General features: G+C 50.8%; 1 protein-coding gene across 1 annotated transcript; it reads left to right on the top strand.

The window, feature by feature from the left end:
• Positions 1-14,008: 14,008 nt before the first annotated feature.
• Positions 14,009-71,562, top strand: LOC144676460 (amyloid beta precursor protein binding family B member 2-like; the record flags this gene model as incomplete). The annotated part of the gene is made up of 10 exons (XM_078536874.1): positions 14,009-14,926; positions 34,436-34,521; positions 41,586-41,643; positions 42,232-42,378; positions 53,217-53,344; positions 58,163-58,277; positions 61,152-61,236; positions 61,669-61,752; positions 65,803-65,868; positions 71,551-71,562. Coding segments are annotated over exons 1-10 (934 nt in total), but the record flags the coding sequence as incomplete, so codon positions are not given.
• Positions 71,563-71,568: the final 6 nt, after the last annotated feature.

The following is a 71,568-nucleotide window of genomic DNA, read 5'->3' as shown; positions in this document are numbered from 1 at the left end:
AGTGCGGGGTGTGTGTGTGTGTGAGCGAGTGCGGGGTGTGTGTGTGTGAGCGAGTGCGGGGTGTGTGTGTGTGTGAGCGAGTGCGGGGTGTGTGTATGTGAGAGCGAGTGCGGGGTGTGTGTGTGTGTGAGCGAGTGCGGGGTGTGTGTGTGTGTGAGCGAGTGCGGGGTGTGTGTGTGTGTGAGCGAGTGCGGGGTGTGTGTGTGTGTGAGCGAGTGCGGGGTGTGTGTGTGTGTGTGAGCGAGTGCGGGGTGTGTGTGTGTGTGAGCGAGTGCGGGGTGTGTGTGTGTGTGAGCGAGTGCGCGGTGTGTGTGTGTGTGTGAGCGAGTGCGGGGTGTGTGTGTGTGAGCGAGTGCGGGGTGAGTGTGTGTGTGTGAGCGAGTGCGGGGTGTGTGTGTGTGTGTGTGTGAGCGAGTGCGGGGTGTGTGTGAGCGAGTGCGGGGTGTGTGTGTGTGTGTGTGTGAGCGAGTGCGGGGTGTGTGTGTGTGAGCGAGTACGGGGTGTGTGTGTGTGAGAGCGGGTGCGGGGTGTGTGTGTAAGCGAGTGCGGGGTGTGTGTGAGCGAGTGCGGGGTGTGTGTGTGTGCGAGTGCGGGGTGTGTGTGTGTGTGAGCGGGTGCGGGGTGTGTGTGTGTGTGAGCGAGTGCGGGGTGTGTGTGTGTGTGTGAGCGGGTGCGGGGTGTGTGTGTGTGAGCGAGTGCGGGGTGTGTGTGTGTGTGAGCGAGTGCGGGGTGTGTGTGTTTGTGTGAGCGAGTGCGGGGTGTGTGTGTGTGTGAGCGAGTGCGGGGTGTGTGTGTGTGTGTGAGCGAGTGCGGGGTGTGTGTGTGTGTGTGTGAGCGAGTGCGGGGTGTGTGTGTGAGCGAGTGCGGGGTGTGTGTGTGTGTGAGCGAGTGCGGGGTGTGTGAGTGTGAGCGAGTGCGGGGTGTGTGTGTGTGTGAGCGAGTGCGGGGTGTGTGTGTGTGTGAGCGAGTGCGGGTTGTGTGTGTGTGTGAGCGAGTGCGAGGTGTGTGTGTGTGTGTGTGTGAGCGAGTGCGGGGTGTGTGTGTGTGAGCGAGTGCGGGGTGTGTGTGAGCGAGTGCGGGGTGTGTGTGTGTGTGAGCGAGTGCGGGGTGTGTGTGTGTGTGTGAGCGAGTGCGGGGTGTGTGTGTGTGAGCGAGTGCGGGGTGTGTGTGTGTGAGCGAGTGCGGGGTGTGTGTGTGTGAGCGAGTGCGGGGTGTGTGTGTGTGAGCGAGTGCGGGGGGTGTGTGTGTGTGAGCGAGTGCGGGGTGTGTGTGTGTGAGCGAGTGCGGGGTGTGTGTGTGTGAGCGAGTGCGGGGTGTGTGTGTGTGTGTGTGAGAGCGGGTGCGGGGTGTGTGTAAGCGAGTGCGGGCTGTGTGTGTGCGATTGCGGGGTGTGTGTGTGTGTGAGCGAGTGCGAGGTGTGTGTGTGTGTGAGCGAGTGCGGGGTGTGTGTGTGAGAGCAAGTGCGGGGTGTGTGTGAGCGAGTGCGGAGTGTGTGTGTGTGTGTGAGCGAGTGCGGGGTGTGTGTGTGTGTGAGCGAGTGCGGGGGGGGTGTGTGTGTGAGCGAGTGCGGGGTGTGTGTGTGTGAGCGAGTGCGGGGTGTGTGTGTGTGTGTGAGCGAGTGCGGGGTGTGTGTGTGTGTGTGTGTGTGAGCGGGTGCGGGGTGTGTGTGTGTGTGTGAGCGAGTGCGGGGTGTGTGTGTGTGTGAGCGGGTGCGGGGTGTGTGTGTGTGTGAGCGGGTGCGGGGTGTGTGTGTGTGTGAGCGATTGCGGGGTGTGTGTGTGTGTGTGTGAGCGAGTGCGGGGTGTGTGTGTGTGTGTGAGCGGGTGCGGGGTGTGTGTGTGTGTGAGCGAGTGCGGGGTGTGTGTGTGTGTGAGCGAGTGCGGGGTGTGTGTGTGTGTGAGCGAGTGCGGGGTGTGTGTGTGTGTGAGCGAGTGCGCGGTGTGTGTGTGTGTGTGAGCGAGTGCGGGGTGTGTGTGTGTGAGCGAGTGCGCGGTGTGTGTGTGTGTGTGAGCGAGTGCGGGGTGTGTGTGTGTGTGTGTGAGCGAGTGCGGGGTGTGTGTGTGTGTGTGAGCGAGTGCGGGGTGTGTGTGTGTGTGTGTGTGTGAGCGAGTGCGGGGTGTGTGTGTGTGTGTGTGTGAGCGAGTGCGGGGTGTGTGTTTGTGTGTGTGAGCGAGTGCGGGGTGTGTGTGAGCGAGTGCGGGGTGTGTGTGTGTGTGTGAGCGAGTGCGGGGTGTGTGTCTGTGTGTGTGAGCGAGTGCGGGGTGTGTGTGTGTGAGCGAGTGCGGGGTGTGTGTGTGTGTGAGCGAGTTCGGGGTGTGTGTGTGTGTGTGTGAGCGAGTGCGGGGTGTGTGTGTGTGAGCGAGTGCGGGGTGTGTGTGTGTGAGAGCGGGTGCGGGGTGTGTGTGTGAGCGAGTGCGGGGTGTGTGTGAGCGAGTGCGGGGTGTGTGTGAGCGAGTGCGGGGTGTGTGTGTGCGAGTGCGGGGTGTGTGTGTGCGTGAGCGGGTGCGGGGTGTGTGTGTGCGTGAGCGAGTGCGGGGTGTGTGTGTGTGTGTGAGCGGGTGCGGGGTGTGTGTGTGTGTGAGCGGGTGCGGGGTGTGTGTGTGTGAGCGAGTGCGGGGTGTGTGTGTGTGTGTGAGCGAGTGCGGGGTGTGTGTGTTTGTGTGAGCGAGTGCGGGGTGTGTGTGTGTGTGAGCGAGTGCGGGGTGTGTGTGTGTGTGTGAGCGAGTGCGGGGTGTGTGTGTGTGTGTGTGTGAGCGAGTGCGGGGTGTGTGTGAGCGAGTGCGGGGTGTGTGTGTGTGTGAGCGAGTGCGGGGTGTGTGAGTGTGAGCGAGTGCGGGGTGTGTGTGTGTGTGAGCGAGTGCGGGGTGTGTGAGTGTGAGCGAGTGCGGGGTGTGTGTGTGAGCGAGTGCGGGGTGTGTGTGTGAGCGAGTGCGGGGTGTGTGTGTGTGTGAGCGAGTGCGGGGTGTGTGTGTGTGTGAGCGAGTGCGGGGTGTGTGTGTGTGTGAGCGAGTGCGGGGTGTGTGTGTGTGTGAGTGAGTGCGGGGTGTGTGTGTGTGTGAGTGAGTGCGGGGTGTGTGTGTGTGAGCGAGTGCGGGGGGTATGTGTGTGAGCGAGTGCGGGGTGTGTGTGTGTGTGAGCGAGTGCGGGGTGTGTGTGTGTGAGCGAGTGCGGGGTGTGTGTGTGTGAGCGAGTGCGGGGTGTGTGTGTGTGTGTGAGCGAGTGCGGGGTGTGTGTGTGTGAGCGAGTGCGGGGTGTGTGTGTGTGAGCGAGTGCGGGGTGTGTGTGTGTGTGTGAGCGAGTGCGGGGGGTGTGTGTGTGTGTGAGCGAGTGCGGGGTGTGTGTGTGAGCGAGTGCGGGGTGTGTGTGTGTGAGCGAGTGCGGGGTGTGTGTGTGTGAGCGAGTGCGGGGTGTGTGTGTGTGAGCGAGTGCGGGGTGTGTGTGTGTGTGAGCGAGTGCGGGGTCTGTGTGTTTGTGAGCGAGTGCGGGGTGTGTGTGTTTGTGAGCGAGTGCGGGGTGTGTGTGTGTGAGCGGGTGCGGGGTGTGTGTGTGAGCGGGTGCGGGGTGTGTGTGTGAGCGAGTGCGGGGTGTGTGTGTGTGTGTGCGGGGTGTGTGTGTGTGTGCGTGAGTGCGGGGTGTGTGTGTGTGAGCAGGTGCGGGGTGTGTGTGTGTGTGTGAGCGAGTGCGGTGTGTGTGTGTGTGAGCGAGTGCGGGGTGTGTGTGTGTGTGTGAGCGAGTGCGGGGTGTGTGTGTGTGTGAGCGGGTGCGGGGTGTGTGTGTGTGTGAGCGGGTGCGGGGTGTGTGTGTGAGCGAGTGCGGGGTGTGTGTGTGTGTGAGCGGGTGCGGGGGGTGTGTGTGTGTGTGTGTGTATGTGAGCGGGTGAGGGGTGTGTGTGTGTGTGAGCAGGTGCGCGGTGTGTGTGTGTGTGTGTGTGAGCGAGTGCGGGGTGTGTGTGAGCGAGTGCGGGGTGTGTGTTAGCGAGTGCGGGGTGTGTGTGTGAGCGAGTGCGGGGTGTGTGTGTGAGCGTGTGCGGGGTGTGTGTGTGAGCGAGTGCGGGGTGTGTGTGTGCGCGCGCGAGTGCGTGGTGTGTGTGTGTGAGCAGGTGCGGGGGGTGTGTATGTGTGTGAGCGAGTGCGGTGTGTGTGTGTGTGAGCGAGTGCGGGGTGTGTGTGTGTGAGCGAGTGCGGGGTCTGTGTGTGTGAGCGAGTGCGGGGTGTGTGTGTGTGTGAGCGAGTGCGGGGTGTGTGTGTGTGAGCGAGTGCGGGGTGTGTGTGTGTGTGTGTGTGAGCGGGTGCGGGGTGTGTGTGTGTGTGTGAGCGAGTGCGGGGTGTGTGTGTGTGTGTGAGCGAGTGCGGGGTGTGTGTGTGTGTGTGTGTGTGTGAGCGAGTGCGGGGTGTGTGTGTGTGAGCGAGTGCGGGCTTTGTGTGTGTGTGTGTGTGAGCGGGTGCGGGGTGTGTGTGTGAGCGAGTGCGGTGTGTGTGTGTGTGTGAGCGAGTGCGGTGTGTGTGTGTGTGTGAGCGAGTGCGGGGTGTGTGTGAGCGAGTGCAGGGTGTGTGTGTGTGTGTGAGCTAGTGCGGGGTGTGTGTGTGTGTAAGCGAGTGCGGGGTGTGTGTGTGTGTAAGCGAGTGCGGGGTGTGTGTGTGTGTGTGAGCGAGTGCGGGGTGTGTGTGTGAGCGGGTGCGGGGGGTGTGTGTGTGTGTGTGTGTGTGAGCGAGTGCGGGGTGTGTGTGTGTGTGAGAGCGGGTGCGGGGTGTGTGTGTGTGTGTGTGTGTGTGAGCGAGTGCGGGGTGTTTGTGTGTGTGAGCGAGTGCGGGGTGTGTGTGTGTGTGAGCGGGTGCGGGGTGTGTGTGTGTGTGTGTGTGAGCGAGTGCGGGATGTGTGTGTCTGCGCGAGTGCGGGTTGTGTGTGTGTGCGCGAGTGCGGGGTGTGTGTGTGTGTGAGCGAGTGCGGGGTGTGTGTGTGTGTGAGCGAGTGCGGGGTGTGTGTGTGTGAGCGAGCGAGCGCGGGGTGCTTGCGTGTGAGCGAGCGCGGGGGCGTGCGTGTGAGCGAGCGAGCGCGGGGTGCGTGCGTGTGAGCGAGCGAGCGCGGGGTGCGTGCGTGTGAGCGAGCGAGCGCGGGGTGCGTGCGTGTGAGCGAGCGAGCGCGGGGTGCGTGTGTGTGAGCGAGCGAGCGCGGGGTGCGTGTGAGCGAGCGAGGTGCGGGGTGCGTGCGAGCGAGCGCGGGGTGCGTGTGAGCGAGCGAGCGCGTGGTGCGTGTGAGCGAGCGAGCGCGGGGTGCGTGTGAGCGAGCGAGCGCGGGGTGCGTGTGAGCGAGCGAGCGCGGGGTGCGTGTGAGCGAGCGAGCGCGGGGTGCGTGTGAGCGAGCGCGTCGTGCGTGTGAGCGAGCGAGCGCGGGGTGCGTGCGTGTTAGCGAGCGAGCGCGGGGTGCGTGCGTGTGAGCGAGCGAGCGCGGGGTGCGTGCGTGTGAGCGAGCGAGCGCGGGATGCGTGCGTGTGAGCGAGCGAGCGCGGGGTGCGTGCGTGTGAGCGAGCGAGCGCGGGGTGCGCGTGAGCGAGCGAGCGCTGGGTGCGTGCGTGTGAGCGAGCGCGTGGTGCGTGCGTGTGAGCGAGGGAGCGAGCGCGGGGTGCGTGCGTGTGATCGAGCGAGCGAGCGCGGGGTGCGTGCGTGTGAGCGAGCGAGCGCGGGGTGCGTGCGTGTGAGCGAGGGAGCGAGCGCGGGGTGCGTGCGTGTGAGCGAGCGAGCGCGGGGTGCGTGCGTGTGAGCGAGCGCGGGGTGCGTGCGTGTGAGCGAGCGCGCACGGGGTGTGGGTGAGGTGGAGAGAGAGAGGTGTTCACTACAGGGTAAGTGGAAATATATAGGCAATGATGTGAACCCCAATCAGGATCAGCTCCGAGTGTTCCCCTCCTGTCCTGTGTAAGTTCCAGTGTGGCAGGAGGACCTTGACCCAATTACCTCCCACCCCTTCCTGATATCCCTGCTCCCCATAGCCAGATCACTATGAACTGGGACCCTGATTCCCCAGATGGAGGGAGGAAGTTCAGACCAGGTCATTCACCCTCCTGATGTTTTCAGTCATTGGGCTTTTGTGACGTAGTCTTTCCCTTGACTCACCTGGGCTGTTCGCTTTAACAACTCTCATCAACTCTTTCAATTCTTGCCCTCCCTCATTCATAGAATATGAAGACTATTTGGCCAATCATGTCTGTACCAGCTCGTTTTTAGGCCATTCAGATTAGTCACAACCTCCCTGCTCTTTTCCAACAAATCTGCAAATACCCACACCCCACCCCCCACCTTTGCGCACTCTTTCTCTCTACCTCGGTGACCCTCCTGACCTCTCTATTGCCTTGTTGTGTGCCCTCTCCCTCAGGAGGATGGGGGAGCCTGTGTCCCACTTGCTGAGGAGGGTGGGTGTTTGCTCTATCGCTGGGGGTGGGCTGGGTGGTGCTCTCCTCTTCCTTGGGGGGTGGAGAAAGTGTGTTTGAGGTGCCAAAGGGGTCAGAACTGGGGAAAGGGTTCAGGACTGGGGACAGGGGTCAGGATTGGGGGCAGGGCCACTGGGCCAGCCTTGCAGAGATCCAGTCAGCATCTCTGTGATGAATCAGCATTCAGAGCTCCTGTCAGAATAATGAAGGATTATTTCCTGGCCGTCATACTTCTTAACCATTGGCCAGGTACAGAGTAAATTCCAATAGTAACTGTCCAGTTCACAGACTCTCCAGACAGCTGACCATTTCCTCTCTGCAGCTGAGATTGGTGGAGATTTTACAGTGAAACTGCCTGTTTTGTGTGAAGGAAGGAGTGAGCAGTCAATCATCTCCAGCTGAATCTGTTCCAGGATCTGCTCAACACAAATAATATCTGACACTGTTCTAGCAACAGACACTGTCTGTGGAATCAGAGCAAAGAACAAGCCACAGTGCTGGAGAAGGGGTGAGGAGGAAGTGTGGATGGGAGTGAGGGAAGAGGGGTGTGAGACCAGGGAGAGTGGAGCGTGGGAGGGGAGGTGAGCATGGGAGAGGAGAGATGGACGTGTGGAGGGTGGGAGGGGAGGTGAGCATGGGAGAGGAGAGATGGACGTGTGCCAGGGGAGTGGAGGGTGGGAGGGGAGGTGAGCATGGGAGAGGAGAGATGGACGTGTGGAGGGTGGGAGGGGAGGTGAGCATGGGAGAGGAGAGATGGACGTGTGCCAGGGGAGTGGACGGCTGCTGAAGTGGAGCTGTGAATCTGACCTATCCTCTTAAGTGTCATGATTAGTTATGGCCAGAAGAGACTCTGTCTAAATAAAACCAACGGATCACCCGGCATCAGCCTAGACACAGGAAAGAACAAAGGCACACCATGCCCAGTCAACTCTGCAAAGTCCTCCTCACTAACCTCTGGTAACCTGTGCCAGAATTGGGAGAACTGACTCACAGACTAGTCAAGCAACAGTCTGACATAGTCATACTCACCGAATCATACCTTACAGCTAATGTCCAAGACACTGTCAGCACCTTCGCTAGGTATGTCCTGTCCCACTGGACTTCAATGTGGCAGCATGACTGACCGAGCTGGCCAAACTGAAGGAAACATCTGCCAGACTGGGTCTTCGGCAGGTGGTGAGGGAACCAACAAGAGGAAAAACCTACTTGACTTCCCACCAATCTACCTGTTGCAGGTGTAACTTTCAGTATTGGTAGGAATGATCACCGCAATCCATGTGGAGACACAGTCCTACTGAATACACCCTCCATCATGTTGTGTGACACTACCACCCTGCTAAATGGGATAGATTCGGAGCAGATCCATGAGGCGCTGTGGGCCATCATCAGCAGCAGAACTGTACTCAACCACAATCTGTAGCCTCATGGCCAGGCATATCCCCCCACTCTACCACTTCCACCAAGCCAGGGCATCAACCATGATTCAATGAGAATTATAGCGGTTCAAGAAGGCAGCTTCTTCTCAAGGGCAATTAGAGATGGGCAATAAATGCTGGTGATGCCCACATCCCAAAGAAGAATGAAAAAATAGGGAAAGTTCTTTGACAGGACATGACAAGTGATGTTCTCCAGGGAGTTGTCTGGGGCCTCAGCTTTTCACCATATCTATTAGTGACTTGAATGAAGAAATAAGGAGTTTTATATCCAAGTTTACAAATGACACAAAGTTAAGAGGTAATTGGGAGCAGGAGTTTACTTTGTGTCATAGTCAGAATGTGAGTTTTTCTCATTCTTTAACAGGATGTGGGTATTGCTGGCTTGGCCCTTGAGAAGGTGGTGTTGAGCTGCCTCCTTGAACCGCTGCAGTCCCTGTGGTGTAGGTACACCCACAGTGCTGTTAGGGAGGGAGTTCCAGGATTTTGACCCAGCGACAGTGAAGGAAGGGCGATATATTTCCAAGTCAGAATGGTGAGTGACTTGGAGGGGAACTTCCAGGTTGTGGTGTTCCTATTCATCTGCTCTTGTCCTCCTTGGTTTTAGCGGTCATGGATTTGGAAGATGCTGTCAAAGGACCTTTGGTGAATTCCTGCAGTGCGTCTTGTAGATGGTACACACACTGCTGCTACTGTGTTTCGGTGGTGGAGGGAGTGAATGGTGAAGGTGGTGGATGGGGTACCAATCAAGCGGGCTGCTTTGTCCTGGATGGTGTTGAGCTTCTTGAGTGTGGTTGGAGCTGCACTCATATCCAGGCAAGTGGAGAGTATGCCATCACACTCCTGACTTGTGCCTTGTAGATGGTGGACAGGTCTTGGGGAGTCAGGAGGTGAGTTACTCGCTGCAGAATTCCCAGCCTTTGACCTGCTTTTGTAGCCACAGTATTTATATGGCTAGTCCAGTTCAGTTTCTGGTCAATGGTAACCCCCAGGATGTTGATAGTGGAGGATTCAGAAATGGTAATGCCATTGAGTGTTGAAGGGATATGGTTGGGTTCTCTCTTGTTGGAGATGGCCATTGCCTGGTACTTGTGTGGCACGAATGTAACTTGCCACTTATCAGCCCAAGCCTGGATGTTGTCCAGGTCTTGCTGCATTTGGAGATGGACTGCTTCAGTATCTGAGGAGTTGCGAATGGTGCTGAACATTGTGCAATCATCAGCGAACATCCCCACTTCTGACCTTATGATGGAGGGAAAGTCAATGCTGAAGCAGCTGAAGATGGTTGGGTCGAGGACACTACCCTGATCCGTTGGTTGTAGAATCGCTTAGCTCTGTTGCAAGCTGCTTTCTCTATTTGGCATGCAAGTAGTCCAGTGTTGTAGCTTCACCAGGTTTTTTTGTCCCTTTATTCTTCCATGGGATGAAGGCATCACTGGCAAGGCCAGCATTTGTTGACCACCCCTAATTGCCCTTGAACTGAGCCATTTCAGAGGGTATTTAGGAGTCAACCACATTGCTGGTGGGTCTGGAGTCACATATAGGGCAGACCGGGTAAGGACGGCAGATTTCCTTCCTGAGAGGGCATTAGTGAACCTGATGGGTTTTTATGACAATTGATAGTTTCATGGTCATCAGACTAACTTTATAATTCCAGATTTTGTTAATTGAATTTAAATTCCACCAGCAGCCGTGATGGGATTTGAACCCAGGGTATTAGCCCAGGCCTCTGGATTACTAGTCCAGTACATTAGTACATTACATTACCACTAGTACTAGTACATTACCACTACGCCACCATCTCCCCCAACACATTTTTAGGTATGCCTGGTGCTGCTCCTGGCATGCCCTCCTGCACTCTTCACTGAACCAGGGTTGATCCCCTGGCTTGGTGATAATGGTAGAGTGGAGGATGTGCCAGGCCATATGGTTACAGATTATGGTTGTATACAATTCTGCTGCTATTAATGGCCCACAGCACCTCATCAATGCCCGATTTGAGTTGCTAGATCTGTTCAAAATCTACCCATTTAGCACGGTGGTACTGCCACACAACACGATGGAGGATATTCTCAATGTGAAGATGGGACTTGGTCTCCACAAGGACTGTGCAGTGGTCACTCCTGCCAATATGGCCATGGACGAATGCATCTGCAACAAGTAGATTGGTCAGGATGAGGTCAAGTAGGTTTTTCCCTCTTGTTGGTTCCCTCACCATCTGCCACAGACCCAGTCTAGCAGCTATGTCCCTTAAGACTCGGCCAGCTCGGTCACTGGTGGTGCTACCGAGCCACTCTTGGTGATGGACGTTGAAGTCCCCCACCCAGAGTACATTTTGCTGCCTTGCCAGTAGGCAAACCTATGACACGTGGAGTTCACGTCGGGGAGTTGGGATCATCCACAAAAACAAGGGCAGCAGACACATGGGAATACCACCACCTGGAAGTTCCCCTCCAAGCCAATCACCAACCTGACTTGGAAATATATCACCGTTCCTTCACTGTCGCTGGGACAAAATCCTGGAACTCCCTCCCTAACGGCACTGTGGATGTACCTACACCGCATGGGCTGCAGTGGCTCAAGAAGGCAGCTCACCACCACCTTCTCAAGGGCAATTAGGGATGGACAATAAATGCTGGCCCAGCCAGTGACGACCACACCCCATGAAATAATTTTAAAAATCGAATCAGAATATTTGTTCACTGGGGAGAGAGTAAGCAGTACTGAGGAGTTACATACATAAAATGACCAAAAGCTAGCACACAGGTATAAAGTAATCAGTTAAAGCTAATGGGATGTTGGTCTTTATTTCAAGGCAGCTGGAATACAAAGAGGTGGAAATGGTGCTTCAGTTGTACACAGCTCTGGTGAGACCCCATCTGGAGTAACTGGGTTCAGTTTTGGGCACCAAATCTCAGGAAGGGTATATTGACCTTGGATGGGAGCAGGGCAGATTCACCAGAATACTGCCGGGGATAAAAGGATTAAATTATGTTGTACAGCCTAGACTTGTCCTTGCTTAAACAATGATTTGCTCAAGGTGTTTTTGATGATTAAGGAGTTTAATAATTTATCTCTCTTTCCCCTTGGGGTCACGGGGTTGGGGGAAAGAGGGAACGGGGAGACAGAGTCCAGAACAAGGGGACTCGGAACCAGGTGGTTCAGGGTGATGTCAGGAAGCACTTCTTCACAAAGAAAATCTGGAACTCTCCTCGGAACTTTCAAGACTATGATGGATAGCTTTTGGTTGGGCAAGGGTATTAAGGAAAATGGAGCAAAGATGACTAAATGAAATTGAGATAATAAATGGTAGAATAACCTCCTGTTTCTATGTCCCTTGACACACTGCTCACCAACAATCTGCTCACTGATGCTCAGTTTGGGTCCCACCAGGACCACTCAGCTTCAGAGCTTATCCCAGCTTTACGCAAACATGGATATTGGCACAGAAATGGAATTCAGCTTTTTTCTTTGAACATGTTCAAACGGTTCTGGACCATATTATAGGAAGGATGTGAACACATTGGAGAGAGTGCAGAAGAGGTTTACAAGAATGGTTCCAGGGATGAGACAGTTCAGCTATGAGGATAGATTGGAGAGGTTGGGACTGTTCTCCTTGGCGGCTAAGAGGAGATTTGATAGAGATGTTCAAAATCATGAAGGGCCTGGACAGAGTAGATAGGGAGAAGCTGTTCCCACTCGTAAAAGGATCAAGAACAAGGGGGCACAGATTTAAAGTGATTTGCAAAAGAAGCAAATGTGACGTGAGAAAAAACTTTTTCACACAGCAAGTGGTTTGGGTCTGGAATGCACGGCCTGGAAGTGTGGTGGAGGCAGGTTCAATCGAGGCATTCAAGAGGGCATTAGATGATTATTTGAATAGAAACAAGTTGCAGGGGTACAGGGAAAAGGCAGGGCAATAGCACTAGGTCATGATGCTCATTTAGAGAGCTGGTGCAGACACGATGGGCTGAGTGGCCTCTTGTGCCGTTAAAATTCCGTGATTCTATGTTCCTGGCATGTTTGTAAATGTACAGATTTTAGTCCATATGGTCATAGCATGTTTGCACATGAACAGTAGCTGCAGTAGGTATGATAGCATATTGTTTATGTTATTGGTCTAGTAATCCAGTGGACTAATGCTCCGAGGACATGAGTTCAAATCTACTGTCCTTAAAACTGGGGAATTTAAATTCAGTTAATTAAATGAATCTAGAATTTAAAAAGAATTAGTCTCAGTCGTGGTGACCATGACATTGTTGTAAGAACCCATCTGGTTTGCTGATGCCTTTCAGGGAAGGAAATCTGTTGTCCTTGCATGGCCTGATCTATATGTGACTCCAGACCCATATTGTGCTTTACTGTTAACTGTGACCTCTGAAATGGCCTAGCAAACCACTCAGCTGCATTCAAGAAGGCAACTCACCACCATTTTCTCAAGGGCAATTAGGGAAGGGCAATAGACACTGGCCTAGCCAGTGATGCACAGTGAGTGGACAAAAAAAAAGTTCACAACATGTGCCTGGCATGTTTTATACATGTGCAGTTCTATGTATATCTGTCCAGCCTGTGTGTGTGTGTATTGGAGCTGGCAGGTGTAGTGATGCCTCCATAGTTAAAGAGCTTCACAACGCCCAATGTCCGCACAAGGTTCTGGTACCATTATCCCAACCAGGCACGAGGGTTTGACCCCAGTTGGGGGAGGTTGGGGGTGGTGGGGGGGGAGAGTTGATGATTCTCTGCTGGGCCCACTCTCTGGAAACCTTACCCCAACTCTGTATCCTGTGCCCACTCCATCACTGTTTGATATGGTTCCAATCCCAATGTGGCAGCTTCTGGTGGCAATTTCTATTCCCAAAGTTCCAGCCTTGGTTGTGTAATTGAATGGAGGTTTGTGTCCATCACTGTTGGTATTTTTAGTAACTAGCAGTTTAGATGTCTGTAATTTCACACCCAAGAGTGTGGTGACATGGTGCATCTGTGCGATATCCCTGGGAAACAGCATCGCCACCTATTCCCGGTCGAATTTGTTGAATCGCGAGATTGTATTAAAGGTCCCTACCTGTCACTGCCTTCCCCCCTCCCTCCACACCCCTCCGCCCCCCAACCCCGAGTGACTCTCAGTCCAGCTGCTGACTTTACTTCGAGCCCAGCGCATGGGCTCTGCTGGACTGTCAAATTAAATTCCTGGGATTTATAAAAGAAAGTTCGAGGCTTCTCCCTTCCACGAGCTCTGGAGGAGATTACTGCAACCGGAGGGAGAATTGATGCTGAAGATACTGGCATCAGAATGGAGAGCAAAGTGACTGACTCGGGTTTGTGTTTATTGAAACACAGGCCCAGGTTTGTGTTTACTGAAACACAGGCCCAGGTTTGTGTTTATTGAAACACAGGCCCGGGTTTGTGTTTATTGAAACACTGGCCCGGGTTTGTGTTTATTGAAACACTGGCCCGGGTTTGTGTTTATTGAAACACAGGCCCGGGTTTGTGTTTATTGAAACACAGGCCTGGGTTTGCGTTTATTGGGGGACTGGCCCGGGTTTGCGTTTACTGGGGCGCCGGCCTGGGTTTGCGTTTACTGGGGCACCGGCTCGGGTTTGCGTTTACTGGGGCGCCGGCTCAGGTTTGCGTTTACTGGGGCACCGGCTCGGGTTTGCGTTTACTGGGGCGCCGGCTCGGGTTTGCGTTTACTGGGGCTCCGGCTCAGGTTTGCGTTTACTGGGGCACCGGCCCGTTGTTGGGAGATTATTGGCTGTGGTTTTATTTTATTCAGGGAATTTGAGCATCACTGGCGAGGCTGGCCTTTATTACCTGCCCCTAACTAATTGCCTTTGAGCTGGTGATGGTGTGCTACCACCTTGAATATAACCGAGTGACTTGTTAGACCACTTCAGAGGACATTTAAGAGCCACATTGTTGTGGGAGTGGAGTCACGGGCATATTTCTTCCCTCAAGGACATTAGTGAACCAGATGGCAATCGGGTAGTTTTTTGTTCACTATTATGAGACCCGCTTTTCATTCCATATTTATCTGATCCACTGCATTTAAATTCCCCAGCTGCTGTGGTCAGATTTGAACTCGTGTCTCTGCATCATTAGTACAGGCTTCTGGATCACTAGTTCAGTAACGTGACCACTATGCTACCGTTTCCCATGACTGAAGCGAGGTGATTTTTTTTGAGTTGGGTTGTGCTTTCCCCCCACCAACTGAACATTGATCTTCCTCAGTACTGCTCCCAATGTGCTGTCTCTCACCAGGGATCCTTCCACGGGTGCTCCTCACTTTCCAAAGCCTCACCCATGTGTTTGCTCTTTACATGTGAGCCGGAATGGTGATAATTAAATGGTGTGGAGCATCGCAGGAAGCCTAGTCATTAATTAACTGCCACACCACCGTGATCAGGAGGCTGGAAAATAAAACCTGTGAGAGAACAGTCAGGAATTTACTGAGGTGCTGAGGCCAAATAGAATTCCACTGCCTTGAGCAACACAGGAGGGGACCAATTCAGCCAACTGTGCATGTACTGCCTCTTTGAAAGAGCTATGCAACTAACCCCACTCTCCCCCCCACTGCCGCTCTTTCCCCATAGCCCTGTAAATTTTTCCCCTTTAAGTATTTCTCCAATTCCCCTTTTGAAAGTTATTATTGAATCTGCTTCCACTGTTCATTCAGGCAGTGCCTTCCAGATCACAGCAACTTTGTATTTAAAAAAAATAATTCTCCTCATCATCCCCTCTGGCTCTGATGAAAGGTCACAGACCTGAAACATTAACTCTTTCTCTCTCCACAGATGCTGCCGAATCTGCTGAGTATTTATTATTTGGGATTGATTATTGATGAGTTGTTAACATTTGTGATTCAGATCCTATCTGGAATCGGAACTCGTTTGAGACAGATGCGGACCTGCCATCTGGCTGGATGAGGGTGCGGGACACCTCGGGGACCTATTACTGGCACATTCCCACAGGAACAACTCAATGGGAACCACCACCTCCTGCCTGCAATCAGGACCAGGGATCTCGGAAACCCTCTGACATGTCACAGTGTACAACCCCCTCAGAGGAGCAGCAGGTAAATGCAGCAGGTTGTGGGGATGGGTTGGTTAGTGGTAGAGGGAGTTATTCAATCTGGAAGAAAGACACCCCAGAGGAGCCGACATGGAGTGGAAAAAGAAAACTGAAAACAAGAACAAGGCTTCAAAAACATGGAAAGGATGTGGGGAGAAGGTGGCCAGAATATAACAGGAAATAGGAGCAGGAGAAGGCCATTCAGCCCCTTGAGCCTGCTTCACCATTCAATACAATCAAGGCTGATCTGCCTCAACTCCACATTCCTGCCTGCTCCCCATATTCCTTAAAACTCTGTCAATCCCAGCTTTTAAATATATTCAACAATGGAGCATCTGCAACCCTCTAGAGGAGAGATTTCCAAAGATTCACAACCCTCTGAGTGAAAAAGTTTCTCCTCATCTCAGTCCTAAATGATTGGCCCCTTATCCTGAGACTGTGCTCCCGTGTTTTAGATCCCCGACCAGTGGAAACAATCTCTGTGTCGACCCTATCAAACCCCTTCAGAGTCTCGTATCTTTCAATGAGATCACCTCTCATTCTTCTAAACTCCAGAGGATACAGACCCAATTTACTCAGCTTCACATCACAGGAAAACCCTCTCATCCCAGGGACCAATCTAGTGAATTGAGGTGGCTTGGGGAATATGGGAGAAGGGGGTGTCTTCTTAAACTTTAAGAGATTGCTGCATGAATAACTATTTCTTCCTGCCTGTCCTCCACATTCCCCCCCATATGTCTGTGTTTCCCAAATTGCCCCTTCCTCCATACTGTTGTCATCACTCCCCTGGCCCTATGACCCTTGGGATTTAGTTGCAGCTGACTTGGACTGGTTTAACTGTGAGTGAGAAGTGTGACGGAGTCAACATGTGGAAGTCAAGTTCCTGTTTATTTGGAGTGTGTTTGTCGTCTGCAACTTGATGGTGGAAATTAATTTCTAGAAGAGAATGGTGTCTGAAGTAGAAATGATGCAGGAACTGATAGGCTGGTCAGACTAGGCCTGGGATGAGAGGCAGAATGGTCATCTCCTGTTCCTAATTTTCTAAAGAAAGTGCTTGGTTTGCTCCATTTTATTCTTAGAAATGTCCCAACCCTCCCCCTGTAAAGATATTGGAATGGGTTAGACCCACTTCTCCCCATCTCTTTCTATTTCCAAATTTCCCCAATGGAGGTGGGATTAGAGGTTGACAGCACAGACACTAACCGGGGCTGAGACTCTGTCTCCGGGATCATGAGCAAACGACTCCACTGGGTGAAACACATCTGCTGCTTGGCGGTGAGTGGTCATCAATCAGGTCAATCAGCATCAGATTAAGAAAGGCTTGCATTTATATAGCACCTTTCCCAACCTCAGGTGATCCAGACCATTTTTCAGTTTACATTTTGAAGCGTAGTCATGCGGCTCTCCAATGGCACTGACCCTCCAACAGCGCAGGACTCCCTCAGTACTGACCCTTCCGGTGGTGCAGCACTCCCTCAGCGGAGTGGCACTCCCTGGATACTGATCCTGTGACAGCGCAGGACTCCTTCAGTACTGATCCTCCGGTGGTGCAGTGCTCCCTGGATACTGATCCTCTGACAGCGCAGGACTCCCTCAGTACTGACCCTTCCGGTGGTACAGCACTCCCTCAGCGGGGTGGCACTCCCTGGATACTGATCCTGTGACAGCGGAGGACTCCCTCAGTGCTGACCCTCTGGCAGTGCCACGCTCTCTCCAGTGGTGCCACGCTCTCACAGTACTGACCCTCCAACACTGCTGTGCTTCCGTAGTGCTGAACTGGCAATGTTAACCTGAACAGAACTTGCTCGCACACAGAGTGGATGAGGAAAATATCATAGATAAATCTAAGCGGAAGCTAGATAAAAGTGAAGGAGGAAGGTTTTGATGGATATGCTGATAGGTTGAAATAAAAATGAATGAAAGAAGGATCACATGAAACATAAACACCAGCATGAATTATTGGGCTTAGAAGCTTATTTCTTTGATGTATAAACGTGAATCTCTGCAGTGGGATTTGAACATATAACCTGACTCAGGTGAGAGTATTACCCACTGAACCATGACTGATACCCACATGTACATCAGCTTCTCCATTACTACAAAACAATACACTCAAAGCTTCACACTATAGAGTAAAATAAATCCCATCTTGATACCTGTTGCCCTTAATATTGCTGGCAGGTTGGCAGTGTTTGCTCATTAATATTGTTGAGTTGGATTGGTGATATTCACACTGTCATATTGATGAGTTGGGGGTATTCACACTGTCGTATTGATGAATTGGGGGTATTCACACTGTCATATTGATGAATTGGGGGTATTCACACTGTCATATTGATGAATTGGGGGTATTCGCACTATAATATAGATGAGTTGGGGGTATTCACACTGTAATATAGATGAGTTGGAGGTATTCACACTGTCATATTGATGAGTTGGGGGTATTCACACTGTAATATAGATGAGTTGGAGGTATTCACACTGTCATATTGATGAGTTGGGGGTATTCACACTGTAATATAGATGAGTTGGGGGTATTCACACTGTCATATTGATGAGTTGGGGGTATTCACACTGTCATATTGATGAGTTGGGGGTATTCACACTGTCATATTGATGAGTTGGGGGTATTCACACTGTCATATTGATGAGTTAGGGGTATTCATACTGTCATATTGATGAGTTGGGGGTATTCACACTGTCATATTGATGAGTTGGGGGTATTCACACTGTCATATTGATGAATTGGGGGTATTCACACTATCATATAGATGAGTTGGAGGTATTCACACTGTCATATTGATGAGTTGGAGGTATTCACACTGTCATATTGATGAATTGGGGGTATTCACACTGTAATATAGATGAGTTGGAGGTATTCACACTGTCATATTGATGAGTTGGGGGTGTTCACACTGTAGTATTGATGAGTTGGGGGTATTCACAGTAATATTGATGGGTTGAGAATATTCACACGGTAATATTGATGTGTTGGTGGTATTCGCACAGTCATATGATCTGTTAGGGGTATTCACACGGTAATTGATGAGTTGGGGGTATTTGCACAGTCATATTGATGAGTTGGGGATAACCGTACAGTCATATTGATGAGTTGAGGGTATTCACACAGTAATATTGATGCGTTGGGCTGGTGGTATCCATGCAGTAATATTAATGAGTTGTATTCACACAGTAAAATTGACGAGTTAGGGGTATTCACAGTCACATTGATGAGTTGGGGGTATTCACACTAATATCGATGAGTTGGGGTATTCACACTAATATTGATGAGTTGGGGTATTAACACTAATATTGATGAGTTGAGGGTATTCACACTAATATTGATGAGTTGAGGGTATTCACGCGGTCATATTGAAGCGTTGGTAATATTTACACAAGTCCCCCCGGTCCTGATGAACTTCATCCTAGCGCCTTAATAGAAGTAGCTGCTGAGAGAGATAGTAGTTGCATTGGTTTTAATTTTCCAAAGTTCCCTAAATTCTTGAAAGGTGCCATCAGATTGGAAACTAGTGAATGTGACTTTTCGATTCAAGAAAGGAGGGAGACTGAAAGCAGGAAACTACAGACCAGTTAGCTTAACATCTGTCATAGGGAAAATGCTGGAATCTATTATTAAGGAGGTTATAGCATGGCGCTTAGAAAATCTCAGTGCAATCAGGCCGAGTCTACATGGTTTTGTGAAAGGGAAATTGTCTTTGACTAATTCATTAGAGTTCTTTGAGGAAGTAACAAGTAACGTGGATAAAGGGAAACCTGTGGATGTGCTAGATTGGATTGGTTAGCTAACAGGAAACACAAAGAAAGCATAAATGGTTAATTTTTGGGTCGGCAAGGTGTAATGAGTGGAGTGCCACAGGGATCAGTGCTGGGGCCTCAACTATTTACAACCTGTATTAATGACTTGGATGATGGGATAGAATGTATGGTTGTTAAATTTGCTGATGACACAAGGATAGGTAGGAAAGTAAGTTGTGAAGAGGGCATAAGGAGTCTGCAAATGGACATAGGTTAAGTGAGTGTGCAAAAAAATGGTGGATGGTGTATAATGTGGCAAAATGTGAACTTGTCCATTTTGGCAGGAAGAATAGAAAAACAGCATATTATTTAAATGGAGAGAGATTACAGAACTCTGAGATACTGAGGGGTCTGGGTGTCCAGGTACGTGAATCTCAAAAAGTCAATATGCAGGTACAGCAAGTGATTCGGAAGGCAAATGGAATGTTGTCATTTATTGCGAGGTGAATGGAAGATAAAAGTAGGGACGTTTTGCTACAGTTGTATAGGGTATTGGTGGGTCCACATTTAGAGTACATGTATAGTTTTAGTCTCCATATTTAAGGAAGGATATAATTAGAAACAGTTCAGAGAAGATTCACTCGACTAATTCCTGGGATGAGGGGGTTATGAGGAAGGGTTGAACAGGTTGGTCCTGTACCCATTGGAGTTCAGAAACATGAGAGGTGATCTTATTGAAACGTATAAGATCCTGAGAGGACTTGACAGAGCGGATACTGAAAGGATGTTTCCCCTTGTATACACTTTGAGGTCTCCCGTTTAAGATGGAGATGAGGGGAAATTATTTCTGAGGGTCATGAGCCTGTGGAATTCTTTCCCAGAGAGCAGTGGAGACTGGGTCATTAAATATTTTGAAGGCTGAACTAGATAGATTCTTGATTGACAAGGTAATCAAAGGGTAGGGGGTAGGAAGGAGAATGGAGTTGAGACTGCAATCAGATCAGCCATGACCTTACTGAATGGTGGAGCAGGCTCGAAGGGCTGAATAGCCTACTCCTAATTCGTATGTTCATAGGTATGTATGCTTGTGGTATTCACTCAGTAATATTGATGAGTTGGGTTGATATTTGTCGCATTTCTATGTTGCTTTACACAAACTCACCAATCTCACACCAGTACTAGTAAACTATACATAGATTTAGTTTATTGAAGATACAGTACTGGATAGCTCAGAAGACGATAATCTTTATGGATTCAGCAACTATCGCTCACAAGGACAGCTCCAATATTACACTCTACTTGCTGCTGGTCACATGATGCTCTACATCCTGGTTCCTTGCTCATTTGCATATTCCCTTAAAGTGATATCACAAAATCCTATTTTTGCCCATGATAACATTACATGCATTGAGTGAAAATACATGCACACTGGGGTGTTTGTAAAAACTGTTTACACAAAAGTTAGATCTCTGTTTAAGAGTATATAATGTATACGTGGCTTACAAATCCTACTGGATCTCATGATGACATGATCTACCTTAGCTCTAGACTATCACCTGGGTGTTCTTGACTTGTAGGTATGTTGGCATCCTGTGTATTATTGGAGTGTTGATTGTTTTCATGATGGTCTTCCACAATTTCACTTTCCAAATTCAGCCTGAAATGTGTTTTAGATGTAATTGGAGTGTTATACAGTTGTACAATTCGCTTAGCTGGCTTTGGGTTCTCTTTAATGTCGCTCCGTTTGGTGCTGTGACCTTATAGGATCTAGGCTCACTGCACGCTTTGGATAGTTCTGCAGGTGACCAGGGTCCCCAAGTACATTGCATGACCCAAACCTTTTGTCCTACGCTCAGACTAGGCAGTTCTGCATGTCGACCATGTGCCATCTTCATTTTCCCTTGTGTTTCAAGAAATTTCTCCTGTATCTCTGAGAACTGGGGCATGTGATGGCTTGGCAAGGTTGTCCTAATTTGCCTTCTGAACATGATTTCTGCTGGTAATAGTAAGCCCATATCTCAAAGTGTTCCTCTTGAGTGTAACATGGCAATACGGAGATTTTATTTTGTGTCCCTACACTTCATGATTAATGCTTTAACAGTGTGAACCTTCTGCTTGGCAAGGCCGTTAGATCTGGGGTAGTGTAGCGAGGCAAACATGGTTTATACCCCATTTAGCACACATGTCCCCAAAGTGTATGTCAGTGTATTGTGGCCCATTGTCCGATATGATCTCTTCAACTGTACCAAGCAAACTGAATATTGCACCCATTGTGACCACCATGGCATACTTGAGGTATCCTCCAATTGTCTGATGGTTGGAAACTTGGAAGTGTAATCAGTGACTAGGAGAAAGTCGTCATCATGGTTTAGACCAAGGGTATGGTGGAATCTCATGAGGCTGGAGAGGTTCTTTGTGTGGTTGGTGACTCTGGCACATCCTTACTACCTTCTGTATCATTGTTGAATCCTTAGCCAATGCACAGTTTCCCTTACCGTCACCTTGTTTGCTCTAAGCCTTTATGCCCTGATGTAACTGTGACAATATGTCCTGGTGAAGAGCTTTGGGTACAAGCACCTATTTCCCCTTGAAAATCACACCTTTTGAAATACCTCGTCCATCTCTGTATGGCCAAAAACATCTGAGGGTGTCTGGCACTTCTTGTATCGCCAACCCTCTACAATAATGTCTTCAGTCATGGATTATTTGCTATTTCCTCCTGAAGTTTGTTGCTTTGGTATTGACCAAAACTGATCAGATTGACATTGAGTACACCCCCTATATTGATATCTATGCCATCTACTTGTAGATCTAGCAAAACATCTGCAGTCTTTTTCAGATTCAGTAACCTGCTCAGTGTGAGAGGAAGTAACCATTTTGCTACCTGGCTTGAAGCAGATGGTGAAATCGTATCCCTGTATTTCTATCAGAGGTCCATATAGTCTGGTTAGTGCACTCATCAGTGGCTTGCACCAAATCATTTCCAGTGGTTTGTGGTTACTTTCCACGATGAATCGTTTACCAAATAGGTACGTGTAGAACCTTGTGATACCGAATACTAAAACAAGTGTCTCACGCACTATGTTCAAATAATTGGTTTGTGCTTGTGATAGACATTTGGAGCCAAATGCAGTTGGTTTGCCACCTTACGTAATGCACACTCCTAACCCTTTTTGAGATGAGTCAACCTCTAAGACCATCTCTTTTCTTAGGTCATAGTATTATAGAACACATGTCTCTCCTGACGATGCCTGTTTAATGACTTGAACACGTGTTAATGGTCTTACTGCCATACATATGGAATATCCTCCTTTAAGAGCTCTCTTAATCAGCAAGTTTGAGTGTGGGTGACACTAAGAAGTTGAAAAATCCAAGACATCTTTGCAAGCCCTCTTTGTCCTGAGGAGAAGGCATTTGTTGTACATCATTGAGTTTGCCTAGGTCAGGCTGGATCCCAGAACTTGAATAAATAGAGCTGAGAAAGATAATCTGACGGACATTCACCTGACAGTTCTTACTGTTGAAGATGAGCCCTTCACGACGAGCTGCTGCCATCAGTGAATGTAGATTTTGGTCATGATCTTGTTTGATTTTGCCCATCAATGCGCAATATCATTGCATACGCATCCAGGGATATTTGCTGTAATTGTGCTGCCGGAACAGACCCTGACTGGAGGATAAACCGAAGGGTAATCTCCTGGAAGCAGTATCTACCACATGGTATCCTGAAGATAGCGATTTCTTAAGATCCCTCAACCAAATGAACTGACCAATATCCGTATTTGGTGTCCAACTTGGAGAAAAACTTTGTTCCTGTGAATTTGGAATTCCGTTCCTCTAATGTTGGAATCTTGTGTGGGCATCTCTTTAGAGCAAGGTTTAGATGTCTTGAGTCCTAGTATATCCAGATTGTGCCTTTTTTCAGTATGGGCATGATAGAACTGCACCAGTCAGTGTGCTGATGCACATGACAAATAATGCCCTTGCACGCCATGTCATCCATCTCGCTCTTAAGCTTCTCCTGCATGTGCACACTGCACTTTCTAGGAGGGTTGATTGTTGGAATTGCATCTTCCCTGAGGTGTTAGTACAGCATCACCTCTGAAATTTCCAAGATGTCAAATTTGTCTGAGCCTATCTGTTGTAGGTCACAGACTGACTCAGTGCAATTATTCTTGACCTTTTCCGCGATTGTTGTGATCACATGTATGGTCACAATGTTGAGTTCTGTACATGCCGGTAACCTTGCTATTGCTGGTCCACTCGTGTCCATTAGGTAAAATACTAGTGGTTTCCATGCAGACTTGCCATAGCTGCATTTCAATGTCAGTGTATTGATGTAATGAGTGGATGACCCATTGTACACAGTTAGTTTGTCTGCTGTAGGTTCTATTATTGACTTCCAATGATCCAGATACATATTCTTCAGGATTCTGACTGATAAGGTGTTTGCGCTCGCTACCAGTGTTGACTTTGGCTGTGAGCGTGTGTTTGCCGCTCTTCGGGCATATAGGAGCATGGGAAGTAGGAGCAGGAGAACACCGTTCTGCCCGTCAAGCCTGCTCCTCCATCCTAACAGAATGTATAGAATTTTGAAGGATAACCACCAATTCATCCACTATCTCTACAGCCATCTCATTCAACACTCTGGGATGTAGATCCTCAAGTCCAGGGGATTTAGCAACCTTTAATCCAACTAATTTTTTGAGTACTACCTCTTTATTAATATTAATTTCTTTCAGTTCCTCATTTTCACAAGTCCCTTGGTTCTATTGTATTTCTAGGAGATATCCGTGAAGACAGACACAAAGTAATTGTTTCGTTTCTCCGCCAATTCCCTATCCTACACTATAAATTCTCCTGTCTCCACCTGTAATGGACCCACATTTGCCTTTGCTAATCTTTTCCTTTTCACATACCTAAAGGTGGTAAGTATGGCAGCTCAACCACACGGAATGCCCGTCCTGTGGCATGTGGGGGTCCATGGACACTTCACGTGTCCGAGACAGGCACATGCAGGAGGTGTCACCAGCTGCAGAAACTAGAGCTCTGGATGACCACCAGAAAACCTAGGAGGACCGGGCAGGTAGCGCAAGAGTCCTCTGACTAACCGGTTTTCGATTTTGGACACTGGTGAGGGCGATGGTCCCTCAGGGGATTGCAGCAAGAGCCAAGTTCGGGGCAGTACCGGTGGCTCAGTTGTATGGGCGGGAAGGAAGAAGAGAGGAACAGGCACAGTGGTAGGAGATTTGATAGTTAGGGAGACAGACAGGCTTTTCTGCGACCATAGATGTGACTCCAGGTGGTATGTTGTCTTCCTGGCGCCAGAGTTAAGGATATCACAGAGTGGCTGCAGGACGTTCTTAAGGGGAGGGTGAACAGCCAGAGGTCATGGTTCACATTAGTATCAATGACATAGGTAGAAAGAGGGATGAGACCCTGAAAGCAGATTCTAGGGAGCTAGGTAAGACCTTATAAAAGCAGGACCTCAGAGATAGTAATCTCCAGATTACTACCAGTGCCATGTACTAGTGAGCATAGAAATACAAGGTCAGAGCTGATGAATGCAGGGCTGGAGAAATGGTGTAGGAGGGAGGGCACCAGATTCCTAGGTCATTGACACAGGTTCTGGGCGAGGTGAGACCTGTACAAGCCTGACAGTTTGGACCTCAATGGGGCTGGGACCACTGTCCTTGCTGGGAGGTTTGCTAGGGCTGTTGGGAAGGGTTTAGACTAGTTTGGCAGGAGGATGGGAACCTGAGGGTAGACTCAGGTGGGGCAAAATCAGGAATGAAAATGGAAGGCAGCAAATCAGTGAGTGAGTCTGGAAAGCAGAGGAGATAAAAGATAGAAAATAAAAGAGAGTTTGGCAGTGCTGAAGGGATATACTTCAATGCAAGGAGTCTAGCAAATAAAGCAGATGAGCTGAGGGCACAGGTAGAAATGTGGCAGTATGACATCATAGCTATTACAGAAACATGGACAGGGGTGGCAGCTCAACATTCCTGGTTACAGGGTTTTCAGACGTGATAGAGGGGGGGTGTAAAAAGGGGGGGGTAGCAATTTTGGTTAGAGAAGCAATTACAGCTGTGAGGAGGGATGATATGTTAGAAGGAAATTAGAGCAAAGAGAGGGCATGAAAGAATATTGGCAAGTAAAATCAAGGAGACCCAAAGAAGTTTTGTCATTACATCAAGAGTAAGAGGATAACTAAGGAAAGAGTAAGGCCCATAAAAGACCAAAAAGGGAACCTGTGTGTGGAGGCAGAGGATGTGGGTATGGTTCTTAATGAATACTTTTGCATCTGACTTCACGAGGGGGACAATGCAAACATTGTAGTTAAGGAGGAGGAGTGTGAAATATTGGATGTGATAAACGTTGAGAGAGAGAGAGGAAGTATTAAGATGATTAGCATCCTTGAAATTGAATAAATCACCAGGGCCAGATGAAATGTATCCCAGGCTGTTAAAAGAAGCCAGGGAGGAAATTGCGGAGGGTCTGACCATCATTTTCCAATCCTCACTGGATACAGGTGAGGTGCCAGAGGATTGGAAGTCTGCTAACGTTGTACCTTTGTTTAAAAAGGGAGCGAGAGATAGACCGAATAATTTTAGGCCAGTCAGTCTGGCCTCGGTGGTGGGAAAATTATTGAAATCAATTCTGAGACACAGGATAAACAGTCACTTAGAAAGGCCCGGTGTAATCAAGGACAGTCAGCATGGATTTGTTAAGAGAAGGTCGTGTCTAACTAATTTGATTGAATTTTTTGAGGAAGTAGCTAGGAGGATTGATGAGGGTAGTGCAGTTGATGTGGTCTACCTGGCTTTTAGCAAGGCTTTTGACAGGGTCCCGCATGGCAGACAAGTTTAAAAAAAAAAGTAAAAGCCTGTGGGATCCAAGGGAACGTAACAATCTGGATACAAAATTGGCTCAGTGGCAGAAAACAAAGGGTAATGGTTGATGGATGTTGTTAGATCCCTGAAGGTAGCAGGACAGGTCGATAAGGTGGTTAGAACGGGATATGGAATCCTTTCATTTATTAGCAGAGGCATAGAATATAATAGGGAGGTTATGCTGGAACCATATAAAACATTAGTTAGGCCACAACTTGAGTACTGTGTGCAGTTCTGGTCCCCTCATTACAGAAAGGATGTAATTGCTTTAGCAAGGGTACAGAGGAGATTGACGAGGATGTTGCCAGGACTGGAAGGTTGCAGCTATGAGGAAAGATTGGATAGGCTGGGGTTGTTCTCCTTGGAACAGAGGAAGCTGAGTGGAGATTTGATTGAGATGTAAAAAATTGAGGGGCCTGGATAGCGTGGATGGGAAGGGCAGGGAGGTCAGTGACTAGGGGTCATAGATTTAAAGTGATTGAAAGAAAGATTAGAGGGTAAATGAGGAAAATGTTTTCACCTAGAGTGTTGTGGGGGTCTGGAACTCACTGCTTGAAAGGGGAGTAGAGGCAGAAATCCTCACCTTATTTTAAAGGTGTCTGGATTTGCAGCTCAAGTGCTGTAACCTGCAGGGCTCCGGTCCAAAAGCTGGAAAGTGGTTTTAGGCTGGATGGCATATTTAATGCACGGCGCAGACACAATGGGCCAAGTGCCATAAACTTTCTACCATTTGAAACTTTTATAGCCTGCCTTTATATTACTTGCATTTGTATTCTCTTTTCCCTTTCTTTCTCAGTTTCTTGGTCCTCCTTTGCTGGATTCTAAATTGCTCCCAATCCTCAGGTTTACCTTTTTCTGGCAACCTTGTCAGCCGCTTCCTTAGATCAAATATAATCTTTAACTTCTTTTGTTAGACATGGTTGATTAACCTTTCCTGTTGGATTTTTGTGTCTTAGGGGAATGTATATTTGTTGTAGACCAAGTAATATTTCTTTAAATACTAGCCAATACCTGTCTACCATCAAATCTTTAAATGTATTTTCCCAATCTACTGTAGCCAATTTGCCCCTGATACCTTCATAATTTCCTTTGTTCAGATTTAGGACCCTAGTTTCAAAGTGAACTATATCACTTTCAAACTTAATGTAAAACTCCTCATATTATGGTCACTATTTCCTAATGGCTCCTTTACAGCAAGGTTATTAACTAGTCCTTTCTCATTACATAATACTAAATCTAAAATAGCCCGATTCCTAGTTGGTTCCTCAAAGTACTGCTCATCTCGTACACACTCCAGGAAGTCATCCTCCACAGATTTAGTGCTAATTAGGTTTACCAATCTGAATGTAAATTGAAGTCGCCCATTATTACTGTATTATCCAAGTTACATGCAGCTCTAACTTCCTGATTTATACTGTGCCCAATGTTACCACTTCAGTTTGGTGACCTATAAACCATTCCCACCAATGTTTGCTGCCCCTTGCTATTTCTCAGCCCCACCCAAACTGATTCTATATCTTGATCCTTCGATCTAAGATCCTCTCACTAATGTACTGACCTTGTCCCTTATTAATAGTGCTACCTGCCTCTTTTTCCTTTCTGCCTATCCTTCCTAAATAAAGAGTATACCTGAATATTCAGTTCCCAGTCCTGGTCACCCTGTAACCACATCTCGGTAATGGCAATTAAATCATATCCACTTACCTCTATTTGTGCGTTTAAATCATCTACCTTGTTACAAATGCTGCATGCATTCAGATAGAGTGCCCTTAACTTTGTCTTTTTAACATTATTCTGCGTTCTGATCCTATTTGATGCTTGCCTTTGTTTCGTCTGCCTTCCAATTTTGCTTACTACTTTTCTACTGCCTTTTACCAGTTTTGCCTCCCTCCAACCTGAGCTCCAACCTCTCAGGTTCCCACCTCCCTACCAATCTAGTTTAAACCCTCCCCAACAACACTAGCAAATCTCCCTGCGAGGATGTTAGTTTCAGTCTTGCTGGGGGTACCTGTCCATCTTGTACAGGTACCACCTGCCCCAGAACCAGTCCTAGTGCCTCAGGAATCTGATGCCCTTCCTCCCACACCAATTCTCCAGCCACATGTTCAATCACTCAATCCTCCAGTTCCTATGCTGACCACGTGGCACTGGGAGTAATCCTGAGATTACTGCTTTGAGGCCCTGCTTTTTAATCTCCTTCCTAACTCCCTAAAATCTGCTTTCAGAACCTCATCCCTCTTCCTACCTCTCTGTGACATCCTTGACCCTGGCACCGGGGAGGCAACATAACATCCAGGAGTCACTGCAGAAACGTCTATCTGTTCCCCTAACTAACAAATCCCCTATCACGATTGCTCTTCCACTCTTCTTTCTCCCCTCCTGTGCAGCTGAGCCACCAGTGGTGCCGCAGGCTTGGCTCTTGCTAACTTCCCTGAGGAACCATCGCTCTCATCAGTATCCAAAATGGAAAACTGGTGAACAAGCAAGATCGACTCTGGGGACTCCTGCGCTACCTGCCTGGCTCTCTTAGACTGCCTGGTGGTCACCCATTCCCTCTCTCCCTTCACGCTTCTAACCTGCTGTGTGACCACCTCCTTAAACGTGCTATCCATACAGTTCTATGCCTTGCAGATACACCACAGTGACTCCAGCCTCCACTCAAGTTCCAAAGCCAAGAGCTCAAGTTTCTGCAGCTGGTGACACTTCCTGCAGGTGTGTTTGCCTATGGCACATGGTGCATCCACAACTTCCCACATACCACAGAATGTGCATTCCACTCAGCTGAGCTGCCCTGCATACCTCAACTTTAGAAAGAACTTTATTTATTATAAGTAGAATAACTTACCAGTTACTCACCAATCAACTTCTTCTGCTTCACCGATGTAAGAACCAAATACTGGAGGGTGAAAAAGAAAGGAGCTCCTCCTTCTTCCCCGCCCCCACCTTCACCAAAATTCCTCGCTTCTCACTCAGTTCAAGCCGTACTCTGTTTCTGTCATGTTGCTGATAGTAGTAAAAACCTTTAATGGTTTGATTTCATCCACACATTGGGCTGAACAACACGCTCCACATTGACCTGTCCCACAGTCATAAAGTGCTGCGGGGCTGATTAATGAGGACCAATTGGGACTTTTGCCCCTCATTGGGGTGGAGGTCCCACCCTCGAGCTGCTGGCAAATCCGATTGGCCGGCAGCTCCATCAGTCCCAGCAGGAGGGCGTCAGTGGTCGCTGATGAGGCCTTGGATGCCTGGAGCAGATAAGTCTGGGGTCTTGGACCGGGAGGGTTTGGAAAGGTTGAGGAGCCGGGCAGTGGGGAGGGATTAGAAAGGAAGGGGGTTTCAACCTAAGGTGGTCCACCCTGTGATTTGCAAAGAGCAGCCCCCACAGAGCGATCCCCAATCCCCTTCCTTCCTGCCCTTAAACAACTGGAGGTGAAAAATCAAGCTTCCCACTCCCACCATGCTGCCCACCAAATGTTTTATGGCATGGGCAGCGCATTTTCTGCGACAATTGGCTTGATACCCTTAATTCTACATTTAACTGTAGCAGCTGCACCTAATGCTTACAGGTACTGTTCTCCCGCCACAATGCCATCATCTTTTCTGCCACAAGGTCTTTTTGTGAGGCTTCGATCAGTGTTGAAGCTATAACCAGCTTCATCGTCCGTTCATATAGCTCAGTTTCCGAGAAATCGCAGTTCTTGCCCTTATCGTGGCGCCTGCTGATGAACTGATCAATTGATTCTTGTGGCTGCTGTGAGCCATGAGCTACAAACAGTGAATTCTGAAGTTCATTTTACACAAAGTTGGTGCTCCATCCTGTTCCACAGCTTAACAGGGTCCTACATATGAACATACAACCAGGAGCAGGGGTAGGCCACTTGACCCTCGAGCCTGCTCCGCCATTCAATAATAGTGTGGCTGATCTGATTGTAACCTCAACCCACATTCCTCGATAACCTATCACCCTGTTGTTAATCAAGAATCTATCTAGCTTTGCCTTAAAATATTCACAGACCCTGCTTCCACTACCTCCTTGAAGAAGAGTTCCAAATACTCATGACCCTCCAAGAGAAAAAATTTCACCTCATCTCTATTTTAAATGAGTGATCCCTTATTTTTAAACAATGACCCCTCGTTCTAGATTCTCCCACAAGAGGAAACATCCTCTCCATATCCACCCTGTCAAGACCCCTCAAGATCTTAAAGGTTTCAATCAAGACTCCTCTTACTCTTCTAAATTCCAGTGGATACAAGCCTAACCTGTCCAGCCTTTCCTCATAGGACAACCTGCCCATTCCTGGTATTATTCTAGTAAACCTTCTTTGAACTGCTAACGCATTTACATCTTTCTTTAAATAAGGAGACCAGTACACAGTACTCCAGATGTGGTCTCACCAGTGCCCTGTACAACTGAAGCATAACCTCCCTACTTTTTTAATCAATTCCCCTCACAATAAACAATAATATTCTATTAGCTTTCCTAATTACCTGCATACTAGCCTTTTGTGATTCATGCACTAGGACACCCAGATCCCTCTGAACCTCAGAGCTTTGCAATCTCTCACCATTTAGATAATAAGCTTCTTTTTTATCCTTCCTGCCAAAATGAACAATTTCACATTTGCCCACATGCTCCATTTGCCAGATCTTTGCCCACTCACTTAATCTATCGATGTCATTTTGTAGCCTCCGTATGTCCTCTTCACAATTTACTTTCCGTCTATCTTTGTGTCATCAGCAAATTTAGCCACCATCCCATCCATCCCTTCATCCAAGTTATTTATATACATTGTAAAAAGTTGAGGCCCCAGCACTGATCCTTGTGACACACCACTTGTCACATCCTGCCAACCATAAAAGATCCATTTGTGGCTGCCTGCTTTTTCCTGTTAGGCAGCCAATCTTCTATCCATGCCAATGTGTTACCCCCTACACCATGAGCTTTTGTTTTCCGCAATAACCCTTGATGTGGCACCTTATCAAACACCTTCTGGAAATCTAAGCACAATACATCCACTAGTTATTATTTATCCACAGCACGTGACTCCTTCAAAGAACACCAATAAATTGGTTAAACATGATTCCCCTTTTACAAAACCATGTTGACTCTGCCTGATTGCCCTGAATTTTTCTAAGTTCCCTGCTATAACATCTTTTATAATAGCTTCTAACATTTTCCCTCTGACAGATGTTAGGCTAACTGGCCTATAGTTTCCTGCTTTCTGTCTCCCTCCCTTTGTAAATAAAGGAGTTATATGTACTATTTTCCAATCTAATGGAACCTTCCCCAAATCTAGGGAATTTTGGAAAATTAAAACCAATGCATGAACCAGCTCACTAGCCACTTCTACCTTAGGGTGAAGTCCACCCGGACCTGGGGATTTATTAGCCCATAGCCCCAACAATTTGCTCAAGAACACTTCCCTGGTGATTGTAATTTTCCCGAGTTCCTCCCTCCCATTTCCTGATTTACTTCCAGAATGTTACTTGCATCCTCTGTGATGAAGACCAAAGCAAAATACCTGTTTAATTCATCCTCCATCTCCCTACTTTCCATTATCAATTCCCCAGACTCACTTTCTATACGACCAACGCTCACTCTGTTAACTCTTTTTCTTATTTAAATATCTATACAAACTCTTACTATCCATCTTTATATTACTAGCCATTCCTCTTGTACTCGAATTTTTTCCTCCTCATTAATCCTTTTGTCATTCTTTATATTCTTTCCAATCTTCTGACCTGCCACCCGTCTTTGCACAATTATATGCTTTTTCTTTAAGTCTAATACTGTCTTTAACTTTTTTAGTTAATCACAGATGGTGGGCCCTCCTTTTGGAATTTTTCTTTCTCATTGGAATGTATATATTTTGTTTATTCTGAAATATCCCTTTAAATGTCTGCCACTGAACTTCTGTTGACCTATCCCTTAACCTCTTTTGCCAGTTCACTTTAGCTAGCTCCACTTTCATGCCCCCATAATTGCCCTTATTTAAGCTTAAAATACTAGTCTTGGACACACTCGTTAATCTCTCAAAGTGAATGTAAAGTATAATATTATGATCGCTGTTACCTAGGGGTGCCTTCACTAGAAGGTTATCAATGAATCCTTTCTCATTGCTCAATACCAGGTCTAGTATAGCCTGCTCTCTGGTTGGCTCCAGAACGTGTGCTGTTCTAAGAAACTATCCCGAAAACATTCCGTGAACTCCTCACCTACGCTACCTTTGCCCAGCTGATTTTTCCAGCCTACATGTAGATTAAAATCCCCCATGATTATTGCTGTACCTTTCTGGCAAGCTCTCACTATCTCTTCTTGTATACTCTGTCCTTCTATGTAATTACAATTCGGGGGCCTGTACTCCACTCCCACAAGGGATTTCTTGCCTTTACCATTCCTCATCTCAACCCGAACTGCTTCTACATCCTGGTTTCCTGGACCTGGGTCGTCCCTCTCTATTGTGCTAATGCCATTATTAATTAACAGAGCCACCACTCCACCTTTTCTGAACTTCCTGTCCCTCCTAAATGTCATGAACCTTCAATAGTCCGGTCCCAATCTATGTCATCCTGCAGCCATGTCTCTGTAATGGCTATCAGATCGTACTTATTTATTTTTATTTGCGCTATCGGTTCATGTTTTATTTCAAATGCTACACACGTCTCACCTTATCTGCTGTTTACTCTTAGATTTGTACTATCTGTCCCTTCCTGACACGGTCTGTTTGTCATTTCCCATATTAACACCTTTCTCTCTTGCCTTGCCTCTATTCTTTGGTTTACCACATCTTTTCCTGATCCTCCTCAGACAAGCTCAAAGCGTTGACTCCATGCAACTCCTCGTTTCCAATGGCTATCTTATTTTCACCACTTGATTATCCGGTTCTGTGACAAATGAATCAAAAAGGCCTAGTTCCATTCTCTGTCTGAAAAGCCTAAATTCGGATAGGATGTCTGTGGCCTTCCAGTTCATGCTGGGGAATTTGGTGGTCACCTCCAGATGTTCCCCATCTTCTATGGGTGATCCTGATGTGTAGGGGATTTGTAAACTTTCTACTCCATGGAGAGATTCACCAATGCAGCTGCTGGTTTTGACTGCAGCTCAGGTTTCTTCTGTTTTGTGTGCTTTTATTTTTGCACAGGTATGGTCCTGAGCTTTTCCTGTCCCTTTCAAAACCAACTGCACTGCACGACTCTGAACTGTCTAGCTGCTCACGCCAACCGCCAATCCCACTAATCCACAAACCAGGTACTCACTGTTCTGAATAGCACCTGCAGAGGGACTCTGCTTCCTGGGGTTTTGATGTATATACAGCCTCTGTATTGTACCACACCTTGTCTGTGGCTCACCCTGAGGTCTTCAAATTCACAATCACTGCCATCATGGTATGTTTCTATGTTTGCTTTACACAAACTCACCAATCTCACACCAGGACTGGTAAACTACCTGTGTGTAGGTTCGGTTTATTTGGAGATACAGCAGACAGGTCTACTTTATGGATTCAGCAACTATTACTGAAAAGGACAGCAAACACTGCAATTCTGACACACACAAACACACACACACACACACACACAGGTAGCTGCTGGTGACATGCTGCTCTACATCCTGGTTCCTTTTTCATTTGCATATTCCTGTAAACTGATATCACAACAGTATTTATGCAGTAATATTGATGAGTTCTGATAAGTTCACCAGCATCTTCTGAAGGGCAGTTAGAGACAGGCAATAAATGCCAGCAACACTCGCATCTTGAGAAGGAATTAAAAAGCAGATTCTCAGCCAACAACTGATGAATTAAAGGCACTGAGCCAAACAGAGACACATATATACATCCTAGTGAAGAAGTATTTGAAGCAGAAGAAAATGCAGGTCTGGGGAGAGACTGGAACAGTGGGATTAGTTTGGGATTGATGCAGGACGATGGGGAGAGAGCAGGGCATTAGTTTAGGGATTAATACAGGGCTATGGGGAGAGGTTGGGACAGTGGCATTAGTTTTGGATTAGTGCAGGGCTTTGGGGAGAGGGGGACAGTGGGATTAATTTGGGATTGAAACTGAGGTAAGGGGAGAGAGCAGGGCAGTGGGATTAGTTTAAGATTGATGCCAGGCTATGGGGAGTGCGCGGGGCAGTGGGATTAGTTTGGGATTGATACAAGGCTATGGGAACAGAAAAGGGCGGGAGATTAGTTTCGGGATTGATACAGGGCTATGGGGAGAGATTGGGTCAGTGGCATTAGTTTTGGATTAATGCAGGGCTATGGGGAGAGAGCGGGGCAGTGGGATTAGTTTGGGATTAATGCAGGGCTATGGGGAGAGAGCGGGGCAGTGGGATTAGTTTGGGATTAATGCAGGCCTATGGGGAGAGAGCGGGGCAGTGGGATTAGTTTCCAGTTGATACAGGGCTATGATGGAACAGAATGAGTCCTTTTAACCTGTAAATATCTATGGTTCTAATGAATCGAGAGAAGGGTTGAGGGATATTATGAGAATCTGCAGTGTGGTGTTGGAGATAGCGAGAGGGTGCAGCATTTGGGGATAAAGAGAGGGGGCAAGGTTTGGTGATAGAGAGAGTGGTTAGGGTTGAGAGGGATGGGATTTTGCAATAGGGAGGGAGGATATGATTGGGGAAGTAGGGTAGGACTAGGTTGCAAACAGATGGTTAAGGATAGGGATGCTGGGTTTGTTGGGGTTTCCCTTTCTCTAATGTCTTCTGCTGGTCTTTCATCTCGCCCGGTGTTGGTTTTTAGTCTCTCCTGGTGATGGTTTTAGTCTCCCGGTGTCGGCCTTCCACCCCCTCCTCCTTTTCATTGTTGAAGGCGTTTGTGAGTTTCTAACCAGCTAGAATTTATTTTTCACAGGAGGTGCAGACCACAACTGAGACTTCGGATACGAGTCTGAAAGAGTTTGAGGGAGCCACACTACGTTATGCATCCCTGAACCTGGGGTGAGTAAGCACCGGCCCTTTAGAATCTTCTTCTTAGCAATGGGAGTTCAGGCAGTCAATGATGCAGAGACTGGGCCGAGAGATCACAATCACTGACATGCCCACCCTCTAAACATGCCCTCTCCCCCCTGCCCACCCTCTAACCGCGCCCTCTCCCCCCTGCCCACCCTCTAAACATGCCCTCTCCCCCCTGCCCACCCTCTAAACATGCCCTCTCCCCCCTGCCCACCCTCTAAACATGCCCTCTCCCCCCTGCCCACCCTCTAACCGCGCCCTCTCCCCCCTGCCCACCTTCTAAACATGCCCACTCCCCCCCTGCCCACCCTCTAACCGCACCCTCTCCCCCCTGCCCACCCTCTAACCGCGCCCTCTCCCCCCCTGCCCACCCTCTAAACATGCCCACTCCCCACTGCCCACCCTCTAGCCGTGCCCTCTCCCTGCCCACCCTCTAGCCGCGCCCTCTCCCTGCCCACCCTCTAGCCGCGCCCTCTCCCTGCCCACCCTCTAGCCGCGCCCTCTCCCTGCCCACCCTCTAGCCGCGCCCTCTCCCTGCCCACCCTCTAGCCGCGCCCTCTCCCTGCCCACCCTCTAGCCGCGCCCTCTCCCTGCCCACCCTCTAGCCGCGCCCTCTCCCTGCCCACCCTCTAGCCGCGCCCTCTCCCTGCCCACCCTCTAGCCGCGCCCTCTCCCTGCCCACCCTCTAGCCGCGCCCTCTCCCTGCCCACCCTCTAGCCGCGCCCTCTCCCTGCCCACCCTCTAGCCGCGCCCTCTCCCTGCCCACCCTCTAGCCGCGCCCTCTCCCTGCCCACCCTCTAGCCGCGCCCTCTCCCTGCCCACCCTCTAGCCGCGCCCTCTCCCTGCCCACCCTCTAGCCGCGCCCTCTCCCTGCCCACCCTCTAGCCGCGCCCTCTCCCTGCCCACCCTCTAGCCGCGCCCTCTCCCTGCCCACCCTCTAGCCGCGCCCTCTCCCTGCCCACCCTCTAGCCGCGCCCTCTCCCTGCCCACCCTCTAGCCGCGCCCTCTCCCTGACCACCCTCTAGCCGCGCCCTCCCCTGCCCACCCTCTAGCCGCGCCCTCTCCCTGCCCACCCTCTAGCCGCGCCCTCTCCCTGCCCACCCTCTAGCCGCGCCCTCTCCCTGACCACCCTCTAGCCGCGTCCTCCCCTGACCACCCTCTAGCCGCGCCCTCCCCTGCCCACCCTCTAGCCGCGCCCTCCCCTGCCCACCCTCTAGCCGCGCCCTCTCCCTGCCCACCCTCTAGCCGCGCCCTCTCCCTGCCCACCCTCTAGCCGCGCCCTCTCCCTGCCCACCCTCTAGCCGCGCCCTCTCCCTGCCCACCCTCTAGCCGCGCCCTCTCCCTGCCCACCCTCTAGCCGCGCCCTCTCCCTGCCCACCCTCTAGCCGCGCCCTCTCCCTGCCCACCCTCTAGCCGCGCCCTCTCCCTGCCCACCCTCTAGCCGCGCCCTCTCCCTGCCCACCCTCTAACCGCGCCCTCTCCCTGCCCACCCTCTAGCCGCGCCCTCTCCCTGCCCACCCTCTAGCCGCGCCCTCTCCCTGCCCACCCTCTAGCCGCGCCCTCTCCCTGCCCACCCTCTAGCCGCGCCCTCTCCCTGCCCACCCTCTAGCCGCGCCCTCTCCCTGCCCACCCTCTAACCGCGCCCTCTCCCTGCCCACCCTCTAGCCGCGCCCTCTCCCTGCCCACCCTCTAGCCATGCCCTTCATGCCCCCGCCCCCCCAGTAAACCTCCAACTGAACCCAAGCCCTTTACACCTGCAAAAAAACTTACTGCAGTTTATTAACTGCCATGGGGAGGCAATGGCGTAGTGGCATTGTCGCTAGACTAGTAATCCAGAGACCCAGGGTAATGCTCTGGGGACCTGGGTTCGAATCCTGCCACAGCAGATGGTGGAATTTGAATTCAATAAAAATCTGGAATTAAAAGTCTTAACGATGACCATGGAACCATGTCTTTTAGGGAAGGAAGTCTGTCTTCCTTATCTGGTTTGGCCTACACGTGACTCCAGACCCACAGCAATGAGTTTGACTCTGAAATGCCCTAACAAGTCACCCAGTTGTATCAAACCGCTACAAAGTTACAATAAAGGAATGAAACTGGACGGACCACCCGGCATCGACCTAGGCACCGGAAACGACAACGGCAAACTCAGCCCTGTCAACCCTGCAAAGTCCCCCTTACTAACATCTGGGGGCTAGTGCCAAAATTGGGAGAGCTGTCTCACAGACTAGTCAAGCAACAGCCTGACAGTCATCCTCATGGAATCATACCTTACAGATAATGTCCCAGACTCCACCATCACCATCCCTGGGTATGTCCTGTCCCACCGGCAGGACAGGCCCAGTAGAGGTGGTGGCACAGTGCTATACAGTCGGGAGGGAGTTGCCCTGGGAGTCCTCAACATCGACTCTGGACCCCATGAAGTCTCATGGCATCAGGTAAACCTCCTGCTGATTACCTTGTACCGCCCTCCCTCAGCTGATGAATCAGTGCTCCTCCATGTTGAACACCACTTGGAGGAAGCACTGAGGGTGGTAAGGGTGCAGAATGTACTCTGGTTGGGGGACTTCAATGTCCATCACCAAGTGTGGCTCGGTAGCACCACTACTGACTGAGCTGGCCAAGTCCTAAATGACATAGCTGCTAGACTGGGTCTGCAGCAGGTGGTGAGGGAACCAACAAGAGGGAAAAACCCTCCATTGTGTTGTGTGGCACTACCACCATACTAAATGGGATAGATTTCGAACATATCTAGCAACTCAAGACTGGGCATCCATGAGGTGCTGTGGGCCATCAGCAGCAGCAGAATTGTACTCGAACACAATCTGTAACCTCATGGCCCGGCATATCCTGCTTTCTACCATTATCATCAAGCCAGCAGATCAACCTTGGTTCAATGAAGAGTGCAGGAGGGCATGCCAGGAGCAGCACCAGGCATACCTAAAAATGAGGTGTCAACCTGGTGAAGCAATAGCACATAACTACTTGCGTGCCAAACAGCATAAGCAGCAAGTGATAGACTGGGCTAAGCGATCCCAGAACCAGAGGATCAGATCTAAGTTCTGCAGTCCTGCCACATCATATCGTGAATGGTGGTGGACAATTGTGGAGGTGGCTCCACAAATATCTCCATCCTCAATGATGGAGGAGCCCAGCACATCAGGGAAAAAGATAAGACTGAAGCATTTACTACAATTTTCAGCCAGAAGTGCCGAGTGGATGATCCATCTCGGCCTCCTCCGGAGGTCCCCAGCATCACAGATGCCAGTCTTCAGCCAATTCGATTCATTCTAGTGATATCAAGAAACAGCTGAAGGCACTGGATACTGCAAAGGCTATGGGCCCTGACAATATTCTGGCAATAGTACTGAAGACTTGTGCTCCAGAACCTGCTGCGCCCCTACCCAAGCTGTGTAAAATCCTGGTTAGGCCACAGCTAGAGTACTGTGTGCAGTTCTGGAATCCGCATTCTAGGAAGGATGTGATTGCACTAGAGAGAGTGCAGAGGAGATTTATCAGGATGTTGCCTGGGCTGGAGAGTTTTAGTTATGAGAAGAGATTGGATAGACTGGGGTTATTTTCCCTGAAGCAGAGGAGATTGAGGGGGACATGATTGAGGAGTATAAAATTATGAAGGGCATAGATAGGAAGGAACTTTTCCCCTTGGTGGGGGGATCAATAACCAGGGGACATAGATTTAAGATAAGGGGCAGGAGGTTTAGAGGAGATGTGAGGAGTGTTTTCACCCAGAGGGTGGTGGGAATCTGGAACTCACTGCCTGAAAGGGTGGTAGAGGCAGAAACCCTCATAACATTTAAGGAGTATTTGGCTGTGCCCTTGCGATGCCATGGCAACAAGGCTATGGGCCTAGTGCTGGAAAATGGGATTAGAATAGTTAGGTACTTGTTTGACTGGCGCAGACCCGATGGGCCAATGGGCCTTTTTCTGTGCTGTAGCCTTCTATGACTCTATAAGCTGTTCCAGTACAGCTACAACACTGGCATCTATCTGGCTATGTGGAAAATTGCCCAAGTGTGTCCTGTACACAAAAAGCAGGACAAATTCAACCCAACCAATTACCGCCCCATCAGTCTCTTCTCCATCATCAGTAAAGTAATGGAAGGGGTCTTCAACAGTGCTTTCAAGCAGCACTTCCTCAGCAATAACCTGCTCACTGATGCCCAGTTTCGGTTCCATCAGGGCCACTCAGCTCCCGACCTCATTACAGCCTTGGTTCAAACATGGACAAAAGAGCTGAACTCCCGATGTGAGGCGAGAGTGACTGCCCTTGACATCAAGACCGCATTCGACCAAGTGTGGCATCAAGGAGCCCTAGCAAAACTGGAGTCAATGGAAATCAAGGGGAAAACTCTCTACTAGTTGTTGGAAGTCAGTCATTTCAGCTCCAGGACATCACCACAGGAGTTCCTCAAGATAGTGTCCTCAGCCCAACTACTTCATCAATGACCTTCCATCATGAGGTCATGGGGATGTTCGCTGATAATTGCACAATGTTCAGCACCATTCGAGACTCCTCAGATACTGAAGCAGTCCACATTCAAATGCAGCAAAACCTGGACAATATCCAGACTTGGGCTGACAAGTGGCAAGTAACATTCACGCCACACAAGTGCCAGGCAATGACCACCTCCAACAAGAGAGAATCTACCCATTGCCCCTTGATGTTCAATGGCATTACCGTCACTGAATCCCCCACTATCAACATCCTGGGGGTTACCATTGACCAGAAACTGAACTGGACTAGCCATATAAATACTGTGGCTACAAGAGCAGCTCAGAGGCTAGGAATCCTGTGACAAGTAACTCACCTCCTGACTCCCCAAAGCCTGTCCACCATCTACAAGGCACAAGTCAGGAGTGTGATGGAATACTCCCCACTTGCCTGGATGAATGTAGCGCCCAAAACACACAAGAAGCTCGACACCATCCAGCCTGCTTGATTGATACCACATCCACAAAATGTTCACTCCCTCCACCACCAACGCACAGTAGCAGCAGTGTGTACCATCTACAAGATGCACTGAATTCACCAAAGGTCCTTCGACAGCACCTTCCAAACCCACGACCACTACCATCTAGAAGGACAAGGGCAGCAGATAGATGGGAACACCACCACCTGGAAGTTCCCCTCCAAGTCACTCACCACCCTGACTTGGAAATATATCACCGTTCCTTCACTGTCGCTGGGTCAAAATCCTGGAACTCCCTCCCTAACAGCACTGTGGGTGTACCTACACCACATGGACTGCAGCGGTTCAAGAAGGCAGCTCACCACCACCTTCTCAAGGGCAATTAGGGACGGGCAATAAATGCTGGCCCAGCCAGTGAAACCCACATCCCGTAAATGAATATATTTTTAAAAACTCCTTCACTGGCTGTCTCCTTGTCATTCCCAGGTCCATTAGTTCTCAGTGTTACTCCGGGCCAGTCCTCTACCTTTCGCTCTGATATGACTCCATCTTTGAAGCTTGAATTTGAGGGATGAACCCGTGGTGTACGACCCCTGCCATCGGCCCCCCACCCAGCCCTCGGCCCCCCGCCCAGCCCCCGGACTCCCCACCCAGCCCCCGGACTCCCCACCCTGCCCCCGGACTCCCCACCCTGCCCCTGGCCCCCCCACCCTGTCCCCGGCCTCCCCACCCTGTCCCCGGCCTCCCCACCCTGCCCCCGGACTCCCCACCCTGCCCCCGGCCCCCCCACCCTGCCCCCGGACTCCCCACCCTGCCCTCGGACTCCCCACCCTGCCCTCGGACTCGCCACCCTGCCCCCGGCCCCCCCCACCCTGCCCCCGGACTCCCCACCCTGCCCCCGGCCTCCCCACCCTGCCCTCGGACTCCCCACTCTGCCCCCGGCCCCCCCACCCTGCCCTCGGACTCCCCACCCTGCCCCCGGCCCCCCCACCCTGCCCTCGGACTCCCCACCCTGTCCCCGGCCCCCCCACCCTGCCCTCGGCCCCCCCACCCTGTCCCCGGCCCCCCCACCCTGTCCCCGGCCCCCCCACCCTGCCCCCGGCCCCCCCACCCTGCCCCCGGACTCCCCACCCTGCCCTCGGACTCCCCACCCTGCCCCCGGCCCCCCCACCCTGCCCCCGGCCTCCCCACCCTGCCCTCGGACTCCCCACTCTGCCCCCGGCCCCCCCACCCTGCCCCCGGCCCCCCCACCCTGCCCTCGGACTCCCCACCCTGCCCCCGGCCCCCCCACCCTGCCCCCGGCCTCCCCACCCTGCCCTCGGACTCCCCACTCTGCCCCCGGCCCCCCCACCCTGCCCTCGGACTCCCCACCCTGCCCCCGGACTCCCCACCCTGCCCTCGGACTCCCCACCCTGCCCTCGGCCCCCCCACCCTGTCCCCGGCCCCCCCACCCTGTCCCCGGCCCCCCCACCCTGCCCTCGGCCCCCGGCCTCCCCACCCTGCCCCCGGACTCCCCACCCTGCCCCCGGACTCCCCACCCTGCCCCCGGCCCCCCCACCCTGCCCTCGGACTCCCCACCCTGCCCTCGGCCCCCGGCCCCCCCACCCTGTCCCCGGCCCCCCCACCCTGCCCTCGGCCCCCGGCCTCCCCACCCTGCCCCCGGACTCCCCACCCTGCCCTCGGACTCCCCACCCTGCCCCCGGACTCCCCACCCTGCCCTCGGACTCCCCACCCTGCCCCCGGACTCCCCACCCTGCCCTCGGACTCCCCACCCTGCCCCCGGACTCCCCACCCTGCCCTCGGACTCCCCACCCTGCCCCCGGACTCCCCACCCTGCCCTCGGACTCCCCACCCTGTCCCCGGCGCCCCCACCCTGCCCCCGGACTCCCCACCCTGCCCCCGGACTCCCCACCCTGCCCCCGGACTCCCCACCCTGCCCTCGGACTCCCCACCCTGCCCTCGGACTCCCCACCCTGCCCCCGGACTCCCCACCCTGCCCTCGGACTCCCCACCCCCTCCTTCCCATTGCCCCACCGGCCCTCACACCTGCTTTGGTGCTGGTTATGATTTGATTGAATTTTTGGGTAATCAGTAAAATCCATTTTAACTCTCTCTCAGGGGTCAAGAGGAAGAGGATAATTACAAAAAAATCCTAAACATCGATGATGAATCAAAGGTGAGGAAAAGGAAGATTTCTTGTTTGTTACATTCTTGAAATATTTCCTTATCTGAACTTCAGAGGTCAGTTCATGTGTTGGTTGGTTTTCGCCTTCTTACTGGGGGAAAGTTCCACAGACACGTTCCACAGCACTCCGGTTAAACCCTGTCCCATCAAACACTCCCAGGACAGGTACAGCACGGGGTTAGATACAGAGTAAAGCTCCCTCTACACTGTCCCCCATCAAACACTCCCAGGGCAGGTACAGCACAGGGTTAGATACAGAGTAAAGCTCCCTCTACACTGTCCCCATCAAACACTCCCAGGGCAGGTACAGCACAGGGTTAGATACAGAGTAAAGCTCCCTCTACACCTTCCCCATCAAACACTCCCAGGACAGGTACAGCACGGGGTTAGATACAGAATAAAGCTTCCTCTACACCTTCCCCATCAAACACTCCCAGGACAGGTACAGCACAGGGTTAGATACAGAGTAAAGCTTCCTCTACACCGTCCCCATCAAACACTCCCAGGGTAGTTACAATCTACTGATTGCTGTTGTTTGAACTGGATCTGGAGAAGTAACTCTGTCTGTGTGCTCTGCAGTGTTTTGCTGTCCGATCCCTTGGTTGGGTGGAGATGTTGGAGGAGGACCTCGCTCCAGGGAAGAGCAGCATTGCTGTCAACAACTGCATACGTCAGCTTTCTTACCACAAGAACAACCTGCACGACACTGCTGGCAACTGGGGGGAGGTAGGTGGAACCCCACAGCGGGACCAGGACTGGGCCTGACCCTGACCTCAACCCTTGATCTCTGAAGTCCTGGGCGGGGGGTTGCAGAACGGCAGTTTGCGTGTTGTCAGAGATTGACATTTAGTGTGCTTGCTGCTGCTGTTGTTGATGGGTAATCTGTTACTTCATATTAATTCAATGAATGGCCAGTGTGAGTACCACAGATCCGATACTCTGTGCTTACAACACCTTCACTGAAATCATTGAGAGGACAAGCTAGACCAAGTTCACATTTTGGTGGAAAGTGTGGTGCTGGGGCCTGATCCTGATCCATCCCTATGGAATAGGGAGATCCCACATCAATCCCAGTTTGTCAGCTGATGTACTCACATGGCAGCACTGGGAGAGGGAGGGGGTACACTTCAGAGCCTCTGGAATAGGGAAGGTTGAATCGATCTCAGTTCCTGTCCCGCTGCTGATCTCTCTCCAGTGACCCTTGCTGGTGCTAAACTTGTGCTAAGCACAGACTGAGACTGAGCTGTTCCCCTGCCCCCAGTACTGAGTACACTCCTGGCACACTCTGAGCCTTACACGCAAGCATATAGTTCACTTGAGTGATGGGCTTGGAGAGTAGCTGGCTTTTTGGCACAATTTCTCCATATACATTTGCTGCATAATGAGTGGGGCCATTTAACCCTGGGAGGTATTGCGACCCCAGCTGTGAACACACACTTACCCAAATTCACCCTCTTTCCCCCCACCCCCACTCTCTTTGTCCCTCAATCTGGAGATGTTGCCTTCAATACCAGGCAGTCCTGTCAAGTCTGATGTCATGTCAAACACTCACTTGACGGTGTCATGTTCTCTGCGACTGAAGTCACATGTTTTCTGGGAGCAGAGTTTTAACTCTTGGGCTGGTCCCTGTGAGGCTGTGCCCTGGACCCAGGGACTGCAGAGCACCTATCACCGCAAAGACAGGACATGCTGACTAGCCAGTGGGTGTGTGCAGGAATAGGGCCCCCAGAACTGAGTGAAGGTAGAGGGCAATGATGGATCACACTCCCTGGGTTGTGTATATCCGATCGACATCACCTTGTGTACAACTCATTAACCTTTCACAATGGTTTTCAATGTTCAGTCGGTGACTAAAGTGATATTTGCTGTCTCATTGCCATGGAAATGGTTGGGCGGGTCCGGGAGCAGCTGGGAAATAGTCCACTGACTGCGATTTCACACTGGCTGGGCAATTAGCGGCCAGCCAGCGTGAATCACACGCTGAAAGGCTCAGCGCTGCTGGGGTGGGAGTGAGAGGAGGGTGAGCTCTGAAGTCGGCGCGGGTGGAGCGGGCACTGAAAGCTCCCTGAAGGCAGAGTGATGCCTCAGGGAGCTGAAGGATTTTAAAATCAAAAATAAAGATTTTGAAAATCTAAAAAAAGTATCCCCACACAGGACTCGCTCACATGAACATAAACGTCATCAATATTATGTCAAAACATTTTTTAAAATTAATGTCAGAAACATTCACCCCACCTGAGGATGACGTTTCCTCAAAAATGCAAAGGCCGCCCGGCCGATTCGCCTGCCCGCCAACCTTAAGGTTGTACAAGTAGCAAAAAATCTCTTAATACTTTAATGGCCTTAATAGGCCTCTTAATTGTCGGCGGGCACACTACCGACTTTTGCGCGCACCCATCGACCAAAATATCGTGCGAGTGCGCGATGACGTCGGGACACTTGCCCGATATCGCGTGCTATTTTACACCTGATCAGGTCGGGCCCGCGCCCACCCATGGCACATAAAGTTCTGCCCAGCATGTTGCAAGAGCCTTGCACTGCAGGAACTCACCAAGACTCCTTCGACAGCACCTTCCAAACCCATGACCACTACCATGTAGAAGGACAAGGGCAGCAGATAGATGGGAACACCACCACCTGGAAGTTCCCCTCCAAGCCACTCACCATCCTGACTTGGAAATATATCACCGTTCCTTCACTGTCGCTGGGTCAAAATCCTGGACCTCCCTCCCTAACAGCACAGTGGATGTACCTACACCACATGGACTGCAGCAGCTCAAGAAGGCAGCTCATTACCACCTTTTAAAGGGAAACTAGGGATGGGCAATAAATGCTGGCCCAGCCAGAGATGCCCACATCCCATGAATGAATTTTTAAAAGTTAGTGCGGTGATTGTTTCTGCACAAATAATCCAGAATACACAGTTTAAATTGCACCAAGGCAGTTCGAAAATTCAAATTCAATTTGGAATTAAAAAGCTGGCTTCAGTGAAAGTGACATGAAACTGTTGAGTTGTCATTAAAAACTGAGCAGGTTCATTAATGTTCATCAATGTCCTTTAGAGAAGGAAATCTGCCGTCTTTACCCTGTCTGGCCTTAATGTGACTTGTGGAATTATAGAGTGGTTACAGCACAGAAGGAGACCACTGTATCCATCATGTCTGTGCTGGCCCTCTGAAGAAGCCACTCCCCTGCCTTCTCCCCGTAGCCTTGCAAATTTTTTCTGTTCAAATAATGAGCAATTCCTTTCTGAAGCCATGATTGAACCTCCATCCTCCACACTCTCAGACAGTGCAATCCAGATCCTAACCACTCGCTGTGTAAAAGAAACTTTTGCCCCTGTCACAATCTCAGTGCAGAAGAGGCCCTTTGGCCCATCGAGTCTGCACCAACACATGAGAAACACCTGACCTACGTAACTAATCCCATTTACCAGCACTTGGCCCATAGCCTTGAATGTTATGATGTGCCAAGTGCTCATCCAGGTACTTTTTAAAGGATGTGAGGCAACCCGCCTCCACCACCCTCCCAGGCAGTGCATTCCAGACCGTCACCACCCTCTGGGTAAAAAGGCTTTTTCTCACATCCCCCCTAAACCTCCTGCCCCTCACCTTGAACTTATGCCCCCTTGTGACTGACCCTTCAACTAAAGGGAACAGCTGCTCCCTATCCACCCTGTCCATGCCCTTCATAATCTTGTACACCTCGATCAGGTCGCCCCTCAGTCTTCTCTGCTCCAACGAAAACAACCCAAGTCTATCCAACCTCTCTTCATAACTTAAATGTTTCATCCCAAGCAACATCCTGGTGAATCTCCTCTGCACCCCCTCCAGTGCAATCACATCCTTCCTATAATGTGGTGACCAGAACTGCACACAGTACTCCAGCTGTGGCCTCACCAAAGTTCTATACAACACCAACATGACCTCCCTACTTTTGTAATCTATGCCTCTGTCGCTGTTGCTTCTTTTGCCATTCACCTTAAACAGTTTCTCACTCCACTCTGTCCAGACCCCTCATGATTTTGGACACCTCTATCAAATCTCCTCTCACCCTTCGCTTCTCCAAAGAGAACAGTCCTGGCTTCTCCAACCTATCCACGAAACTGAAGTTCCTTATCCCTGGAATCTCTGATGGATCTTTTCTGCACCCTCTCTGATGCCTTCACGTCCTTTCTAAAGTGTGGTGCCCAGAAATGGACACAGTGCTCCAGCTGAGGCCAGTTCAGTGATTTATACAAGTTCAACATAATTTCCTTGCTTTTGTAATCGTAATGTTGGGATCTTCCAGTCCCACCGAAAGTCAGCGGACTGTTGGTTGGCCCGCCGCATCTCCCACGGCGGGTCTCACCACACTGGAACTGGAAAATCCCAGCCTATGTCTCTGTTTATAAAGCCCAGGATCCCATATGCCTTTTTAACCACTTCCTGAACCAGACCTGCCACCTTCACTGATTTGTCCACATTTATCCCCACGTCCCTCTGCTCCTGCACCCTCTTTAGAATTATACCCTTCTATTGTCTCTCTACGTTCTTCCTGCCAAAATGAATCACTTCACACTTCTCTGCATTAAATTTCATCTGCCATGTACCTGCCCATTCCACCAGCCTGTCTGTGTGCACTTGAAGCCTGTCACTATCCTCCCCACAGTTCACAAGTCTTGTGTCATTTGCAAATTTTGAAATTTGGTCATTGACATAGATGAGGAAAAGCAGCAGTCCTAGCACTGACGCCCGGAAAACCCATTATAAACCTTACCCCAGTCCGAAAAACAGCCATTCACCACTATTCTCTCTTTCCTGTCACTCAACCAACTTTCTATCCATGTTGCCATTTTCCATGGATTTTAACTTTGCCACATAATAGGTTTGTCATCACTTTATCGGATGCATTTTGGAAGCCCATTTACATCACATCAACTGCATTACCCTCATCAACTCCCTGTTACGTCATCAAAAAACACAATCAGGTTAGTTAAACATGAATTTCTTTTAACAAATCTGTGCTGTTTTTTTCTTAATCAATCCGCATTTGTCCAAGTGACTGTTAATTTTGCCCTGGATTATCATTACTAAAAGCTTCCCCACCACTGAGGTTAAACTGGCTGGCCTGTAGTTACTGGGCTTATCTTTACACTCTTTTGAACAAGAGTGTAACGTGTACAATTATCCAGTCCTCTGGCATCAGCCCTGCGTATAAGGAAGATTGGAAAATTATGGCCAGTGCAATCTACACCCTTCCTTCCGTATCCTCGGATGAACCCGATCCAACCCTGGCAAAGGTCAACTTTAAACACAATTAGCCTGTCTAACGCTTTCTCTTTATCAATTTTTAGCCCATTCAGTATCCCAACTACTTCCTCTTTTACCAGGACTTTGGCAGCATCTTCTCCCTTGGTAAAAACAGATGCAAAGTATTCATTTAATATTAAAAACAGAAAATGCTGGAAATACTCAGGACTGGCAGCTTCTGTGAAGAGCAAAACAGAGTTAACATTTCAGGTTATTGAACTTTCATCAGAACTGGATGGGTGCAGCTCCAACAACACTCAACACCATCCAGGACAAAGCAGTCCGCTTGATTGGCACCCCTTCCACGACCTTAAACATTCACTTCCTCCACCACCATTGCACAGTAGCAGCAGTGTGTGCCATCTACAAGATGCACTGCAGCAACTCGCCAAGGTTCCTTTGATAGCACCTTCTAAACTTGTGACCTCTACCACCTAGAAGGACAAAAGCAGCAGATAGATGGGAACACCACCACCTGGAAGTTCCCCTCCAAGCCACTCACCATCCTGACTTGGAAATATATCGCCGTTCCTTCACTGTCGCTGGGTCAAAATCCTGGAACTCCCTTCCTAACAGCGCCGTGGGTGTACCTACACCACATGGACTGCAGCGGTTCAAGAAGGCAGCTCACCACCACCTTCTCAAGGGCAACTAGAGATGGGCAATAAATGCTGGCCCAGCCAGCGAAGCCCACATCCCATGAATGAATTTTTTAAAATAACTGGGAAAAGTTAGAAATATAATAGGATTTGAGGAACTGGGTGGGCGGGGCAAGGGCAACAGGATTAGCACCTCACCTTTCGATTCGGCACACAGCCTTCTGGACTCAGCACTGAGCTCACCAATTTCAGACCCTAATCTCTGAACCCCCCCCTATTTTTGCCCCCCTTTTCTTAGCATGTTTTGGTTTTTCTTTCAGACGGGAGCACACTCGTTCTCGGCACATCTTCTGTTTCTTTTCTTGCCCCCTCACCATTCTCTTTGGTTCTGGAAGACCAACTCTTCCGTTATTTAATCTCACCTGTCTCCCAGCCTATCACAGACCTTCCTTTTGTTCTTGTCCACCCACCTCTTGCTCAATACCCATCACATTTCTAACTTTTCCCAGTTCTGATGAAAGAACATCAGCTTGTTTAACGTTAACTCTGTTCTCTCGCCAATTGCTGCCCGACCTGTTCAGTATTTCCAGCATTTTTTAGTTTGGATTTCCAGCATCCACTGTATTCTGCTTTACTCATTTAGTTCCTCAGCCATGTCCTCTGCCTCCATAACTAGCTCTCTTTTTAGATCCCTAATTACATACAAACAAGGAGCAGGAATAGGCCGTTCAGCCCTTTGCATTTGCTCCTCCATTTAATAAAATCATGGCTGATCTTTTTTTTTATTCACTCATAGGATGTGGGCATCACTGGCTAGGCCAGCATTTATTGCCCATCCCTAATTGCCCTTGAGAAGGTGGTGGTGAGCTACTTTCTTGAACCACTGCAGTCCATGTGGTGTAGGTACACCCACAGTGCTGTTAGGGAGAGAGTTCCAGGATTTTGACCCAGCGACAGCAAAGGAACGGTGATATATTTCCAAGTCCGGATGGTGAGTGACTTGGAGGGGAAATTCCAGGTGGTGGTGTTCCCATGTATCTGCTGCCCTTGTCCTTCTAGATGGTAGTGGTCGTGGTCATGGGTTTGGAAGGTGCTGTCTAAGGAGCCTTGGTGAATTCCTGCAGTTGTAGATGGGACACACTGCTGCTACTGTGCATCGGTGGTGGAGGGAGTGAATGTTTGTGGATGTGGTGCCAATCAAGTGGGCTGCTTTGTCCTGGATTGTGTTGAGCTTCTTGAGTGTGGTTGGAGCTGCACTCACCCAGGCAAGTGGGGAATATGCCATCACACTCCTGAATTGTGCCTTGTAGATGGTGGACAGGCCTTGGGGAGTCAGGAGGTGAGTTACTCGCTGTAGAATTCCCAGCCTCTGACCTGCTTTTGTAGCCACGGTATTTATATAGCTGGTCAAGTTCAATTTCTGGTCAATGGTAACCCCCAGGATGTTGATAGTGGGGATTCAGTGATGGTAATGGCATTGAATGTTATGGGGTGATGGCTAGATTCTCTCTTGTTGGAGATGGCCATTGCCTGACATTTGTGTAGTGTGAATATTACTTGCCACTTGTCAGCCCAAGCCTGGATATTGTCCAGCTCTTGGTGCATTTGGACATGGGCTGCTTCAGTATCTGAGGAGTCTCGAATGGTGCTGAATATTGTGCAATCATCAGCGAACATCCCCACTTCTGACCTTATGACGGAAGGAAGGTCATTGATGCAGCATCTGAAGATGGTTGGGCCGAGGACACTACCCTGAGGAGCTCCTGCAGTGACCTGAAATCTGCATCCCACCTACCCCTGATAACCTATCACCCCCTTGCTTACCAAGAATCTATCTGCCTTAAAAATATTCAACGACCCTGCTTCCACCATTTTTCAGGAAGAGTTCCAAAGACTCACGACCCGCTGAGTGTAAAAATTTCATCTCATCTCTGTTTTAAATGGGCAACCCTTATTTTTAAATAGTGCCCCCAGTTCTAGATTCTTCCACAAGAGGAAACATCCTCTCCACGTCCACCCTGTCAAGACCCCTCAGGATCTTATGTTTTAATTGTCCCCACTCCTCCCTTTACCACTGTTTTACTATTTAAATGCTTATAGAAGACTTTTGGATTCCCTTTTATGTTAGCTGTCAGGCTCTTTTCATACTCTCACTTTGCTTCTCCTCTATTTTTTTCAATTTGCCTCTGAACCTTCTACACTGAGCTTCATTCTCAACTATGATATCCACCTGACAACTGTCATAAGCACCCCTTTTTCTGCTTCACCTTTATCTCTGAATTTGTTTGCCCTACCTTTCCCCGTGTGAAATGTACCTTGACTGTGTCCGACCATCTCTGTCTGAAAGACAGCCCATTGCTCTGTTACAGGTTTGCTTGACAACCTTTGATTCCAGTTTCATTGGCCCAGCCCCAATTCATTCTTTTTAGTCAGGATTGCTTCACTCCCTCACCAACCTAGTTATCTCTCAAGTGCCGCTTGAGGAACGGCTGCATTGTGCTAATGTCACTGGATAGTAATCCGCAGGGCCAGACTCCGGGGATACCAGTTCAAATCCCACCATGTAAACCGGGGTATTTAATGTTGATTAATCAATCTGGAATAAAAAGCCAGTCTAGTTAATAGTGATCATGAAACTATTAGATTTTTATAAAAGGGAAGAAAATCTGCCGCCCATACCTGGTCTGGCCTACCTGTGACTCCAGACCTATGGCAATGTGGTTGACTCTTAAATCTTCTCTGTGGTTGGCCTTGCGAGCCACTCATTTGTAGGCAGCTCACCACCACCTGATCCAGAGCAATTAGGGATTGGCAATAAATGCCGACCTTGTCAGCAATGCCCACATCCCAAGGATGACTCTAGTGACCTGAACACATTGCACTGGGGGAGTGCAGCACTGTCGGAGGATCAGTAAAGGGGGAGTGCAGCACTGTCAGAGGGTCAGTACTGGGGGAGTGCTGCACTGTCAGAGGGTCAGTACTGAGGGAGTGCTGCACTGTCAGAGGGTCAGTACTGAGGGAGTGCTGCACTGTCAGAGGGTCAGTACTGAGGGAGTGCTGCACTGTCAGAGGGTCAGTACTGGGGGAGTGCTGCACTGTCAGAGGGTCAGTACTGAGGGAGTGCTGCACTGTCGGAGGGTCAGTACTGAGGGAGTGCAGCACTGTCAGAGGGTCAGTACTGGGGGAGTGCTGCACTGTCAGAGGGTCAGTACTGAGGGAGTGCTGCACTGTCAGAGGGTCAGTACTGAGGGAGTGCCGCACTGTGAGAGGGTCAGTACTGAGGGAGTGCTGCTCTGTCCGAGGGTCAGTACTGAGGGAGTGCCGCACTGTCAGAGGGTCAGTACTGAGGGAGTGCTGCACTGTCAGAGGGTCAGTACTGAGGGAGTGCTGCACTGTCAGAGGGTCAGTACTGAGGGACTGCTGCACTGTGAGAGGGTCAGTACTGAGGGAGTGCTGCACTGCCAGAGGGTCAGTACTGAGGGAGTGCTGCACTGCCAGAGGGTCAGTACTGAGGGAGTGCCGCACTGTCAGAGGGTCAGTACTGGGGGAGTGCTGCACTGTCAGAGGGTCAGTACTGAGGGAGTGCTGCACTGTCAGAGGGTCAGTACTGAGGGAGTGCTGCACTGTCAGAGGGTCAGTACTGAGGGAGTGCTATACTGTCAGAGGGTCAGTACTGAGGGAGTGCTGCACTGTCAGAGGGTCAGTACTGAGGGAGTGCTATACTGTCAGAGGGTCAGTACTGAGGGAGTGCTGCACTGTTGGATGGGCCATCCCTGAATCGCTCATTAAGTCTGGGCTCCATCTGCCTGTTCAGGTGATAATAGATTTCAAGGCACAATTGGGAAAGCAGACAGTTCACCCAGTGTTACAGACAACAGTGTTGCCGGAGGTCACCGGTAACGGTTATTGGCTTAGTACAAAAAGAGTCAATTCTCTCTTAACTCTAAATTTGCTTTATTCACATCGTTAGATCATCTACATATAGCTTATATGTTTGGTTAAATATAGACATGCAGTTTACAGCAGGTTATATAGTTTTAAACCCAAAACTAGGATCTAAACGCACACCCACTAGGTTTCTCTGACACTCTGAGTGGTCACAGAATATAAAAGCTAATACCCGAGAAGGAGAGCTGGCGTTGGCCAATCTGTTCTCTCTCTCTCGTTTCTCTACTTTGCTGACGTAGGTTCTTCTGCTTCTGTGATGGTTGGTCTCCGGAGTCTCGCTGTTCCACGCCCGAAATCCTCTCAGTCTTATACTGAATCTCATCTCTTCAAGCTGTGCTGTCTCTCTTCTGTTGGTTTAGGCCTGCTTGCCTGATCTATGGCACATTCTCATTGGCTCTGTTCCAAGACTTGCAGTATCACCTGGTTCCTCCTTTTCTAAATAAGGACTCATCACATTTCCTTTGTCTTCAGGACACTCAGCTACTTCAGAACTGATTCTAGCCAGTTCTGACCAGTGACTGGAGTCAGGCTTCAAAAGTTGCTCAGGCCAGTAACAGGACTCAGGTTACTTCAGGTCAAAAGTTGCTTTTGCCTGTGTCAGAAATTCAGCTGCTGCCCCCGGCCAACAACAGCCCCTCCCCCGGCCAACAACAGCCCCTCCCCCGGCCAACAACAGCCCCTCCCCCGGCCAACAACAACCCCTCCCCCGGCCAACAACAGCCCCTCCCCCGGCCAACAACAGTCCATCCCCCGGCCAACAACAGTCCATCCCCCGGCCATCAACAATCCATCCCCCGGCCAACAACAGCCCACCCCCCGGCCAACAACAGCCCACCCCCCCGGCCAACAACAGCCCCTCCCCCGGCCAACAACAGCCGCTCCCCCGGCCAACAACAGCCCACCCCCCTGGCCAACAACAGCCCACCCCCCGGCCAACAACAGCCCCTCCCCCGGCCAACAACAGCCCCTCCCCCGGCCAACAACAGCCCCTCCCCGGCCAACAACAGCCCCTCCCCCGGCCAACAACAGCCCCTCCCCCGGCCAACAACAGCCCCTCCCCCGGCCAACAACAGCCCCTCCCCCGGCCAACAACAGCCCCTCCCCCGGCCAACAACAGCCCCTCCCCCGGCCAACAACAGCCCCTCCCCCGGCCAACAACAGCCCCTCCCCCGGCCAACAACAGCCCCTCCCCCGGCCAACAACAGCCCCTCCCCCGGCCAACAACAGCCCCTCCCCCGGCCAACAACAGCCCCTCCCCCGGCCAACAACAGCCCCTCCCCCGGCCAACAACAGCCCCTCCCCCGGCCAACAACAGCCCCTCCCCCGGCCAACAACAGCCCCTCCCCCGGCCAACAACAGCCCCTCCCCCGGCCAACAACAGCCCCTCCCCCGGCCAACAACAGCCCCTCCCCCGGCCAACAACAGCCCCTCCCCCGGCCAACAACAGCCCCTCCCCCGGCCAACAACAGCCCCTCCCCCGGCCAACAACAACCCCTCCCCCGGCCAACAACAGCCCCTCCCCCGGCCAACAACAGCGAAAACAGATTCAAAGGTCACCTGTCTCCTTGCTATTTGTGAAATTTCACCGTGTTTAAAATGGCTGTTTACATTCCTTGTGCAACACTGGTTGCAGTTCACAGTAATTAATTGGCAGTGAAACCTGTTGAGATGTGGCTGAGTAATGTGAGAATGTGAGAGCTGGTTATGACGTGCCTCTTCTTCCCAGGGTAAAGACATGTTGCTACTGCTGGAGGATGACACACTGAATCTCATCGACCCCCTGGGCCAGAGTTTGCTGCACACGCAACCGATTGTCAGCATCCGGGTTTGGGGTGTTGGGCGAGACAATGGACGGTACGTGAACATCACAGCTCCCTTCCCCACACCGGAGCGTTTACTGGATGCCCTACACTGTAATCCTGTACTCTCACCATTCTCTCTCACCCCCAGCCAATCCTGGTGAAGCGGCTCTGTCTCTGATGCCAGACCCTGCTCTCAACCCCTGACCCCAACTCCCTGCATCACCGGGGAGGTGGGGAGAGGGACTTCAGGAGAATTCTCCACCTCTGGAATTCCACCGTGAGGTGTGGGCTGTCTCAGGGAGATTCTTGTAGGGTCCAGTCCCTCTGTGTTCAGACAAGCATTTGGAATATAATGTGGGGAAATGTGCAGCTTTCAACTTTAGAAGAAAGAAATAGAAAGCAGAATATTTTTGAATGGTGAGAGACTGGGAAATGTTTGTTTGTATTCAGAGAGATCTAACAGTGTCCTTGTACAAGAATCACAAAGTTAACATACAGTTAGGCCAAGCAATTAGAAAAGCAAATGGTATGTTCACCTTTATTACAATGGCATTGGACTGTGCCTGTAACAAAATCTTATTGCAATTGTACAGGACATTCGCAAGGCCCCACCTGTAGTACTGTGTACACTTTGGGGTAGGTACCTAAGGAAGGGTATACTTGCTGCAGAGGGAAAACTTCACTAGACTAGGTTCTGGGGTGAGAGGGATTATTCTGTGCAAAGAGATTGAGTAGAATGTGTCTATATTCCCTGGAGTTTAGGGAATGAGAGATGACCTCATTGAAATGTATAAAATTCTTAAGGAGTTTGACAGGGTAGATGACGAGAAAATGTTTCCTAAGAAACACCAGTCAGTGTACAGGTATCTCCCACAGAGAGGGGACTGAGGGACACCAGTCAGTGTACAGCTATCTTCCACAGAGAGGGGACTGAGGGACACCAGTCAGTGTACAGGTATCTCCCATAGAGAGGGGACTGAGGGACACCAGTCAGTGTACAGCTATCTCCCACAGAGAGGGGACTGAGGGACACCAGTCAGTGTACAGGTATCTCCCATAGAGAGGGGACTGAAGGACACCAGTCAGTGTACAGGTCTCTCCCAGAGAGAGAGGGAACTGAAATACACCAGTCAGTGTACAGATATCTCCCTGAGAGAGAGAGAGGGGACTGAGAGACACCAGTCAGTGTACAGATATCTTCCTGAGAGAGAGAGGGACTGAGAGACACCAGTCAGTGTACAGATATCTCCCTGAGAGAGAGAGGGACTGAGAGACACCAGTCAGTGTACAGATATCTCCCTGAGAGAGAGGGACTGAGAGACACCAGTCAGTGTACAGATATCTCCCTAAGAAAGAGAGGGACTGAGAGACACCAGTCAGTGTACAGATATCTCCCTGAGAGAGAGAGGGACTGAGAGACACCAGTCAGTGTACAGATATCTCCCTGAGAGACACCAGTCAGTGTACAGATATCTCCCTGAGAGAGAGAGAGAGAGAGAGGGACTGAGAGACACCAGTCAGTGTACAGATATCTCCCTGAGAGAGAGAGAGGGGACTGAGAGACACCAGTGTACAGATATCTCCCTGAGAGAGAGAGGGGACTGAGAGACACCAGTCAGTGTACAGATATCTCCCTGAGAGAGAGAGAGGGGACTGAGAGACACCAGTCAGTGTACAGATATCTTCCTGAGAGAGAGAGGGACTGAGAGACATCAGTCAGTGTACAGATATCTCCCTGAGAGAGAGAGAGGGGACTGAGAGACACCAGTCAGTGTACAGATATCTCCCTGAGAGAGAGAGAGGGGACTGAGACACCAGTCAGTGTACAGATATCTCCCTGAGAGAGAGAGGGGACTGAGAGACACCAGTCAGTGTACAGATATCTCCCTGAGAGAGAGAGGGGACTGAGAGACACCAGTCAGTGTACAGATATCTCCCTGAGAGAGAGAGGAGACTGAGAGACACCAATCAGTGTACAGATATCTCCCTGAGAGAGAGAGGGACTGAGAGACACCAGTCAGTGTACAGATATCTCCCTGAGAGAGAGAGAGACTGAGAGACACCAGTCAGTGTACAGATATCTCGCTGAGAGAGAGAGAGAGGGACTGAGAGACACCAGTCAGTGTACAGATATCTTCCTGAGAGAGAGAGGGACTGAGAGACACCAATCTGCATACAGATTTCTCCCTGGGGTGGAGTACTGCCTATCGCGTTGTTGTACTGTGTGCAGGTTGTTTTTTGCATGCAGTAATGATCTAATTTGACTTTTCTTTCCTCCGGCTGGCTGTGATGCAGTGAGAGGTACAGTACTGGAGCCTCCATATCTCACATCCCTCACCTTATTGTGTCATCTTCCAATCTGCCTGAACACATTTTTAATGAATCTAGTCTCCTAAAATAGAATCTGTTGCCTTTGTATCCCAGTTATTGGCTGCCTGTGCTTCATCATTTATCATTCATTTGCTTCTTGTGTGTGAGTTACCGCTAGCTCCTCCCAGGTGCATTCCACCTGTGGCATCTTGTAGGTGGGACACAGAGCTGTGACCCATGCCCCCAATCCCTGTAGCCTCGAACCTTATCTGGCCCATCGCTCCTCATAGTGTCAGTGTTAACAGTGGCTCATCTTTGTGTTGTTTGTGGCTCTGTGGGCGGGGCTCTCTCCGCGGCGGGCGGGGCTCTGTCCACGGATTCACAACGTCATGGGTTCAAACTCCATTCCAGACAGAAGGCCAAAATCCTGGCCGACATTTGCAATGCAGTACTGAGGGAGTGCTGCGCTGTCAGAGGGTCAGTACTGAGGGAGTGCTGCGCTGTCAGAGGGTCAGTACTGAGGGAGTGCTGCACTGTCGGAGGGACAGTACTGAGGGAGTGCTGCACTGTCAGAGGGTCAGCTACTGAGGGAGTGCTGCACTGTCGGAGGGTCAGTACTGAGGGAGTGCTGCACTGTCGGAGGGACAGTACTGAGGGAGTGCTGCACTGTCAGACAGTCAGCTACTGAGGGAGTGCTACACTGTCGGAGGGTCAGTACTGAGGGAGCGCTGCACTGTTGGAGGGTCAGTACTGAGGGAGCGCTGCACTGTTGGAGGGTCAGTACTGAGGGAGTGCTGCACTGTCAGGGGGCAGTACTGAGGGAGTGCTGCACTGTCAGAGGGTCAGTACTGAGGGAGTGCTGCACTATCAGGGGTCAGTACTGAGGGAGTGCTGCACCGTCAGAGGGTCAGCACTGAGGGAGCGCTGCACTGTTGGAGGGTCAGTACTGAGGGAGTGCTGCACTGTCAGGGGGCAGTACTGAGGGAGTGCTGCACTGTCAGAGGGTCAGTACTGAGGGAGCGCTGCACTGTCAGGATCAGCACTGAGGGAGTGCTGCACTGTCAGAGGGTCAGCTACTGAGGGAGTGCTGCACTGTCGGAGGGTCAGTACTGAGGGAGCGCTGCACTGTCAGAGGGTCAGCACTGAGGGAGCGCTGCACTGTTGGAGGGTCAGTACTGAGGGAGTGCTGCACTGTCAGGGGGCAGTACTGAGTGAATGCTGCACTGTCAGAGGGTCAGTACTGAGGGAGTGCTGCACTGTCGGGGTCAGTACTGAGGGAGTGCTGCACTGTTGGAGGGTCAGTACTGAGGGAGTGCTGCACTGTCGGGGTCAGTACTGAGGGAGCGCCGCACTGTCGGAGGGTCGGTACTGAGGGAGCGCCGCACTGTCGGAGGGTCAGTACTGAGGGAGTGCTGCACTGTCGGAGGGTCAGTACTGAGGGAGTGCCGCACTGTCGGAGGGTCAGTACTGAGGGAGTGCCGCACTGTCGGAGGGTCAGTACTGAGGGAGTGCCGCACTGTCGGAGGGTCAGTACTGAGGGAGTGCCGCACTGTCGGAGGGTCAGTACTGAGGGAGTGCCGCACTGTCGGAGGGTCAGTACTGAGGGAGTGCCGCACTGTGGGAGGGTCAGTACTGAGGGAGTGCCGCACTGTCGGAGGGTCAGTACTGAGGGAGTGCCGCACTGTCGGAGGGTCAGTACTGAGGGAGTGCCGCACTGTGGGAGGGTCAGTACTGAGGGAGTGCCGCACTGTGGGAGGGTCAGTACTGAGGGAGCACTGCACTGTCGGGGTCAGTACTGAGGGAGTGCCGCACTGTCAGAGGGTCAGTACTGAGGGAGTGCCGCACTGTGGGAGGGTCAGTACAGAGGGAGTGCTGCACTGTCGGAGGGTCGGTACTGAGGGAGCGTTGCACTGTTGGAGGGTCAGTACTGAGGGAGCGTTGCACTGTTGGAGGGTCAGTACTGAGGGAGTGTTGCACTGTCGGAGGGTCAGTACTGAGGGAGCGTTGCACTGTCGGAGGGTCAGTACTGAGGGAGTGCTGCACTGTCGGAGGGTCAGTACTGAGGGAGTGCTGATCTTTCAGACAAGGCTCTGTCTCTCTTCTGGTATATGAGAATTCCCATGGCGCTATTTCAAAGGGCAGAGAGTTGTCCCTAGTGCCCTGACCAATCTTTAACCCTCAATTAACAGCCCAAAAATAGATCATTTGTTGATTGTGGCATTGCTGTTTATGTACACAAACATCTGCCAAGTTTTCTGTGGCAGTGATTGCCCTTTGAAAGGTATTTCATTGGCTGTGAAGTACGTTAGGGTATCCAGAGGTGCTACAGAACCTCTTTATTCAGTAACCTCTTTAATTCACAGCACAAATACTTGTTTTCAGTCTCAGTTCGAAGTCGAGAAATATTTTTATTGCTTTCGTTCTTTGTTCTTTCCAATGCAGAGATGGTGTCTACATGTGTTGTATTTATTCGACGCTACGTGAACAGAGTCAGGTTATAAGTTCTGACTCTGTGACTTATCCCTCTTGGGGTATTTTAATCTATTTTGTTTTCTTTTAGGGATTTTGCCTATGTCGCCAGAGACAAACTGACCCGAGTACTGAAATGTCACGTGTTCCGTTGTGACACCCCAGCAAAGGCCATTGCCACCAGGCTGCATGAAATCTGCTCCAAGGTACTGATCGTCAACAGCCTGCTCACTGGTCTATGTGTGAGCCCAACTCTGGTTTACAGACTGTCCATGGGCCACACCTCATGCACTGGCTGACCAAGAGCCAGGCCCTCACATGCTGTTGATTTATAAACATCGGCTCCTACATACTTCATAACTTATTTATTTTGGTGAAAATTCTGAATGGGCTCACAGTCTAAGCGGCAAAGAGATTAACATCTATCCACCCCCTTACCATCTTGCTCAGAAAAAATCTCAAAACAGTTCAACAATGAATTGCTTTCAACTGGAGAAACCATTGTTTTTTTTATTCATTCATGGGATGTGGGCATTGCTGGCTGGACCAGCATTTATTGCCCATACCTAAATTCCCTTGAGAAGGTGGTGGTGAGCTGCCTTCTTGAACTGCTGCAGTCCATGTGGTGTAGGTACACCCACAGTGCTGTTAGGAAGGGAGTTCCAAGATTTTGACCCAGTGACAGTGAAGGAACGGTGATATATTTCCAAGTCAGGATGGTGAGTGGCTTGGAGGGGAACTTCCAGGTGGTGATGTTCCCATCTATCTGCTGCCCTTGTCCTTCTAGATGGTTGTGGTCGTGGGTTTGGAAGGTGCTGTCGAAGGAGGCTTGGTGAGTTGCTGCAGTGCGTCTTGTAGAGGGTACACACACTGCTGCTACTGTGTGTCAGTGGTGGAGGGAGTGAATGTTTGTGGATGGGGTGCCAATCAAGTGGCTGCTTTGTCCTGGATGGTGTCAAGTTTCTTGAGTGTTGCTGGAGTTGCGCTCATCCAGGCAAGTGGGGAGTATTCCATCACACTCCTGACGTGTGCTTTGTAGATGGTGGACAGGCTTTGGGGAGTCAGGAGGTGGGTTACTTGTTGCAGGATCCCTAGCCTCTGACCTGCTCTTGTAGTCACAGTATTTATATGGCTAGTCCATTTCAGTTTCTGGTCAATCGTAACACCCCCAGGATGTTGATAGTGGGGGATTCAGTGATGGTAATGCCATTGAACATCAAGGGGTGATGGTTAGATTCTCTCTTGTTGGAGGTGGTCATTGCCTAGCACTTGTGTGGTGCCAGTGTTACTTGCCACTTTTCAGCCCAAGCCTGGATATTGCCCAGGTCTTGCTGCATTTGGACATGGACTGCTTCAGTATCTGAGGAGTTGCAAATGGTGCTGAACATTGTGCAATCATCAGCGAACATCCTCACTTCTGACCTTATGATGGTAGAAGGTCATTAATGAAGCAGCTTGATGTTCAATGGCATTACCATCACTGAATCCCCCACTATCAACATCCTGGGGGTTACCATTGACCAGAAACTGAACTGGACTAGCCATATAAATACTGTGGCTACAAGAGCAGGTCAGGGGCTAGGAATAGTGTGATGAGTAACCCACCTCCTGACTCCCCAAAGCCTGTCCACCATCTACAAGACACAAGCCAGGAATGTTATAGAATACTCTCCACTTGCCTGGATGAGTGCAGCTCCTACACTACTGAAGAAGCTGGACACCATCCAGTACAAAGCAGTCAGCTTGATTGACACCACATCCACAAACATTCACTCCCTCTACCACCAATGCACAGTGACAGCAGTGTGTACCATCTACAAGATGCACTGCAAGAATTCACCAAGGCTCCTTTGACAGCACCTTCCAAACCCACAACCACTACCATCTAGGAGGACAAGGGCAGCAGATAGATGGGAACACCACCACCTGGAAGTTCCTCTCCAAGTCACTCAACATCCTGACTTGGAAATATATCGCCGTTCCTTCACTGTCGCTGGGTCAAAATCCTGGAACTCAGTTCCTAACAGCATTGTGGGTGTACCTACACCACATGGACTGCAGCGGTTCAAGAAGGCAGCTCACCACCACCTTCTCAAGGGCAACTAGGGATGGGCAATAAATGCTGGCCCAGCCAGTGAAGCTCACATCCCATGAATGAATTAAAAAAAAGCTGAAGATGGTTGGGCCAAGGACAATCCCTTGAGGAACTCCTGCAGTGATGTCCTGGAGCTGAGATGACAGACCTCCAACATCCACAACCATCTTCCTTTATGCTAGGTATGACCCCAGCCAGTGGAGATGTATAGTTGTATAGCTACCCAGGAGTTAGACTAGGATATTTCTGTCTAACATTTCCTGGGTACCATTCAGCTCAGTAAGTTGGAACCATCTGAAGTCTCTGAATCTAACTCAGAATTGGAGACTTTGTCTGAGGGCTCCAGGGAGCAGGGGAATTGCCGATCGGAAGTTTAAACTTCCTGGGAAATCCCCACAGAGTAATTGCGTTAGGACTTCCAAGGCACATCTTCCAGGGCATATCCAGTCTCCGTCTGTCCAGAGACTGGAAGATCTGGGCCAAAATGTTGAGCAGAAAAATCCAGAGGGGAGATGAGAAGCAGTTTGGTGTGATCTGGAATGCCCTGCCTGACAGGGGGCGTTGGACAGATTCAATTATTTTCAAAAAAGAAGAAAATAAAAGAAAGACAGACTTGCATTTCTATAGCATCTTTCATGACCATTGAATATCCCAAAGCACTGAACAGCCAATGAAGCGATGAAGTACTTTGGAACTGTTGTAATGTAAAAACACAGAAATTGGATAAATATTTGACAAGGCAAAATTTAAAGGGTAATTGGCAAAGGAGGATTGAGCCAGTACGGGCATGATAGGCCAAATGACCACCCCCTGTGCTGTTTGATTCTAATAAATGACAGGTATTAGGTTTCTCAGTCAGATGCAGGCTGTAGAGATAGAATCACCTAATCCCCCACCCCCCACCAAGGTCTGGGACCCTCCCTTGGAGTGTGACTGCTCATCTTCATTTTTCCCCACCAACTGATGCACCACCTTATCTCCACAGATCATGGCTGACAGGAAGGACACCAAGACTTCAATGAACGGAATCCTATTTGACCATTCCAAACTTGTTGATGTCCCATTCCAAGGTACCATCTCTGACTGTTGGCATGGAAACAGCACTCTAGGCTCTGCTGCAGTGCCCTGTGTTATAACTGTGTGTTAGAATTGTGTGGGCCTGTGTGTGACCTGGCAACCTACAGATGGTTTGTGTCCGTTACATTGATGTGAATCTGTCGGGGAGAGAAGCTGGTATACCAGCTCCTTACAGCTCAGTAGCACACTGTGTAGTTGGCAGTGTGGGTTGTGTTACTGCATTAATAAACCAAGGAAGGTGAATTTACATCCCTGGTTCTGCTGAGATGTACCTTTTGGATCGCTGCTGTCACTGATTAATGTCCTCAAAAATCTTTATGGGAAGGTAGCCATATCTTAGCGATGGTGTCTTTGTGTCAACCTTGTACCATTTGCTCTAAATCTTCCTTTCTGCCCTGTCTTGTGTTCCCTGACCCTGTCTGCAGTGGAGTTCCCAGTCCCCAAGAGTGAGCTGGTTCAGAGGTTCCAGGTGCTGTATTTGGGAAACATCCCAGTGACCAAGCCTGTAGGTAAGAAAAAAACTCAGCTGTTTTACAGACGTTGTTGTTCATTTCTAACCCTCATTTCTGGTAGCTTGACATTGACATCAGATGGGGATGAAGAGTAGAATAGCTTCTCATTCCAGCCCTTCCCAAACCTCAAAATCTATAAGCCTCATTGACTATAACAAGCTATTCTCTACTTTGTCACAATCTGTTTCCTTCATTAGTGTTTCCTTATTTCACCATTAATTCTCTCTTCACTGAGTGTATCACTTTTTAATCGTTCTCACTTTCCCTGCCTGATCTCGTGTGAGTGTGTCTGTGTTTTTTAATTCATTCGTGGGATGTGAGTGTCACTGGCTAGCCCAGCATTTATTGCCCATCCCTAATTGCCCTTGAGAAGGTGGTGGTGAGCTGCCTTCTTGAACCGCTGCAGTCCATGTGGTGTAGGTACACCCACAGTGCTGTTAGGAAGGGAGTTCCAGGATTTTGACCCAGCGACAGTGAAGGAACGGCGATATATTTCCAAGTTAGGATGGTGAGTGACTTGGAGAGGAACTTCCAGGTAGTGGTGTGTCTGTGTGTGTGCATGTGTGTGACTGACTGAGTGAACAGGGTACTTTGGTATGTTCTGTGTTGCTTAGCTCCTCTGCATCCCACCCTCCCTTGTTTCCCTGTTGATCTGTGTCCAGTAAGCTCAGACTGCAGCAACTCCATGGGTCTGCATTCACACCTCTTCTCACCTCATGGGCATTCCAGTGAACTGTAGCCTGGTGCATGCCAAAAAGTACAAATAAACATTCCAGGAACACCCAGCAACCCAGAGAGCAGAGGGATATTCATCTCAGTCAGAAATCCCTTCTGACAACTTCCCCTCCACCCCACCCCCGAATTAACGCTCCTGCAACCTCTTCAGCCTCTGCCCTGTGTTTTCAGCATTTACTCCTCCTAACAGACCTGTATCCCAGAGTGAATTAATGTATAACTGTAACTCCATCTCTGTAATCTCCTCTAGCACCTATAACCCTCTCGCGTGCTCTGGCTCTCTCGCGTGCTCTGGCTCTCTCGCGTGCTCTGGCTCTCTCGCGCGCTCTGGCTCTCTCTCGCGCGCTCTGGCTCTCTCTCGCGCGCTCTGGCTCTCTCTCGCGCGCTCTGGCTCTCTCGTGCGCGCTCTCGCTCTCTCGTGCGCGCTCTGGCTCTCTCGCGCGCTCTGGCTCTCTCGCGCGCTCTGGCTCTCTCGCGCGCTCTGGCTCGCGCTCTCTTTCGCACACACTCTGGCGCGCTCTCTGGCTCTCTGGCACGTGCTCTGGCTCTCTGGTGCGCTCTCTGGCGCGCTCTCTGGCTCTCTGGCGCACTCTCTGGCGCTCCTTCCGGCTCTCTGGCGCTCCTTCCGGCTCTCTGGCGCTCTTTCCGGCTCTCTGGCGCTCTTTCTCGCTCTGTCTCTCGCGCTTTCGCTCTGTCTCTCGCGCTCTCTCGCTCTGTCTCGCGCGCTCTCTCGCTCTGTCTCGCGCGCTCTCTCGCTCTGTCTCGCGCGCTCTCTCGCTCTGTCTCGCGCACTCTCTCGCTCTGTCTCGCGCGCTCTCTCGCTCTGTCTCTCGCGCTTGCGCTCTGTCTCTCGCGCTCTGTCTCTCTCGCGCGCGCTCTCTCTCGCGCGCGCGCTGTCTCTCTCTCGCGCGCGCGCTGTCTCTCTCTCGCGCGCGCGCTGTCTCTCTCTCGCGCGCGCGCTGTCTCTCTCTCGCGCGCGTGCTGTCTCTCTCTCGCGCGCGTGCTGTCTCTCTCGCGCTCGCTCTCTCTCTCGCGCGCGCGTGCTCTCTCTCTCTCTTGCGCACGCGCTCTCTCTTTCTCTCTCTTGCGCGCGCGCTCTCTCTCTCTCTCTCGCTCGCGCGCACTCTCCCCTCCTTTCCTTACTGCTCTTATCTTTGAGGCCTGATCTTGATGATACACTCCTGCCTGTACCAGGATAACCTTTTCTGAAACAGGACAAAGGAGGCTGGCAAAAGTTCCCAAGCAAGGAATAAACTGTTAGCATCAGATCATTAATTAGAGAAAAGCTACAGGCCGTAATGGGGAATAACATGAATGAGCTCCCAGAGATATGGGCCATTGTGGAGTTGTAAAGGATGGGACGTAATTGACTCATCAGAATTTTCAATGCAATTCCCGGGTAGATAAATAACAGGAATACACTGGATGTGATGGGATTTAGACTTGTTAAAGCTCATGTGACACACTGTGAAGATTAAGGCCCAGTTAATTCAAGAGAAAGTGAGGGTGGAGATGGCGTGGTCATGTGCTGCAGCCATGCAGTGTAGATTCCCAGGATGCTATCCTGGATGGGAGGGAGAGTGAATGATGTGATATACCAGGTCTTTAGTAACTGGGCAGCGAAACTTCAGGGGAATCTAGTAGCAAGGTCTAGAATGATGAAAGAGTTTGAGAGTGAAAGGAAGCTCCCACTGGTGGAGGAATTGGTAACAAGTGGACAGAAAACTGAGGATTAATACTGGGAGTACAGAGGGAGAGGAATTGTCTGTGAGGAAATGAGATCTGTTACCCCAGAGGAGGTGATTGAGACCAAGAGAGTCACACTACAGGAGGGGATTAGAAAAACACATTCGAGAGCATGGGGAATGATCAGGGAGTTGGCATTAGAATAGACAGCTTGAGTATGGGAGTGAGCACACTCACAGTGGATCAAATGACCTTTAGCGCTGAAAATGCCTTTATTTCTGGAATATTGTGGCGGAGGGCAGGGGTCGCGGTCCCTGGTTGCGGAGGGCAGGGGTCGCGGTCCCTGGTTGCGGAGGGCAGGGGTCGCGGTCCCTGGTTGCGGAGGGCAGGGGTCGCGGTCCCTGGTTGCGGAGGGCAGGGGTCGCGGTCCCTGGTTGCGGAGGGCAGGGGTCGCGGTCCCTGGTTGCGGAGGGCAGGGGTCGCGGTCCCTGGTTGCGGAGGGCAGGGGTCGCGGTCCCTGGTTGCGGAGGGCAGGGGTCGCGGTCCCTGGTTGCGGAGGGCAGGGGTCGCGGTCCCTGGTTGCGGAGGGCAGGGGTCGCGGTCCCTGGTTGCGGAGGGCAGGGGTCGCGGTCCCTGGTTGCGGAGGGCAGGGGTCGCGGTCACTGGTTGCGGAGGGCAGGGGTCGCGGTCACTGGTTGCGGAGGGCAGGGGTCGCGGTCCCTGGTTGCGGAGGGCAGGGGTCGCGGTCCCTGGTTGCGGAGGGCAGGGGTCGCGGTCCCTGGTTGCGGAGGGCAGGGGTCGCGGTCCCTGGTTGCGGAGGGCAGGGGTCGCGGTCCCTGGTTGCGGAGGGCAGGGGTCGCGGTCCCTGGCTGCGGAGGGCAGGGGTCGCGGTCCCTGGTTGCGGAGGGCAGGGGTCGTGTTGATATACGATATTAACATTCTGCTCATCATGATTCTTAGTGACTGTAACCCCAAGTTCTGGAGATAGGGAGTTGTTAATGCTGTCTGTAATCATTGCAGAACATTAGTAATGGTAACAAAATACAATGTTCCCACCCTTAAACCTGTGTACACCGCACACAGCTCACACAAAATCATCGAATAGAATGATGCAGTACAGGAGCTGGTCCTTTGGTCCAATACGTTATCGCAGTTTATTCTGACCAGCTACAAGTTAAACATCTGTACCCACCCACGACCCATCAGTTTGGCACCTGATGCAGGCCCTTCCTTCAGCATAGGAGCTCACCATGTCCCACAAACATCTCCTAAAACTCCACAAACTTGCACTCACACACATACGGACACACACTCTCGCTCGCTCGCTCTCACTATCCTGTAATTTCTTGTTAAATGCAACAGCCAGTTTGCACACAGCAAAGTTCTACAAACCAAAGGTTAATTTATCAGTTTTTGGAGGTTAACTCAAGGGTAACTCTCTCTTTGGTTTGTCTTTCCTCCCTATCAACCCCTCAGCAGCAGAGGCTGATGGGTGTGTACTAACACTGCTATCAGTCTGTCCCATCATCCAGCCATGGTCTCTAACCTATCACCTCAGTAACTTTTTAAAACAAGCAGCTTTTTATCGACTTTCAAGATTTCACGAGTGACCCTTCCTCTTACCAGACACTAGGCACTTCTCGAGAGCAGGGATGCTGGGAGCCAGTCGCATGTCAGGGCTGCAGAGATCAGGTAGGGAGTTACACTGATACAAGGTACCAGGAACTCGAGTTTTTAAAAAATTAGTCTTCATGTTTTTGGTGTTTGGCTGAAAATGGTAGAGAAACCACAGAATGAAGTTGGTGTGCAGGTTCCCTGAGTTGGCTGGACCACCATTACCTTCTCGAGGGTAATTAAGGATGAGGAGCTAATACCGGCCTTACCAGCGACACGCACATCCCATGAAAGAATTAAAAACACATAAAAACACTATCAGTCCTACCTGTCTACTTAAACTGCTCCAGAATCATCCTGGAATGTACAGATAACCCTGGCTGCATTTCTCTACTGCAAATTGTCTTCTTACCCCCTCTCCCCTGTCCCCTCCACCCCTCTCCCCTGTCCCCTCCACCCCTCTCCCCTGTCCCCTCCACCCCTCTCCCCTGTCCCCTCCACCCCTCTCCCCTGTCCCCTCCACCCCTCTCCCCTGTCCCCTCCACCCCTCTCCCCTGTCCCCTCCACCCTTCTCCCCTGTCCCCTCCACCCCTCTCCCCTGTCCCCTCCACTCTTCTCCCCTGTCCCCTCCACCCCTCTTCCCTGTCCCCTCCACCCCTCTCCCCTGTCCCCTCCACCCTTCTCCCCTGTCCCCTCCACCCCTCTCCCCTGTCCCCTCCACCCCTCTCCCCTGTCCCCTCCACCCCTGTCCCCTCCACCCCTCTCCCCTGTCCCCTCCACCCCTCTCCCCTGTCCCCTCCACCCCTCTCCCCTGTCCCCTCCACCCCTCTCCCCTGTCCCCTCCACCCCTGTCCCCTCCACCCCTGTCCCCTTCACCCCTGTCCCCTCCACCCCTGTCCCCTCCACCCCTGTCCCCTCCACCCCTGTCCCCTCCACCCCTGTCCCCTCCACCCCTGTCCCCTCCACCCCTGTCCCCTCCACCCCTCCTCCCCTCCACCCCTCCTCCCCTCCACCCCTCCTCCCCTCCACCCCTCCTCCCCTCCACCCCTCCTCCCCTCCACCCCTCTCCCCTCCACCCCTCTCCCCTGTCCCCTCCACCCTCGCCTCCTGTAAGTGCGAGAAGTTCATGGGCTGAATTTCTCAGTCGGTGTGCGGGGTCGGTCCTGGTACACTGACACGGGCGTGCGTCTCAATGTCAGTGCGCAGTCCTGCGATGTTTCGTTTGGCTGGTGTACGCCAGAATTGGCTGCACCTCCCCCACCAATATGTAAACGGCCTATTGAGGCCATTAAGAAAGTAATTCATGTCACTCGTAAAGCTGCCTGTCAGGCAGGCAAAAAGCCCAAGCAGCCTTCGTTTTTTTGGAAACTTCATCCACAAGCGGGATGAGGTTTCGTAAAACTTTTAATAAATAAATTTAAAAATTTTCCTAAATATAAAACCATGTCCCATCTCACATGAGGGGACATCATTAAATAAATTTTTAAACCTTTTATTTAAATTTTTTGAACATTGATTCAATCTCCCTGAGGCATGGAGCTGCTTTTCTGCGCATAGTGCTGAGCGCTACGGCTTGCGTATTACGCTGGACATGCCTTCATTGCCCGTGTAAAACGGCAGCACAGAGCCGATCGCGGGCAGCGATTGGCTCCGCGATCACCCACTGCTGCTGAGCACCCCCACCACCTGAAAAATTCAGGCCCATGGACTACTTCATGACAATCCAATCTTCTGCCTCTGCCCTGTCCCTCCCTCCCTCCCTCCCTCCCTCCCTCCCACTAACCCACTGGACCAAACTTCCTTTAATGCCCCCCTGTCCTAGCCCTGAACTCCCATCTTTCGCTTTCTCTCCTATCTCCCCTTGTACCCTCTCTGAACACACCTTGTCCATGAGACCCACCTTCTGTTCCCCCTGACCCTATTCCCACTAAACTTCCCCTCCTGGCCCCCATGTTAGCTGATACTGTGAATGATTCTCTCTTCAGGTACTGCCCCCTCTCCTTTTAAATCTGTTGTCATCACCCCCTCCTCAAAAAACAATCCTTGACCCCTCTGTCTTTGTAAACTACCATCCCATCGCCAACCTCCCTCTCCTCTCCAAACTCCTTGAGCTGTTGTCATCTCCCAAATCCTTTCCCATCGTCTCGGGAACTCCATGTTTGATTCCCTCCAATCAGGTTTCTGCCCCTGTCACAGTATCAGAACAGCTCTTATCAAAGTCACAAATACCCTCCCCTGTGACAGTGACAGAGGTAAACTTTCCTTCCTCATCAATATCAACCTGTCTGCAGCCTTTGACACGGCTGACCACACCATCCTCCTCCAACACATCAGATATATCAAACATGTAAGATCCTGAGGGGCCTTGACAGGGTGGATGTGGAGAGGATGTTTCCTCTTGTGGGAGAATCTAGAATCTCGAGAATCCAGTCCTAATGCTGCAGCCATCATCGCGCTGGGGGAGCTGAGAGGGACCTGAGGGACCAGCTGCTCTGTTCCTGCCTGTGTTGCTATCTATGTCCAGTCAGCACTTCACTCTCACTGGGGTGCGGACACTGCCCACTCTGGGGGCAATGGGCCATGAAGATTTGAGATTTTGACTCTCCTTTTACCTCCTCAAAGCAAACACACACACACACACACACACCCCCTATCCCTCAACCCCCGTTCATACAACCACAGCCCTTCAACCGGATGTGACAAGGAGCTGGGGATGTGGAGCCAATGGGATGTGTTCAGTTGAAAATTATTTCACCTCATGAATGCTCTGCTCATCAGAGCCACATTATAACCCCTCCCCTTCCCCTCCCCCACACCTCCGACCTCCTCCCCATCCCCTCCCCTCCCCCACACCTCCGACCTCCTCCCCCTCCCCTCCCCTCCCCCACACCGCCAACCCCCTCCCCCACACCTCCCCTCCCCTCCCCCACACCTCCCCTCCCCCTGCCTGCCCCCCTCCCCTCCCCCACACCTCCGACCTCCTCCCCTCCTGCCCCCCTCCCCCACACCTCTCACCTCCTCCCCTCCCCCGCCTGCCCCCTCCCCAACACCTCTCCCCTCCCCCTCCTCCTCCCCCCCCTGCCTGCCACTCCCCTCCCCCTGCCTGCCCCCCTCCCCCTGCCTGCCCCCCTCCCCCTGCCTGCCCCCCTCCCCCTGCCTGCCTCCCTCCCCCACACCTCCAACCTCCTCCCCTCCCCCGCCTGCCCCCTCCCCCTTCCCTCCTCCTGCCTCCCCCCTCCTCCTCCCCCTGCCTGCTCCCCTCCCCCACCTGCCCCCTCCCCCACACACCCCCCTGCCTGCCCCCTCCCCCTCACCTCTCACCTCCTGCTCCCCTCCCCCTGCCTGCGCCCCCTGCACCTCCAACCTCCTCCCCTCCCCCTGCCTGCCCCCTCCCCCACACCTCTCACCTCCTGCTCCCCTCCCCCATCACCTCCCACTGCCTACTCCACTACCTGCTCCCCCCCAACACCCCTCACCTCCCAATGTCTGCTCTCTCCCTATTCAATTCCACCTACTCTTTGCTACCTGGATCTCTTGGACCCTAAATCCTTAGCTTTCCCTCCTCTGTGCTTCATCCAAAATCCTGCAGCCTTAAACAGGCCTTTGAGGCTGGTGCACCCCTGTCATGTGATTCTTCACCATCCCGCACCCAGCTGCCACCACTACACACAAGTGCCCTACCCCCCATCCCCTGCTGCCACCTCATCTGGGCTACGCACCCTCCACAATCCTTCCCAGGCCCCTCACGCTCCCCTCCTACTCACACTTCTCTCTGCACTGGACAACCCCATGTAGCAAAGGCAGAGAGTGGTTTTATTGGGGTTTTACCCCTCCTGTGGACTGGGGTGAGCAGACAGCACATGCCAGAACGGTAGTGAAATTCCTGACTGTCTGAGATAGTTTTCTGCAGCAGCACATCCTCAATTTAGTAATGAGTAACCAGGCAGCTTTAACTAACAATCTCACAGCGTGTGAACAGTTTTCTAATAGTGATCATAACATGATTGAGCTCAACGTGGTGTTTGATTGAGAAAAAGGTGAAACAGTTACTAAGATTCTAGCTTTAGGTGAGACTGAATTTAATGGGATGAGACAGAGACTGTCCACAGTAAACTGGGTAAATCTGTTAATGAGTAACATGACCGAGGATCGGGGAAGGGGAGGAAAGAAAGAGTTTAGCGTGATACAGAAACCATTAATAACTATAAAGAGCATGAATTCTGCTAGTCTAATAGGCAACTAAACAGACAACTAAAGAACATAAAAAGAAAAGAAAAAGCTAACAAAAATGCAAAATCTAACACCGATCACAGTGAATGGGGAAAATACAGAGAATAGTAAAGGCTGACAGGAAGGGATACAAAGAGGGAGGATGAAACTTACAAGGTAAGTAAACTGATACCAAAGTCAACACTTTCACCATAATATTAGGAAAATAAATAAGAACACTTTTTAAAATTCTTTCATGGGATGTGGGCAAGGCCAGCATTTGTTGCCCATTCCAAATTGCTTTTGAACTGAGGGTCTTGCTTGGCCATTTCGGAGGGGCAGTTAAGAGTCAACCCCATTGCTGTGGGTCTGGAGTCACATGTAGGCCAGACCAGGTAAGGACGGCAGATTTCCTTCCCTAAAGGACATTAGTGAACCAGATGGGTTTTTACAACAATTGATAGTTTCATGGTCACCGTTACCGAGATTAGCCTTATATCCCAGATTTTATTAATTGAGTTTAAATTCCATCAGCTGCCGTGTTGGGATTTGTACCTGTGACCTCAGAGCATTAGTCTGGCCCTCTGGATTACTAAGATAAATGCAAAATACTGTGGATGCTGGAAATCTGAAATAGAAACAGAAAATGCTGGAAAGACTCAGCAGGTCTGACAGCATCTGTGGAGTGAGAAACAGAGTTAACGTTTTGAGTCCGTATGACCCGTCTTCAGAGCTCTGAAGAAGGACTTGAAGAAGGGTGATGCAGACTCGAAACATTAACTGTTTCTTGCTCCACAGACGCTGTCAGACCTGCTGAGTCATTCCAGCATTTTCTGTTTTTATCTCTGGATTACTAGTCCAGTATCATTAACATCACTGTATCTCCCAAAGGGTGAGAAACAAGACTGTAGGGGAGTGAGATCTGTCTGTGGCTAACTAAAGATGCTAAGGGTAGTATTAGATTTTTAAAAAGAGGCTTATGATGTTGTGAAGAATAGTAATTAGCCTGAAGATTGGGAGTATTTTAGAACCCAACAAGGGGACTCCAAAAAGAACAAGTCACTGTGAGATGCTTTGCCAGGGTTGCCTCAAACTAGGGATTCTAGAACATGGAGTCACGGTCTCACGATAAGGGGCTGATCGTTTAGGACAGGATCATGAATCTTTGAAACACCCAACCTCAGAGGGTTGTGGGGCTCAGTTGTTGAGATCTTTGGGTGCGAGAGGAACTGAGAGATTTGGGCATATTGCAGAAAGCTGAAGCTGAAGGAGGTGATCAGCCATGATCTTGTTGGATGACAGAGCAGGCTCAAAAGGTCAAACTGTAAACTCCTGTTCCTATCTCTTATGTTCTGCTAGATCAATTGTTCATTTTAATTTTGAGGCTGATAGATTATTGTTCTGCAAAGGTATTAAAGGATATGGGGCAAAGGCAGGTATATGGAGTTAGGTTGCATATCAGCCATGATCTCATTGAATGGTGGAACAGGCTCGAGGGACTGAGTGGCCTCCTGTTCTGAGGCGACTCATTGCTGTGCTCTGATTCCCAAGGTATGGATGTGATAAACA

Source organism: Cetorhinus maximus, unplaced genomic scaffold (assembly GCF_964194155.1).
Source record: "Cetorhinus maximus unplaced genomic scaffold, sCetMax3.hap1.1 HAP1_SCAFFOLD_1623, whole genome shotgun sequence".
Taxonomy (NCBI): domain Eukaryota; kingdom Metazoa; phylum Chordata; class Chondrichthyes; order Lamniformes; family Cetorhinidae; genus Cetorhinus; species Cetorhinus maximus.
This window is presented reverse-complemented; position numbering and strand designations above follow the sequence as displayed.